This window comes from Benincasa hispida, chromosome 3 (assembly GCF_027475165.1).
Source record: "Benincasa hispida cultivar pf3 chromosome 3, pf3_genome.v1.1, whole genome shotgun sequence".
NCBI classification, from domain to species: Eukaryota; Viridiplantae; Streptophyta; class Magnoliopsida; order Cucurbitales; family Cucurbitaceae; genus Benincasa; species Benincasa hispida.
The window spans coordinates 27424876-27496964 of record NC_143480.1 but is presented as its reverse complement, the minus strand read 5'-3'; the positions used below and the strand labels follow the sequence as shown (position 1 = coordinate 27496964).

General features: G+C 34.8%; 5 protein-coding genes across 15 annotated transcripts; 4 read left to right on the top strand and 1 right to left on the bottom strand.

Annotated features, from left to right (window-relative positions):
* The first annotated feature begins 34560 nt into the window (after positions 1-34560).
* Positions 34561-40164, top strand: LOC120074393 (glutathione hydrolase 1-like). 10 transcript variants are annotated; one of them, XM_039027504.2, is made up of 9 exons: positions 34561-34846; positions 35007-35111; positions 36348-36687; positions 37530-38045; positions 38114-38349; positions 38530-38794; positions 38903-39040; positions 39176-39445; positions 39892-40164. In XM_039027504.2, exons 3-8 carry the CDS (start codon positions 36370-36372, stop codon positions 39392-39394), a joined length of 1692 nt encoding a protein of 563 aa, XP_038883432.1. In that variant the 5' UTR covers positions 34561-34846; positions 35007-35111; positions 36348-36369; the 3' UTR covers positions 39395-39445; positions 39892-40164. The 10 variants fall into 10 exon arrangements, with proteins under 10 accessions (XP_038883432.1, XP_038883430.1, XP_038883433.1 ...); XM_039027502.2 differs by having other exon boundaries at positions 34578-34846; positions 36368-36687; XM_039027505.2 differs by having other exon boundaries at positions 34663-34846; positions 36336-36687.
* Positions 40165-41509: 1345 nt separating this feature from the next.
* Positions 41510-45401, top strand: LOC120073154 (uncharacterized). 2 transcript variants are annotated; one of them, XM_039025809.2, is made up of 4 exons: positions 41945-42230; positions 42692-42757; positions 42893-43030; positions 44648-45401. In XM_039025809.2, the coding sequence occupies exons 3-4, from the start codon at positions 42911-42913 to the stop codon at positions 45134-45136; spliced, it is 609 nt and encodes a 202-aa protein (XP_038881737.1). In that variant the 5' UTR covers positions 41945-42230; positions 42692-42757; positions 42893-42910; the 3' UTR covers positions 45137-45401. The 2 variants fall into 2 exon arrangements, with proteins under 2 accessions (XP_038881735.1, XP_038881737.1); XM_039025807.2 differs by lacking the exon at positions 42692-42757 and having other exon boundaries at positions 41510-42230.
* Positions 45402-46782: 1381 nt separating this feature from the next.
* On the top strand, positions 46783-52371 carry LOC120074641 (RING/FYVE/PHD zinc finger superfamily protein). The gene is made up of 7 exons (XM_039027827.2): positions 46783-47178; positions 47689-47774; positions 49000-49146; positions 49252-49360; positions 50538-50661; positions 51049-51319; positions 51960-52371. The coding sequence occupies exons 1-7, from the start codon at positions 47052-47054 to the stop codon at positions 52065-52067; spliced, it is 972 nt and encodes a 323-aa protein (XP_038883755.1). The 5' UTR covers positions 46783-47051; the 3' UTR covers positions 52068-52371.
* Positions 52372-63506: 11135 nt separating this feature from the next.
* LOC120073972 (uncharacterized) lies at positions 63507-64075 on the top strand. Its single transcript, XM_039026908.2, has one exon. It carries the CDS (start codon positions 63647-63649, stop codon positions 63896-63898), a length of 252 nt encoding a protein of 83 aa, XP_038882836.1. The 5' UTR covers positions 63507-63646; the 3' UTR covers positions 63899-64075.
* A 4251-nt stretch (positions 64076-68326) lies between these two features.
* LOC120074510 (E3 ubiquitin-protein ligase RHA2B-like) lies at positions 68327-69175 on the bottom strand. Its single transcript, XM_039027660.2, has one exon. The coding sequence runs from the start codon at positions 69043-69045 to the stop codon at positions 68560-68562; it is 486 nt and encodes a 161-aa protein (XP_038883588.2). The 5' UTR covers positions 69046-69175; the 3' UTR covers positions 68327-68559.
* Positions 69176-72089: the final 2914 nt, after the last annotated feature.

Genomic DNA, 72089 nt, shown 5'->3' with positions numbered 1-72089 from the left:
CCCCCCCCCCCCCCCCCAAAAAAACAAAAAAAAAAAATCTTTGTTTGAACTACGTTATGACTTGATCCCTATTATTATGAAGGGTACGTAGGCAGCTTGAAAGAAACTTCAAGTTCAGTCCAAAAAAAAAAAAAAACTTGAACTACGTCATAATTTGATCCCTTTCTTTAAGGGAATGAAGGAAACTTAAAGAAATTTAAGTTTAGTCCATCAGAAAGGGTCCCACAACCACCTAAGTATGATACCACAAGATTGATGTTGATCATCTCCGCTAAAGAATGACACTCTAGATTGAAGATCTTCATTCTTATTGGGGGCAACACAATGGATTGAAGTTGTTCATCCCTTGTAAGGAGCAAGCACAATAAATAAAAGACACACATTTGGAATGTGCTTCGCTTCCTCTTCAAAATCAAACTTGGATGCTCCTCCATCTTCAAGTTCAGAGGTTTCGTCGATGCTCTTCAATCTTCAAGTTCAGAGGCTTCATCGATGCTCCTCCATCTTCAAGTTAGAGGTTTCATCGATGCTTCATCTTCATACTCAAGTCTGGAGGCTTTGCAATGCCATATTCATGCTCAAAGTTGCGAAGTCGATCTCAATGTGAAGATTCATCGATGCTTCATCAAACTCAAGTGCGAAAGATTCACTAATGCTTCAAACTCAGATGTAGAGGATTCACTGATTCTTCAAGTTCAAGTGTAGAAGATTCGCCGATGCTTCGTCAAACTCAAATGCGAAGGATTTACTGATGTTTTGTCAAACTCAAACACGAAGGTCTCGTTGATGCTTCTCCATCTTCAAGTTCAGAGGCTCCATCGATGCTTCTCCATCTTCAAGTTCAAGATTGGCGTGCATGGCCAACTTTCATCTTCAAGTTCAAGGTCAGTGTGCATAGCTCCGCACCATCTTCAAGTTCAAGGTCGGTGTGCATGGCTCCATGATGCTTGATTTTATGAAATGGAAATGTGGATGATATGCATTGATGAAATTGCATTATGCACTCAAGTTTTCCCAGCGGAATCCAAGTGTAAATTCCTCTGAGTTTCCTAGTAAATCCAGGATCGAACACAGGGACTTGTGAAAACAGATTGCGTTAGTAATTTTTGTGAAGAATTTTGCGATAACCGGATAAATAAATAAATTGTTGGGTTTGTTGTTTGCATTGATGAAAAATAAATAAATGTGGTAAGGTTTGAAAAGAGTTGGTAAACGGAAGATAAGATGAGTATGCGGTGAACGGGTTAAAAAAAGTTTTGGCTAACACTTCCTAGGATGCGTTCATGCTATGCGATCATGCAACATGCATACAACAGTAAACCACCTCTCGGTGAAAATGCCACGGCTTCTAAGGTTAGAACGCATGCAATATATGTGCTAAGTCTATAGGACCTATACATAAGCCTCTATTCTTATTTATGCGATGACGAAATGACACACACACAAATAAGGCGACCACATAATATCATTCCCATCTCTAAGATGCATGCGATGCAGGTTGACAAACAGAGCTTATCTCTAAGTCCCTATCTCTTGTTTATGCAGTTCTAATCTTGCTCTCTCGAGTCCAGATTCTAACCTAGCTCTCTCAAGTCGTTAGGTTCTTCTTTAGACTTTCTCTCGAGTAGCTCTAAAGGGTTTTTGGCACAACATAAATCAAGACAATCGCAAGCAATGAACTTCCTAGATTATGTTAGCTTAGTTTTCCTCAACCCATTCGACTAGTTTAGCTACTCATGCATGCTAAGAGAGTGAACAGATGTAGAAATAGAACTTCCATTGTATAAATATGAAGATGAAGTACAAAATAACAATACAAGTATAGAATAAAGGGCCTGGAAGCAATCTCTTGCTGCCCAGGCTTTTACACTGATTTCTACTCATGCTCAAAAGATGATCTCGCTCTCGCGAGAGTCGGCCCGCTCTCTGCTTCTTCGCTCCAAGGTTCTCTCTCGAGTTTCCCTGAGTGATCTCCGGCATCACCACTCTTTTCTTGCTCCGCCTTAAAATGTAAGAAAACTGCGAATTTGTGGAACAAAGAATAGTGAACTCGTTAATTCGTCAACCCCTTTTCTGAAGAATGCCCTTGGTATTTATAAAGAATCTATGGTGAAAGGCGGCTTCTCTCTCATGGTTGTAGAGATGGGACAACTTTAATTCTGAATGATATGCCGAATAATTGTCATCGAAAAGCTTAATGTAATTTGTGATCGTTATCGGCTGTCAACTTAATTCGGATTCAATTATCATCAGCTTTCTGTCCCATCACGCTTAAGTAGCCTTTCACCCAGATGCGTCCACCATGTTGCGCTAACCAACTTGCCTTCTCGGGTGAATGTTTGCGAGCAAGATCATCACAAAGCCTTGCGGTGAAGTTGCACTCAACCAGTGATTTCCTTGATCATAATTTTTGCATTGCATCAACGTATATTCTGCACAAAAATACAAAAATCAACTATTCTAATGCGTTGAATGCATGCGACCGCAATATTATGAAATCGATGCTTAAAGGACGCAAATTAACATATTTCATCAACGCAATCCAACATTGTTTAAGAACTTAGCACTATGATAACGTGCATTTCTGCCCGTTATCACTCCGCTTCATCTTCAAGTTCATGGTCGGTGTGCATGGCTCTACTTCAATCTTCAAGTTTAAGATTGGTATGCATGGCTCCACTTCCATCTTCGAGTTCAAGATCGGTGTGCATGGCTCCGCTCCATCTTCAAGTTCAAGGTCAGTGTGTGATGACAAAAAATTAGACGTCAAAGACTTGATGACTAAAATTAGAGGGACGCAATATGCGATGCATGTCTTAGGTTATGCATTGATTATCATGCATCGGTGGTCATGCGTTGGAATGAAAGAATGTGTTAACGAATTTATGCAATAACCATGCGTTCCCTCACTGCGCTCACGCTAAGTATAACGTGAACACAAGTTTCTCGGGTGATCGGAGGTCAAACTCAGGGACTTGTAGCTAGACGTATGTGGTAATGTGTATGCGGCGGATGAATAAAAGAATGATGGGGGTTTTTAAGCTTCCACCTACTCCTACTCCTAACTAACAGACAAAGCAATGAAAAGTATGAATGAGAGGTAGAGACACGACAACTATTGACGTGAAGTAAATGGATGGAAAATAGATAAAATGTGAGGATATCTTCATCGCAACCCTTAAGATTGACCGCAAGGGCAACCTCAACAAAGCAAGCTATGCTATCATGCTACACACATTTGAGCCTAATTCTAGGATGCAAGTGATGTATATGTGAAATGTCGAGATGACCACATACCACAGTATCCTATTTCTTGGACGCATGTAATATCCTCTCCGTAGGGTGCATACGCTGTGTAATAGCAAACGGAGCTTATTCCTAAGTTTCCCATTCTTGCTTATGCGATCCAATCCGCTCTCCCGAGATTTAGATTTGGTTTTTAAACTACTCTTCCAAGTATGCCTAAATGATGAATGATGCGCTCATAAGACAAGGTAACCGCATAAACTTGTCTGACGTAAAATTATTCCTATCTCTAGTGAATACTTGCTTACATTGCTTAATGCGACCAACCACTTACCCTCCCAGACAGTTAGTTGTTGCTGACTTTACTCATAAACAAGTGTTGCGTCTGCCTATAGACAGTCGTTGCTACAGCTTCAAACTAAGCAAATAAGGTTTTCTCACACACTCGCATAGTGCACACCTTCCGGTGGTTTGCTACATGCTTCATATCTCTACTCCACATGACTAAGTATGCGATACTCTAGCAATCTCACTAAGTGATGCAATGAAAATTGAGGATGCTAAGTAAAGAAGGATGGAGATGGAATCAAAGGAAACATAGAAATGCATTGAACACACAATGTATTAATTTCTTAATCCAAAATGTAATACAATACAATATAAGAAAAGAAGAGAAAATGAAAGGACCAGCTGGAAGCAATGTCTTGCTTCCAGCAGATGTGTGTCAAGGCTGCCGGTGGTGCCATGGAAGGGCGGTGGAGCTGACCCTCTCGAGATCTAACTCCGGCGAAGCATCCGGTCATCACTCGAAATGGATGAAAGAGGTGAAGAACTCTCAAGCTTTCTTCTAACGTATTCATCTGGATCACAAGGATCCGCCCGAAGGAAGAACCTTGGGCGAAAACCCTGGATAAATTGAAATTCTGCTCAACGACTTCTATTTATAGAGTTGATCGTCAATAGCATTAACAGACCTGCTCTAATTTTGACATTAGCGACGCGTTGGTCCTTTTCTGAATCTTGGCTGCTAATGGCATGGTAGGTGAAATGTCAACATGATCTTTTGATTTTCCCGAGATATGCGTTGATGCTTCCATTCCACCAACCTTGCGGTGATCCTACTATTATGGTTATCATCATGTAGCCGCAATCTTAAAATGACCGCAATCGCTTGGTTACCGCAACTTCTACACGATGACCGCAATCGCTTGACTATCGCAACTCATATGCGATGGACGCATGCGGTTGATTATCGCAACACCCATGTGTTGATCGTATGTGTTTGTGTTTGCAATGGAAAAGTCCTTCGTATGCGATCGTCTATGTGATAGCCTGGTTTCCCCGTCTGCATCCGATTCCTACGTTAGCTACAAAGATAGACAATTCAACGCATTATAGTGGGTTAGTCGAGATTCTTAATGTTGAACGATGCAAACTCATTTTCTCATGAATTTCTAACATAATTACCGCATATTCTGCTTAACAACCCTCATAATTCTAAATAAAAGGCCTAAGATGACGTGCATTTTTTCCATCATCAGTGTGCATGGCTCTGCTTCATCTTCAAGTTCATGGTCGGTGTGCATGGCTTGGCTCCATCTTCAATATTTCCATCTATAAAATCATGGCACGGCTCGTCATGGCATGGCAAACTGATGGCACGACTTTGCTTCATCTCTAAAGTCATGGTGCGGTTTCGTTTCCTCTCTAAAATGTTGGTGCGGCTTCGCTTCATCTCCAAAATCGTGACGTGGCTTCATTTCATCTCTAAACTGATGGCGTGGCTTCACTCCATCTCCAAAGTCATGGTGCGATTTCGCTTCATCTCCAAAATGTTGGCGCGACTTCGCTTCATCTACCCAGTCTAGCGTGGCTCGCTTAATCTCCCAAGTCTGGGTTTTATTGAATGGAAATATGGATGATATGCATTGAGGGATTGCATTGTGCACTCAAGTTTCCCCAGCATAATTCAAGTGTAAATTCCCTTGAGTTTCCTGGTACGTCCAGGGTTGAACACAGGAACTTGTGTAAATAGTTGCGTTAGTAATGTTTATGAAAACCTTGTGGTAACCAAGTAAATAAGTGTTGGGTGTGTTGTTGCGTTGATGAAAAAGAAGTAAATAAAGGCGGCGGATTTGAGAAAGGTAGTTGCATTGATAGATGTAATGAGTATGTGATGAACGGGTTGAGAAGATCTTTAGCTAGCGTTACTCAGGAATGCGTCAGACTATGCGATCATGTTACAACCATGCACAGCAAGTTATTTCCCAATGTAAATATGATGTTCCTAAATCTAGGATGCATGTGTTGAATGTAAAATGTCCATAGAGCTTATCTTTAAGTCTTTGCTCTTGTCCTATGCGTTGATGCAAAATGCATGAAAGCAAGGTGATCGCATACAATCATATCTTATCGCTAAGATGCATGTGATGCATTAACAATAAATAGTGTTCATTCCTAAGCGCCTATCTCTCATTTATGCGTTCTAATCTGGTTCTTCCAAATCTAGATTCTGACCTGACCTTCCCAAGTCTAGATCCTGTCCTTAGACTACCCTCCCGAGTATCTCTAATAGACAAATGAAGTATTCATAAACAAGACAATTGCAAGAATGAAGATTCCCTCGTTATGCTAGTTAATTACTTCTCAACCCATTCAACTAATTTAGTTACTCATGCGTGAACAACAGAGAGTGAACAAATATAGAGAAAGAAATTCCTTTCTTATAAATAAGTTGAATACAAAATGACAGTGGAAAGTAAAGGTAGAGAGCTTGGTAGCAATTCCTTGCTGACCGAGGCTTTTTACACTGAATCTCTATTCTGAACTAAAGATGTTCCCGCTTCCACAGGCGTCAGCCCTCTCTCTGTTTTGGAGATTCCGGTGCTTTCCCGAGCTTACTGGAACGATCTACTGACACACTTTCTTCCTCACGTCCACCTTAAAATGAAAGAAAACTATGGACAGAGGCATCAACTTGTAAAATGGTGAATTAATCGATTGCTTAACCCCTTATCTGAAGAATACACTTGGTATTTATAGAGCTTCCATGGTAAAATGCGGCTTCTCTCTCCCGGTTGTATAGATGGGACAGTTTTAATTCCTGATTGACGTGTCGAACAATTATCACCGATAAAGTTGAATGTACTTCGTGACCGTTATCGGCTGTCAACTTAATTTGGATCCAACTGTCATCAGCTTTCTGTCCCATCGCTCTTAATTATCCTTTCACTCGAATGCGCCCACCATGTTGCGCTGACCAAGTTGTGGCGATTCTTCTTGGGCGAATGTTTGCAAGCAAGATCAACGCAAAGCCTTGCGGTGAAGTTGCGCACGACCAATGAATTCCTATGATCGCAATCTTTGTATTGCGTTAACGCATATTCTGCACAAAAATATAAAGATCAACTGTTCTAATACGTTGGACGCATGCAACTGCAATATTATAGATTTTATGCTTAATGGACGCAATTTAACATATTTCATCAATGCAATCCAACATTGTTTAAGAACTTAGCACTATGATAACGTGTATTTCTGCCTGTTGTCACACCCCTAAATTTAAACAATACTTGTCCTCAAACATAAGCTAAAGACTCCTTTAGCAAGTTAACTGCAAAGTTCTTTTCCTAGATTTCTCAAGAATACTTTGTTCAATCCTATATGCCAGAATTTCCTTAAGTCTTATTCAAGTCTCTTCCTAAAATATTTCGAAAACTTAGGGATTATAAGCTTAACTTTCGAAAAGACTTTACTAAATTCCGGAACATCGCATGATTTATTTCAAAAAGAAAATTTTCCTCCGGGGTGTCAAATGATTTATTCTTGCACAAAAATTTTCTTTATTGCTATTTTTTTTCTGACCTTGCAATGATCCAAGTGTCTTGCTTTCGTTTTGGCTTGCCCCCACGGGTGTCATGCGGACATCCAACTACAAGCAATGCACTCTTTCTCAGACTAAACTCATACTGATTTGACATTGGAGTTGCGGTCATTGATTTATGCATTGATCCTGGTGACTTACTTTCGTTTTGGCTTGCCTCCACATGTGTCATGCGGACATCCAACTATGGGTAAGTGCCTTTCACAACTTAACTCTTATCGACATGGGTTTCCCATTGCGTTGATAGTGGAGTTGTTATTCTAAAAAAAAATTATAGCAAGGTCGAAAATAAAAATAAATACCTCACCCCAAATATAAAATGCGACAATGTCCTCATTGCCAAAAGAAATTAAAATAAGTCATGTGATGGTCATAGAATGCGTTGTAAAGAGAGTTTGAAAGAAAACTAGCAAACCCCTAACTTCTAGAAATGTTTCATGAGGTGACTATCTTAAGATTAAGTTGACTCTGATATATACGAAAAGCATAGAAGCATATTTTTCATCATTGAAATCATACTTGGTAAAGAAACAGAATGCGGTAAACTACTAAATTTATCTACTTGTTAAATGATTGCAGTAATCAAGGAGGATGCGGCGATAAAACATTGAAAAGTGAAATGTAATGTGATAGCGCAAAATTTGAAATAAGGATAAGGAAGAGTACACCCTCAAATTTTGCACTGTCGCCCGCAGGTGTATTGATGCATCGATCCTTACGGCGATCTTTGCTTCTGTGGATTGCAGTGATGGAGTGAGATCATTTGTTTCTTCTGGTAATATCTCCGCAATCCTGTACCTTAATCATTGTAAACAAATAAAAATAGGGTCAAATGATTTTAAAACAAAACAACAAGTTTTTTTTTTTTTAGAGAAAAAATGAGTAAGATGCAGATAACTTGAATAAAAGTAAAGTGACGAAGGAAAGAGAGTTTAAAAGTCATGTAAGAGGATAGTCCGGATTTTTCAACTTTACGGAGACTGTTTCTGGCTGGAAATCTCCTCCGCAATATGCCTTGATCCGTTGTCCATGAACCTTGAATGTTCGACTGCCATCCTCGGTGATCAATTCCACCGCACCATGTGGAAATATTTCTTTGATGATGAAGGGACCGGACCAGTGCGATTTTAATTTTCCCGTGAAGAGCCGCAATCTTGAATTGAAAAGTAAGACCTTTTGCTCGACTTGGAGGTTTCTAGCGCAAATGCATTTATCATACCAGCGCTTAATGCACTCTTTATAAATCTTCGCATTCTCATATGCGTTGATCCTCCATTCTTCTAGCTCGACCAGCTGCATTTTCTGCGCTTCTCCTACTTTCTTTATATTGAAATTCAACTTCTTAACCACCCACAATGCTTTATACTCCAGCTCCAAAGGAAAATGACACGCCTTTCCAAATACCAACGCATAGGGGGACATACCTATTGGTGTTTTAAATGCGGTCTGCCCACAACGCATCATCAAGCTTCATTGCCCAATCCTTCCGTGAAGGTTTTACTACCTTCTCAAATATCAATTTAATTTCCCGATTGGACACTTCAGCTTGGTCATTCGTTTGCGGATGATATACGGTGACCACTTTGTGAAGGATATTGTACTTGTGCAGCAGCTCCTTAATATTGTGATTGACAAAGTGTGATCCTTTATCACTTATGATGGCACGGGGAGTGTCAAAACGCGTGAAAATATTTCTTTTGAGGAACTGGGAGACTACCGCCGCATCACTTACGGTGCATGCTATTGTCTCTACCCACTTGGAGACATAATCAATGGCCAATAAAATATAGTGCTTGCCATGCGAAGGAAGGAATGGCCCCATGAAATCAATCCCCCATATGTCGAATAATTCCAGCTTTAAGATGGTGTTCATTGGCATTGCGTTCTTCCATGAAATGTTGTTTGTGCATTGACACCGATCACATTTCATTGCATAGTCAGCCGCATCCTTAAATAATGAAGGCCAAAAGAATGCACTTTGCAAAACTTTGGTTGCGGTGCATTGCCCTCCAAAGTGCCCACCATATGGCGAGTCGTGGCACTATGACAATATGTGTTGTTGAGCAGCATTTGGTACGCATAGACGAATGATTTGGTCTACACCTCTTCTATACATATTTGATTCATCCCAATAATAATGTTTGCATTCATGCTTGAGCTTCTTTTGTTGATGGTAGGTGTAATCTTTAGGAAATTTTTCACAAACCAACTATTAACGATGTTTGCATACCAGGGCAACTCTTTTATATGGAACAGCTGCTCGTCCAGAAACACGACATTCGCTTCAGATTCATTGCGGTCAACCTCAGGATTTTCCAGTCTGGACAAGTGATCCGCAACTTGATTCTCTGTCCTCTTCCGATCAATTATCTCGATATCAAATTCTTGAAGGAGCAGAACCCATCTGATCAACTGCGGCTTTGTGTCCTTTTTTGTCATTAAATATTTGATTGTCAAGTGATCAGTGTGAAGGAATACCTTGGTTCCCAATAGATATGCCCTGAATTTCTCCAATGCAAAAATCACAGCCAAGAGTTCTTTTTCAGTGGTGGTATAATTTATTTGAGTAATTTAGAGTTTTACTCGCATATGCGATGGAGTGCAAAATAGTTTTCTTTTTTTGCACTAATGCGACCCCCATCGCATACCCGCTTGTGTCGCACATGATTTCAAATGGCATTGTCCAATCCGGCGTAATTAGTACGGGTGCGGTAATCAACGCATCTTTTAATATTCTGAATGCGTTGAGGCAATTGTTGTCAAACTCAAATTTTCTGTCCACCTCTAATAACGTACTCAGTGGTCATGCAATCTTAGAAAAGCCCTTGACAAATCGTCTATAGAATCCAACATGCCCCAAGAAGCTTCGCACAGCCTTTACGCTAGTTAGAGGTGGGAGTTTTTCAATAGCTTCAATCTTTGCTTTGTCTACCTCCAACCTTTCCCGGGAGATTTTGTGTCCCAACATTATACCCTCTTTTACCATGAAGTGACATTTTTCCCAGTTAAGCATCAAGCTCGTCTCTTCACATCTCTTCATAATTTTCTCCAAATTGGCTAGGTAGACTTCATAAGTGTTCACATATACGGAGAAGTCATCCATAAATATTTCCACTGAGTCCCCGAGAAAATCTGAAAAAATCGCCATCATACACTTCTGAAACGTGCTCGGCGCATTGCAGAGGCCAAACAGCATGCGGCGAAAAGCGAATGTCCCGTATGGGTAGGTGAATGTGGTCTTGTCTTGATCTTCAGGAGCTATCATGATTTGATTATATCCGGCATACCCATCCAAAAAGCAGTAAAAATCATTCCCTGCTAGTCGGTCTAGCATTTGATCGATGAATGGCAAAGGGAAGTGATCTTTCTTTCTGGTGCATTCAAGTTGCGGTAGTCCATACATATGCGCCATCCAATGATGGTTCTTTGCGATATTAATTCATTATTCTCATTTGGGACTACCGTCATTCCGCCCTTCTTCGGCACACATTGCACGGGGCTGACCCACGTGCTATCTGCAATGGGATAGATAATACCCGCATCCAGCCACTTGATAATCTTCTTTTTGACGACCTCCTTCATCGCAAGGTTAAGTCTACGTTGATTTTCAATAGTTTCTTTGTGGTCGTCCTCAAGACGAATGTGGTGCATACAGTATGCGGGGCTAATTCCTCTAATGTCAACGAGCGTCCAGCCAATTGCTCGCACATGTTTCTTGAGAATGCTAATCAACGCATTCTCTTGATCTGCGTTGAGCGCAGAGAAAATTATCACTAGCAGCTTCTTATTCTGCCCCAGAAATGTGTACTTCACAGGTAAGGTCCAATTGCTGGTGGTTCCACGAGGGAAGGTTGCGTTGTTTTTCTTTCTTCTTTTGGCTCTTCTTCTTATGTTGCGATCATTTCTTCTTCTTTGTTTATTTTTGCTACAATCACATTGCAGTCAACTACGGATGCATTGGCATCCTCTTCTTCACACTCTTCATCAGACTTTTCTTCTTCAATCAAATTCAGGTCATCGTCAGAATCTTGTAGGTCTTCTTTATCCGGGAATTTCATGGCACGAATTATGTTAAATTTGAGCTTCTGTCCATTTATGCTTAAAGTTATTTCTCCCTTGTGCACATCAATTTGAGCACGACCCGTTGATAAGAAAGGTCGCCCCAAAATAATAGGCACATCTTTGTCGGCCTCGTAGTCTAGAATGATGAAGTCAGCTTGCAAAATAAATTTATCAATCGTGATCAGTACATCCTTCACCTTACCTTCTGGATGAACCAGAGACCTATCAGCCAATTGGAGAGTCACTGATGTGGGCACGAGTTGCCCCACATTTAATTGTCTAAAGATTGATAGCGGCATCAAATTTATGCTGGCCCCCAATTCATACAGGGCTTGCCTAATATAGAGTCCTCTTATGAAGCAAGAAATAGCTCATCTTTGGTGGAATAATAGATTTGGAACTTTACGTTAATGCCACCGTGGAAAGTTTTCCAGTGCCTCTTTTCTTAGTTACCATGTCCTTCAGAAACTTGGCATAGGCAGGCATTTCCTCAATCGTTTCACTGAAAGGAATGTTAATATGTAATTGCTTTGACATGGGTAAGAAGCGTTGGTATTGTACCTCTTTGTTTTTCTTCTTTCTTAGCCTCTGAAGGAAAGGTGGTAACTGGACTTTCACGGTTCCTATTTCATTTGAATTTGAGGTCGACGCAACCTCAGGGTCCACTGCTTCGTTTTCTATTTCTGCTTCTTGCGTTACCGTAATCTCAAGCTTGGTTGCAATGGAAGTTGTTGTACTCCGATCCTTCTTTTCTCCCTCCACAGTCCTTCCACTGCACAATGTCACAACCTGACATTGCTCCTTACCTGATTCCCCTGGGTTGCGTGGAAGCTCGATAGAGCTTGGAAATGCACCTTGCGGTCTACTTTTCAGCTCATTTGCAATCTGGCCCATTTGCAATTCAAGGTTGCGGATGGATGTAGCCTGACTTTGAAGCATTGTCTCGTTTTTCTCTATATATTGCTTCAATAGGCTCTCTAGAGAAGAAGATTGCATTGGTTGTTGTGAGTTACTTGCTTGGTTGCTCTATTGATCGTTGTTACATTGAAAGAATCCTTGTGGCCCTTCTTTTTGCGCCACAGATTAAAAATTTTGTTGTTGATTCTTCCAAGCAAAATTTGGGTGGTTTCTCCACCCGGGGTTGTAAGTTTTTGAAAAGGGGTTATTCTTTACAAAATATACAGACTGTGGATTTTGCGGGCAATTTTCCATCGCATGCCCATCACCGCAAGTCACACACCTTGCGACGTTTTGACTTATTGCGTTAATTTGCCCACCTTGCGGTGTTGGACTGCTGATCGCCATTCCTTGAATCAAATTCATCATTGCGGTCATTTCATTTTGTAATGAAACAATAGCACCGTTGTTTTCATCAGAATCTTTCAGTCTCAATCTCTGGTCACTCTCCCTCTAGTCTTCATGGTTCTTGGAGATGCGGTCCAGGATATTCTTCGCCTCATCGTAAGTTTTATCAAGCATAACACCAGCGGTTTCCGCATTGGCAGCGGTCTGCGAATCGGGATTCAAACCGTGATAGAAAATTTTCATTTGAAGGTAGTCTGGTAGCCCATTATGCGGACAATCCCGGACCAACCTTTTAAACCTTGCCCAAGCATCGCTGAGCGATACGTCCATATCTTGTTCAAAATTTATAATAAGCTTTCTTCATCTTGCGTTCTCGATAGGTGGAAAATACTTTTTCATGAATTTCTCCACAACATGCTCCCAAGAAGTAATCTCTCCTGGTTCGAGTGAATAAGCCCATTTCCTGGCCTGATCACAGAGAGAAAATGGGAACAACATTAGTCGAACTTCTTCAGTAGAGATGTTCGAGAACACAAAAGTATTGCAGATTTCAATAAAATTTCGAAGGTGGGCGTGCGGATCCTCGCCACGCCTTCCTCCGAATTGACCTGCAGTCTGGATCATTTGCAGCATCACCAATTTCATCTCGAATCTACTTCCGTCGAGGGCAGGCCTCATGATTCCCAGAGAAATCATAGAGGTTTGGCGATGCATAGTCCCTAATGGCCTATTGCGATCGTTTGCCAACAGAATCGAATTCGCCATGACATTGTTATCATTTGGTGCTCCACCTCTAGGCTGCTCCACCATCTCTTCTTTATCGGATTGTGGTTGTTGTTGGTGGTCTCGTAGTCTCCTTCGAAATGTTCTCTCAACCTTCGGGTCATAGTTCGCCAGAGATTGAGAGTTCTGCAAAGAAATCACAAAAATTACCGTTAACAAACTATTTTGCCGAAGTCCCCAGCAACGGCGCCAAAAACTTGATGCATTATTTTATTGAATGGAAATATGGATGATATGCGTTGATGGATTACATTGTGCACTCAAGTTTCCCCAGCAGAATTCAAGTGTAAATTCCCCTGAGTTTCCTGGTATGTCTAGGGTCGAACACAGGGACTTGTGAAAATAGTTGTGTCGGTAATGTTTATAAAAACTTTGTGGTAACCAAGTAAATAAATAATGTGTTGGGTGTGTTGTTGCGTTGATGAAAAAGAAGTAAATAAAGGCGGAGAATTTGAGAAAGATAGTCTCGTTGATAGATGCAATGAGTATGTGATGAACAGGTTGAGAAGTTCTTTAGCTAGCGTTACTCAGGAATGCGTCAGACTATGTGATCATGTTACAACCATGCGCAGCAAGTCATTTCCCAATATAAATGCGATGCTCCTAGGTCTAGAACGCATGTGTTGAATGCAAAATGTCCATAGAGCTTATCCCTAAGTCTCTACTCTTGTCCTATGTGTTGATGCAAACTGCATGAAAGCAAGGTGACCGCATATAATCATATCTTATCGCTAAGATTCATGCGATGCGTTAATAACAAATAATGCTCATTCCTAAGCACCTATCTCTCGTTTATGCGTTCTAATATGGTTCTTCCAAACCTAGATTCTGACCTGACATTCTCAAGTCTGGATTCTGTCTTTAGACTACCCTCCCGAGTATCTCTAATAGATGAATGAAGTATTCATAAACAAGACAATCGCAAGAATGAAGATTCCCTCGTTATGCTAGCTAATTGCTTCTCAACCCATTCAACTAATTTAGCTACTCATGCGTGAACAACAGAGAGTGAACATATATAGAGAAAGAATTTTCATTCTTATAAATAAGTTGAATACAAAATAACAGTGGAAAGTAAAGGTAGAGAGCCTGGTAGCAATTCCTTGCTGATCGAGGCTTTTTACACTGAATCTCTATTCTGAACTAAGATGTTCCCGCTTCCGCAGGCGTCAGCCCTCTCTCTGTCTTGGAGCTTCTGGTGCTTTCCCAAGCTTACCAGAATGATCTACCGGCACACTTTCTTCCTCGCATTCGCCTTAAAATGAAAGAAAACAATGGACAGAGGCGTGAACTTGTAAAGTGGTGAAAATCGACTGCTTAACCTCTTCTCTGAAGAATGCACTTGATATTTATAGAGCTTCCATGGTGAAAGGCGGCTTTTCTCTCCCAATTGTACAGATGGGACAGCTTTAATTCCTGATTGACGCACCGAATAATTATCACCGATAAAGCTGAATGTACTTCGTGACCGTTATCGGCTGTCAACTTAATTTGGATCCGATTGTCATCAGTTTTCTGTCTCATCGCTCTTAATTATCCTTTCACCCGGATGCGCCCACTATGTTGTGCTGACTAAGTTGCGGTGATTCTTCTTGGGCGAATGTTTGCAAGCAAGATCAACGCAAAACCTTGCTGTGAAGTTGCACTCGACCAATGAATTCCTATGATCGCAATCTTTACATTGCGTTAATGCATAATCTGCATAAAAATATAAATATCAACTATTCTAATGCGTTGGACGCATGCGACCAGATATTATAGATTTTATGCTTAATGGACGCAATTTAACATATTTCATCAACGCAATCCAACATTGTTTAAGAACTTAGCACTATTATAACATGCATTTCTGCCCGTTATCACGTGGCTTGCTTCATCTCTCATGCTTGGCATGGATCCATGATGACGAGCAGAAATGCACGTCATTATAGGCCTTTTATTTAGAATTATGAAAGCTGTTGAGTAGAAAGATGCGGCGATTATACTAAGAATTCATGAGAAAACGAGCTTGCATTGATCGGCATTAAGAATCTCGACTAACCCACTATTATGCGTTATTATGCGTTCAATTGTTTATTTTTGTAGCAAACGCAGAAATCGATCGCATGCGTGAAAGCCAGGCTATTGCGAAGACGGCCGCATACGGGGAATCTCTCCATCGCAAAGGCGAATGCATATGTTTGATGCATGGATGTTACGGTCATTAACCACATGCGTCTATCGCATAGAAGTTGCGGCTACAGAGTAATAACCATAATAAAGGGATGAGCGCAAGGGTGGTGGAATGCATTGATACTTCGGAAACAAAGCATGAACGCATACTTTGGGAGTATCAAAAGGTTATGTTGACATTTCACCTACCAAACCATTAGCAGCAGAGATTCAGAGCAGTCCATCACGCCGTTAGCTACAGAATTTCAGAGAAGGACTATTAATGTTGTCGGCGATCAAGCTTTATAAATAGAAGCCATAGAGCAAATTTCCAAATTATTCAAGGTTTTCTACTTGAGGGCAGATCCTTGTGATCCAGACTAAAGCGTGAGAAGATAGTCTTGAGAGTTCTTCATCCCCTCAACCATTTCGAGTGACGATCGGAGCCTTTGCCGGAGTTTGAGCTCGAGAGAATCTACTCCACTGCCCATCTATGGCAGCACCGGCAGCCTTGACACACATCCGATGGAAGCAAAACATTGCTTCCATTTGGCCATCCATTTCTCTTCTATCCTTGTATTATATTACATTGTGGCTTAAGAGATTAATACATTTTGTGATCAATGCATTTCTATATTTTCCTTCAATTCCATCTCCATCTTCATTTACTTAGCATCATTTACTTTCATTGCATCACTAGTAAGACTACTAGAGTATTGCATACTTAGTCATGCGACATAGACATATGAAGCATGTAGCAAGCCACCGAGAGGTGTGCGTTGCGTGAGTGTTGTGAGAAAAGAATATTTGCTTAGTGTGAAGCTATAGCAACGCTTGTCTATAAGTGAACGCAATGCTTGTCTATGAGTAGAATCAGCAGCAACCAACTGCCCGGGAGGGTAAGTAGTTGATCGTATTAAGCAATGTAAGCAAATGTTCACTAGAGATAGGAATAATCTTACGTCAATCATATTTATGCGATTACCTTGTCTTATGAGTGCATCATTCATCATTTAGGCATACTTGGGAGAGTAGTCTAAAAACCAAATCTAGACTCGGGAGAGAGGATGGGATCGCATAAGCAAGAATGGGGACTTAGAAATAAGCTCTGTTAGCTACTACACAACGTATGCACCCTTTAAATAGGATAAAGTGGTATGCGGTCATCTTGCTTATGTGTGAGAGCATATGAGCGGGAATAGAGACTTAGAAATAAGACCTCTTGACACTATCACATATACATTGCATATGTCTTCGTCAAGTGTGTAAAGCATGATCGCATAGCATGCGTTGGCTGGGGTTACCCTTGCGATCAAGCTTAGTGTTGTGGTGAAGACATCCTTACCATTTTATCTGTTTTCCCATGCATTTTACTACGCGTTAACAGTTGTCGTGTCTCTATCTCTCACAGTCGTACTTCCACTGCTTAATTTGTTAGTTAGGAGTAGGAGTAGTGCATAGCCTATAACTTTCAACATTATTTTATTCTTCGCCGTAAACACACTACCGCATAACGTTTAGCTACAAGTCCCTGAATTCGACCTCGGATCACCCGAGAAACTTACGATCTCGTTATACTTGGGAGAGCGCAAGAAAACTTGTGATAGGAACGCATGGTCATTACATACAAACGTATATTTTCCATGCCAACACATGACCACCGATGCATGAGAACAAACGCATAACCTAAGATATGCATCATATATTGCGCTTCCAAATTTTCATCATCAATCCACTTCATCTTTACGATTTATGTCTGCGTCTCCGCTTCTTTTCGCAATTCATGTCGGTGTAGCTTTGCTCTTTCTCCAAAATATTGGTAGAACATCACCCCTTTTCCAAAATGTTGGTGCGGCTTTGCTTCCTCTCCAAAAATGTTGGTGTGGTTCCACCTCATATGCGAGATCAAGTTTGGTCTACCTAGCTCTACCTCATATGCAAGGACAACTCTGGTCCGTTTGACTCTGCCTTATATGCGAGATCGACTCCGGCCAACCTGACTCCACTCAAAAGTTTGATGGCATATTTTCCCCATCTTCAAAGTTTGATGGCATATCCGCCTCATCTTCAATACTTGATGGCATATTTGCCTTATCTTCAAATTTTGATCAAGGAGTAACATAATAGGGTAGACCTTTCCGGGGTCATCCCTAGGTTAATCGAATGGGGGAGTTGTAAGCCTTTCTGAGCCCCTCCCCCCCAATGATGATCAGAATGTACGTAGGTAGACCTTTCTGGGGTCGTCTCTAAGGTGATCGAATAGAAGAGTTGTAAGCCTTTGCGAAGCCCCTCCCATGACGATCGGGATGCAAGAGCAGGCGAGACAAAGAAAACATTTTCGGGATCCTTGATGCTTGTATTTATGAAGTGGAAATATAGATGATATGCGTTGATGGGTTTGCGTTGTGCACTCAAGTTTCCCCAGCGAAATCCAAGTGTAAATTTCTCTGAGTTTCCTGATAAGTCTAGGGTCGAACTCAGGGACTTGTGAAAACAGTTTACGTTGGTAACTTTTATGAAAACCTTTGCGGTAACCGGATAATTAAATAAAGTGTTGGGTATGTTGTTGCATTGATGAAAAAGAAATAAATAAAGGCGGAAGATTTGAGAAAAGACAATTGCGTTGATAGATGTAATGAGTATGTGATGAACGAGTTGAGAAGATCTTTAGCTAGCGTTACTCGGAATGTGTCAGACTAGGCGATCATGTTACAACCATACACAGCAAGTCATTTTCCAATGTAAATACGATGCTCCTAAGTCTAGGACGCATGTGTTGAATGCAAAGTATCCATAAAGCTTATCCCTAAGACTCTACTCTTGTCCTATGCGTTGATGCAAAATGCATGAAAGCAAGGTGACCGCATACAATCATATCCTATCTCTAGATACATGCAATGCGTTGATAACAAATAGTACTCATTCCTAAGCGCCTATCTCTTATTTATACGTTCTAATCTGGTTCTTCCAAACCTAGATTCTAACCTGACCTTTCCAAGTCTAGATCTTGTCCTTAGACTACCCTCCCAAGTATCTCTAATGGATGAATGAAGCATCCATGAACAAGATAATCGCAAAGAATGAATATTCCTTAGTTGTGCTAGCTAAATGCTTCTCAACCCATTCAACTAATTTAGCTACTCATGCGTGAATAACAGAGAGTGAACAGATATAGAGAAAGAAATTTCATTCTTATAAATGAGTTGAGTACAAAATGTCAATGGAAGTTAAAGGTAGAGAGCCTGGTAGAAATTCCTTGCTGACCGAGGCTTTTTACACTGAAATCTCTATTCTGATCTAAAGATGTTCCCCCTTCCACAGGCGTCGGCCCTCTCTCTGTTCTTGAAGCTTCCGGCGCTCTTCCAAGCTTACCGGAAAGATCTACCGGCACAACTTCCTTCCTCGTGTCCGCCTTTAAAATGGAAGAAAACTAAGAACTAAGGCGTGTGGACTAATCGACTGGTTAACCCTTTCTCTGAAGAATGCCCTTGGTATTTATAGAGCATCCATGGTGAAAGGTGGCTTCTCTCTCCTGGTTGTACAGATGGGACAGCTTTAATTCCTAACTAATGAGTCGAATAATTATCACTAATAAAGTTGAATGTACTTTGTGACCGTTATCGGCTGTCAACTTAATTTGGATTCGACTGTCATCAACTTTTTGTCCCATCACTCTTAATTGGCCTTTCACCCAGATGCACCCACCATGTTGCGAGTTGCGGCGATCCTTCTTGGGCGAATGTTTACGAGCACGATCAATACAAAACCTTGCGGTAAAGTTGCGCTCGACCAATGAATTTCTATTATCGCAATCTTTGCATTGCGTTAACGCATATACTACACATAAATAAAAAAAAATCAATAGTTCTAATGCATTGAACGCATGCGACCGCAATATCATGAAAACGATGTTTAATGGACGCAAGTTAACATATTTCATCAATGCAGTTCAATATTGTTTAAGAACTTAGCACTATGATAACGTGCATTTCTGCCCATTATCACACCCCCAAATTTAAACAATGTTTGTTCTCAAGTATAAGTTAAAGATTCTTTTAGCAAGTCAACCGCAAAGTTCTTTTCCTAGACTTCTCAAGGATATTTCATTCAAATCCTATATACTGAAATTTCCTTAAGTCTTATTCAAGTCTCTTCTTAAAATATTTCTAAGACCTAAGAACTGTAAGCTTAACTTTCAAAAGGATTTTATTAAATTCCAGAACATTGCATGATTTATTTCAAAAAGAAAATTTTCTACCGGGGTGTCAAATGATTTTATCCTTACACAAAAATTTTCTTCATTGATATATTTTTTTTTCTGACCATGCGCTGATCCGAGTGCCTTGCCTTCGTTTTGGCTTGCCCCCACGGGTGTCATGCAGACATCCAACTACGAGCAATGCACTCTTTCTCAAACTAAACTCATACCTATTTGGTAGTGGAGTTGCGGTCATTTGCTTATGCTTGATCCTGGTGACTTACTTTCGTTTTGGCTTGCCCCCACGTGTGTCATGCGGACATCCAACTACGGATAAATTCCTTTCACAACTTAACTTAACTCTTATCAACATGGGTTTCTCACTGCGTGGACAATGGAGTTGTTATTCTCAAAAAAAAATATTTTTTTCTTTTTTTTATAGAAAATAGCAAGGTCGAAAATAAATACCTCACCTCCAAATTTAAAATGCGGCAATGTCCTCATTGCCAAAAGATTAAAATAAGTCATGCGATGTTCTAGAATGCGTTGTAAAGAGAGTTTAAAAGAAAGCTAGCAAACCCCTAACTTCTAGAAATATTTTATGAGGTGACTATCTTAAGACTAAGTTGACTCTAGTATATACGAAAGAAATATAAGCATATTTTTCATCATTGAAATCATACTTGACAAAGAAACAGAATGCGGTAAACTACTAAATTTATCTATGTCAACTGATTGCGGTGATCAGAGAGGATGAGGTGATAAAACTTTGTAAACTAAAATGCAATGGGATAGCATAAAATTTGAAATAAAGATAAGGAAGAGTACACCTCCAAATTCTGCACTATCACCCGCATTGTATTGACGCATCCATCTTTGCGGCGATCTCTCTTCTTTGGGTTGCGGTGATGGAGTAAGATAAGTACTTTGTCGCGTAACATCCCCGCAATCCAGCACCTCGATCATTGTAAGAAAAACAAAGAGAGGGTCAAATTATTTTAAACAAAATAAAACTTATTATCGCTTTTTTTTTTTTTTTGAAATAGAAGTAGTAAAATAAGGATAGATAAAGATTGAAAGGATATAGTGCAAATTTCGAATAATGGAGAAGAGTTGAAGAATCGATGTTTCCCAAAACTTGTGTCCCTAATAGATTGCGATCATATAATACTCAGGGACCACTTATTTCCGATTGGTTTGTTCACGTCCATGGTGACTTTTCTCTCTTTTCTTTGTCCTCTAGAATCTTTACTGCCTTAATCCGGAGTTTTTCCTTATGAATGCTCATTACAATTTCCCCCTTGCGCACATCAATTTGAAGCGGGACTGGTTGAAAGGAATGGTCGTCCCAATATGATGGACGCATCTTCGTCTGCTTTATAATCCAAAATGAAGAAGTCTGCCGGCAGAATGAATTTATCGATTTGTGGAATTTTTCAACTCTCTTTCAGGTTGTATTCGAGATCTGTTCGCGAGTAAAAGAGTTTCCTTTGTGGGCATAAGTGTGCCGGCATTCAATTGTTAAAGATTGATAGCGGCATTATGTTTATACTTGCCCCAAGATCGCATAGTGCTTGGTTGCTAAAGGTCCCTCCGATAGAGCATGGGATCGTGAAGATTTCTGGGTCGCCCAATTTAGGTGGGATCATAGCATTTTGCGCTGCAGCAACTATTGCTATATTTTCTTCCTCATTCTATTCCTCTTTCAATCTTTGCGGAGTCACTGGTGGTTGAACTTCTTCTGTCTCAAGATCTAGAGGCTTAAGGGCGGACGCAACTTCTGGGTCTATTTTCCCAGGCTTCTCTGAACTATAGGTCAACAGGTCTTCGGTTATTACCGCATTCAAGTTGGTCGCAATGCGCTTCTCCCCTACTTCCGCAGTCATGTTGTCACTTAACAAGGAGACTGTTAAGCATTTTTCCTTCCCGTTACCCCCAGCATTGCGAGGGAGCTCAGTTGAGCTCGGCAACGCTCCTTGCAGTCTATTTTTTAGCTCGCCCGCAATTTATCCCATTTGAATTTCGAGATTTATAATGGATGTAGCTTGATTTTGAAGCACATATTCATTTTTCTCAATATATTGCTTCAGCAAGCTCTCTAAGGACGAAGATTGCGGTGGTTGTGAGCTGCTAGCTTGGCTTTGCGCTGAACCGTTGTTTTGGGGGAAAATCTGGGTGGCCCTCCTTTTTGTACCACAGGTTGAAAGCTTTGTTGTTAATTTTTTCACGCAAATTTTGGGTGGTTTCGCCACCCGGGGTTATATGTATTGGAATAGGGATTATCTCTCATGAAGCATATTGATTGCGGGTTTGCTGGGCATTCCTCCATCGGGTGAGCATCACCGCAAATGACACAACTTGCAGTTGTTTGAGTGATTGCGCTGACCTGCCCTTTCTTCGCTCTCATTATTAATTGCGATGCCTTGTATTAGACTCATCATCGCAGTCATTTGATTTTGCAGGGATGCGATGGCCCTATTGTTTGCATCATTTTCTTTAATCCTTAATCTATGATCGTTTTCCCTCCAATCCTCGTGATTTTTGGAAATGCGATCAAGTATACTCTTAGCCTCCTCATATGTTTTGTCGCGCAGACCATCAGCGGCTACCGCATTGGCAGCGGTCTGCGAAGAAAGGTTCAATCCTTGGTAGAAAATCTCCATTTGTAAGCCATTGTGTGGACAGTCTCTTACTAGCCGCTTAAACCTCACCCAATCATTGCTGAGTGATTCGTCATCTTCTTGTTCAAAATTTTTTATTAATTTCCTTCTCCTAGCGTTCTCAATTGGTGGGAAATACTTCTTCATAAATTTTTCCACCACCTGTTCCCACAAAGTTATCTCTCTCGGTTTGAGAGAATATGCTCAATTCCTCGCCTGATCACACAAAGGAAAAGGAAACAGAGTTAGTCGAACTTCCTCGGTTGAGATATTCGGGAACACAAAAGTGTTGCAGATTTCTATAAAGCTCCGAAGGTAGGCGTGCGGGTCTTCACCACGCCTTCCTCCAAACTGCCCAGCAGCCTGGATCATCTGCAACATTACCGGCTTCATTTCAAATCTCGATCCATCTAGCACTGGCCTCATGATTCCTGGAGAGAAATCTTAGAGGTTAGGTGACGCATAGTCTCGGATGGGTCTATTGCGGTCATTCGCCAGAAGGATGGGGTTGGCCATTATATTATTCACATTAGCGGCCCTTGCATCCCGATGCTCCGCCATTCTTGGTGTTCTTTCTTGTTGTTGTTGGCGGTCTCTTAATCTTCTTCTGAATGTCCTCTCAATCTCCAGGTCATAATTCGCCAGAGATTGAGAGTCTGCAAAGAAATCAAAAAAATTACCGTTAGTACTCTATTTTGCCGAAATCTCTGGCAATGGCGCCAAAAACTTGGTGGTTGTATTTATGAAGTGGAAATATGGATGATATGCGTTGATAGGTTTGCGTTGTGCACTCAAGTTTTCTCAGTGGAATCCAAGTGTAAATTCCTCTGAGTTTCCTGGTAAGTTCAGGGTCGAACACAGGGACTTGTGAAAATAGTTTGCGTTGGTAACTTTTATGAAAACCTTTGCGGTAACCGGATAATTAAATAAAGTGTTGGGTATGTTGTTGCGTTGATGAAAAAGAAATAAATAAAGGCGGCGGATTTGAGAAAAGACAATTGTGTTGATAGATGCAATGAGTATGCGATGAACAGGTTGAGAAGATCTTTAGCTAGCGTTACTCGGGAATGCGTCAAAATATGCGATCATGTTACAACCATACACAACAAGTTATTTTCCAATGTAAATGCGATGCTCCTAAGTCTAGGACGCATGTGTTGAATGCAAAGTGTCCATAGAGCTTATCACTAAGTCTCTACTCTTGTCCTATGCGTTCATGCAAAATGCATGAAAGCAAGGTAACCGCATACAATCATATCCTATCTCTAGGATGCATGCGATGCGTTGATAACAAATAATGCTCATTCCTAAACACCTATCTCTTGTTTATGCGTTCTAATCTGGTTCTTCCAAATCTAGATTCTAACCTGACCTTCCCAAGTCTAGATCATGTCCTTAGACTACCCTCACGAGTATCTCTAATGGACGAATGAAGCATACATGAACAAGATAATCGCAAAAAATGAATATTCCTTAGTTATGCTGGCTAAATGCTTCTCAACCCATTCAACTAATTTAGCTACTCATGCATGAATAATAGAGAGTGAACAGATGTAGAGAAAGAAATTCCATTCTTATAAATGAGTTGAGTACAAAATGTCAATGGAAGTTAAAGGTAGAGAGCCTGGTAGCAATTCCTTGCTGACCGAGGCTTTTTACACTGAAATCTCTATTCTGATCTAAAGATGTTCCCCTTTCCACAGGCGTCGGCCCTCTCTCTGTTCTTGAAGCTTCCGGCGCTCTCCCAAGTTTACCGGAAAGATCTACCGGCATAACTTCCTTCCTCACGTCTGCCTTAAAAATGGAAGAAAACTAAGAATTAAGGCATATGAACTGATCGACTGGTTAACCCTTTCTCTGAAGAATGCCCTTGGTATTTATAGAGCATCCATGGTGAAAGGCGGCTTCTCTCTCTTGGGTGTACAAATGGGACTGCTTTAATTCCTGACTGATGTGCCGAATAATTATCACTGATAAAGCTGAATGTACTTTGTGACCGTTATCGGCTGTCAACTTAATTTGGATTCGACTGTCATCAGCTTTCTGTCTCATCGCTCTTAATTGGCCTTTCACCTAGATGCGCCAATCATGTTGTGCTGACCAAGTTGCGACGACCCTTCTTGGGCGAATGTTTGCGAGCACAATCAATGCAAAGCCTTGCGGTGAAGTTGTGTTCGACCAATGAATTCCTATGATCGCAATCTTTGCATTGCGTTAACGCATATTCTACACAAAAATACAAAAATCAATAGTTCTAATGCATTGAACACATGCGACCACAATATCATGAAAACGATGCTTAATGGACGCAAGTTAACATATTTCATCAACGCAATCCAACATTGTTTAAGAACTTAGCACTACGATAACGTGCATTTCTGTCGATTAGGATGCACAAACGACGCTACAAGGCAAACCTTTTCGGGGTCCTCTCTAGGATGACCGAATGGAAGAGTTGTAGGCCTTTGCGGGGCCCCTCTCATAATGATTAGGATGCCTGAATGGTGCTACAAGACAGACCTTTCTAGGATCCTCCCTAAGGTGATCGAATGGGAGAGTTGTAAGCCTTTGCAGGGCCCCTCCCATGACAATCAGGATGCACGAACGACGCTACAAGGAAGACCTTTTCGGGATCTTTCCTAGGGTGATCGAATGGCGAGGCCCCGCCCATGACGATCAGGATGCACGAACAGCGTTATAAGGCATACCTTTCCAGGATCCTCCCTAGGGTGATCGAATGGGAGAGTTGTAAACCTTTGTGGGGGCCCTCTCATGACATTCAGGATGCACAAACGGCGCTACAAGATAAACCTTTCCGGAATCGTCCTTGGGGTGATCGAATGAGAGGGTTGTAAGCATTTGCAGGGCCCCCGATGACGATCAGGAAGCACGAACATGAGGATGGATAGGGATACAATAAATAGACCATGTCAGGGTCATCCCTATGTATATCAAGGAGACGGTCACGTACCGAGGAATTGCTGCAAAAAAATAATAATAAATAAAACATCACCTCCTGTAAAAAAAAAATTAAAAAAAGGAAAAGAAGAGGAAAAGAAGAAAAAAAGGAAGAAAAAAAAAGAAAAAAAAAGGGAAAAAAACGTTGGAAGAAGAAGAAGAAAAGATGAGGATAATGGACGGGTTTCAGGTCCTATTTATAGAGCTTCCCAAGTTCTGTAACAAATTAGAAAATCCAAATCACATAAAAGATTTGATTTAAAATATTAGATTTTTTATTAGATTTCTTAATTTGATTCTATCTTAATTTCAAATTAAATTAAAAAAACAATAAATTAAACAAAATCCTTATTTAATTTAATCTTATAAGATTTTGTCCTCATATATATCTTCAAAATATTTGGACATATTCCAAATTTTATTCAAAACCAAATTAAATTGGGGATAAAATTTAAATTTTTTTCTTCAATTAAAAATTTTGGTCATATTCTAAATTTCATACTCAATTCAAATTTCTAGGCTTTTATCTCCTAATCGAATTAAATTAGAGATAAAACTCAAAAAATTTTAATTTAGACATATTTCAAATTTTATCTCAAATCCAAATCAAATTGGGATAAAATCTCAAATTAAAATTTGGCCATATTTCAAATTTTATCTCAAATTCAAATCAAATTGCGATAAAATCTCAAATTAAAATTTGGCCATTTCCAAATTTTATCTCAAATTCAAGTCAAAGTTTTAGCTTTTATCCTCAATCCAAATCAAATTGGGATAAAATCTCAAATTAAAATTTGGTCATATTCCAAATTTTATCTCAAATTCAAATCGTTTAGGTTTTATCCTCAATCCAAATCAAATAAGGGTAAAATCTCAAATTAAAATTTGGCCATATTCTAAATTTTATTCCAAATTTGAGTGGTTCATAATTTGACTAATACATCAATTGAGGTCGAATTCAAGAAGTGGACATGTGTCTCGAATTGAGGATTGAGGATAAAATCTCAAAGTCCAATGATGCCACGTGGTTTCATCATGACCATTGAATCAGATAAGATTAATTTGGTCAAATTTGATATTATTATTTGGGTTAAAATTCAGTTAAGCTCGGAAATATGTTGAATTTGACCTGAATATCAAATCAGACCCAAATCCAATAAATTGGGCCCAAAGGCCAGACCCATGGACCAACCAAACCCAATTTGGGCCCAAGCCCATGTAAGGCCCATAAGAAACCTCTATAAATAGAGGCTCTACCTCTTCATTTAGGGGGAATTGAAGGCAAAATCTCTCTAAAGATCTGAAGTCTAAAGCTCCATGGATCCCTCCAAGGCTTTGAAGATCAGAAGACATTAAAGCTAAGATCAAAAGACATATCAGACATATCAAAGTTTTGAAGACATGAGTCCTTTGAAGATACAAGCATTCTGGCCATGCTTGAAGATTGAAGTCTTTTGGAAATACAAGCATTCTTCTAAGACTTCAACTCCAAGATCATCACGTGCTTCGCTTCCTCAAATTAAGCGTATGCATTCGACTGAGAGAGGATCAGAGGATCAAGTACTAGAGATCGAACCACATCGCATCAAATCAACATCAACACCAACACCAAATCAAGTTTGACTATATGAAACAAGTTTCTTCGGAAGCCTCGTGTGAGCACTAATCATCCAAGAAGATCAACAAACCCAAGGCCGATCATCGAAGAAGATCAACAAGCCCAAAAGCCGATCATCGAAGAAGATCAACAAGTCCAAAGGCTGATCATCCAAGAAGATCAACAAGCCTAAAAGTCGATCATCCAAGAAGATTAACAAGCCCAAAGGTCGATCATCTAAGAAGATCAACAAGCTTGAAGACTATAGTTTATTTTGAAAGTATCAAATATATTAAAGATTGTACTCACTTTCCACAAAATTAATACAAATACAAAGTTCAAGTTCCACGAAATAGATTTCTCTTGAAATCTTGTGGGAACAGTTATAAAGGGCCATATGTCTTGGTTTAGGGATTATGTTTCACTCTGGAAGTGAAAAGTGCACCTTCAAGTTGTTAGGTTAAGCAAGTATAAATATGAAGAAAAATAAAAGTATTTAAGGAAAGGTTTTTTTTTAATTTGGAGAGGTAAATGGAAATTAATGTGTTTAAGACTCCCAAATAGTGAAGTATGGTTTGGGTTTTAAAACATGATATGAGTGGATACAAGGCGTTGATTTTAGTGTAAAGGAGGCGTTGGTTTTAGTGTAAAGGAGGAATCTCTTATTACCGTTTGAAACTTTGAACTGCAGTAGGCATTATTCGAAAAATATATATATATATATATATATAGTTTGCTTAGGTTATTGGATTGTAGACTGTGGAAAGGGATTCAAACAGTCACATGTTTCGGTATAGATATATTTCACTAGAAAAGTGGAAAAGAACATCTTGGATTTATTGGTCTTGGAAAAGATAAGGGTGAGGGAAATGAAAATATTTGAGAAATATTTTTTTTGGTTTTGAGAAGGTAAGAGAATTAATGTTTTGAGATTAAGAACATAGGTGTTTAGGATAGGTATATGTGTTTGCAAACCTTTGGAATTGGTATAAACAATCCCGTTACTACATGGAACTTTAGATCTTCGTATTTGTTGGTTGAATGGATATCTTGCCTAAGCTCTTGGTCCTGGAACTCAGTTTTAGCATGAGAATTTGATTAAACTAGACAATCACACGTTGGAAGAGTGATTGACAAGCTTCTTCAGATTATACTGGGTTGGAGGAAATATTGTAAGTGGAGATATTAGTAGCAATAGTTGTTCGAGAATTATTGACATGAAATAATAAGGTTTTATTAGTTAAAAGGTATGTCATTGCTAGTGCTATCAAGGTTTAGGTAATCCTGATTTTGGGCAAAAATTAGAACGAGAAACAAATTATGCCATTAATTTGACTTTAAAGGTGAAATTATTTTAGTTCCAAGTAAAATGCAAGTGATACGAGAGTTGAAGTAGCAAAGTCACAGATACATGAATAAAAAGACAATTTTCACATGTCTAATGTTTATCTTAGGCAGAAGTTTTGTACGTTAAGGAGGTATATGAAAAATCGGTCTCATGTGTTGGATTACAAGTGCTTGCATTTGAATGAGAACATGAGTTATGATGAGCAATCAAGGGAAAATTCTTGCTAGAGTGGTGAAGGCTTTCTAAAACTTGGATATAGTGCTGGTTAGAAGTTCTTTGGCAGAATTATCGGTCTAAGAAACGATTTGGAAACATGAGGATGAGACAAAAACTAAGTATCACGAGCCTTTAAGGACTTGAACTTTCGAGGACGAAAGCCTCTTAAGAAGGGAAGAATGTAACATCCCGAATTTCAGGAAAATTTAAAGTAACATCCCGAATTTCAAGAAAATTTAAGTTAACTATCTAAAATTATTGAGTTTAAATTTTCCTTTCATTTGGGAAATTGGGATTAAATTGAAATAATTAAAAAACTTTTATTGGTTAAATTGGATTTAATTGATTAGATATTCGAACTAATTATCTTGAAAATATTGAATTTTGCTTCCCTCTGATTTTGGATTTTAGGGCCAACTTAAAAAAAAATTAAGGAGATAATTAATTTAATGTGGTTTTGAATTGATTTAAATATTTGGAAGGATTTAATTTGTATCAAATTGATGGATCTTATGCCATTTAATTTTGGTTTTTGAAGCCTAAATTAAGATAATTTGAAAAATTAATTGATTTATTAATTTAATAGAATCTTTGGAGATTTTAGAGATATTGTGATAAAATATTTTATTTATCTTTTCAAAGTTTGAAAAAAAATAAAAGAATTGAGATTTTTCGAAATTAAATGAGAGTGAAAAGAGGCCAAAAATCAAGGAGAAAGCAATTCGGTTTTTCAGCGACAGCTTCCCCAAAATTGTCGATTTCTGGAATTTAAACCGTTGGATCGTGCTCAAATTTGGTCAGTCTGTTTGAGACATATAGAGTTTCATTTTTGAACGGTTAGATTGTTATTTGAATTTCTGGTTTGTTAGTAATCACTGTTGAATATAATCTGTAAAACTAGAAATTCCCCTTCTCTCTCACTCTTGCAAACCCTCGTCATGCAAGACCCTCACTACCAGCCGCTAGCCTAAATAATTTATGTCGTCTGATAGCAACATCCACTACCTATCTATAGTTGTCATCGCCATTGATACCATTGTCACCGAAATTGATATTTTGGGTAAGTTTTAGAATTCTTGGAGGTTCTTGACCACCCGTTAGCTTTTGGCCCAAATTGGTTGATATCCTTTACATTTTTCTTTTATAGATTGAAGTTTGGGAGCGTTTTTGGTCATTGTCTAACAAGGGAAATGAGTTTTTGAACATTTACTATTTGGAGATCAGTGGCGTGCTTTCTAACAGGATTTACGATCGTTCGGTCTTTTCGTTGGTTTTAGTTCAAGTAAATTGTTGGAGTTGGTTGTCGAGATAACTGTCCTTGACTTAATTTGAGGTAAGTGAATCTATTATCGGAGTTTCCGTGTCAGGCACCCTAATTTAGGTTTATCAAGTTACTTATTGTGATCTAGAAGCTAGACTTGGAAGTTGTAATATCTTATTATGTATGTATGTATGTTTTTTTTTTTTTTTTTTTTTTTTTTTTGAGCATGTCTGAGACTACGTGTTATGTCAGATATGAGATGTGGAACTACCCATGAAATATTTGTATATGATGCATGATTAAACTAATAGGGCAGTATACCATCTCGTCTCGATGCATGTATATTTACAGGGGACTGATGAGTCCAATTTCATGTTTGATGGTGAACCTTCGGGCCGCTAGACATGCATGAATTGACAAGTTCATGTTCGTGTTACTTTTTCCATGTTTGACGGTGTGCCTTCAGACTACTAGACATGCATGAACCGGTAGGTACACGTTTATATTTCTTTTCCTATGATTGACGGTGTGCATTCAGGCCACTAGACATGCGTGAACCGACAGGTACACAATTATGTTTCTTTTCTCATGATTGATGGTGTGCCTTCAGGCCACTAGACATGCGTGAACCAGCAGGTATACGATTATGTTTCTTTTCCCATGATTGACGGTGTGCCACTAGGCCACTAGACATGCAAGTTCAGGCGAGTTGGGTTATCCCCTAGTTAGCCATTCAGGAATAACTACACCATGAAAGTTCCACTAACCACAACACAGCTTAATCCTAGTAATGGGATCACTTACTGGGTATTGTTATACTCATCCTTTATTCCTTTATGTTTTTTCGGGAATGACAGAAACAGGTTGGCGAGTGACAGACAGGACCTGTGACAGAGCCATATGGGGATAAGAAAAATTGCTTCCGCTCAGTCTATGTTTTTGTCATTTAAATGTTTTGAAACTAGAATTTAATGTGAGACAAAAAATTTTAACGTTTTGAATGTTTTCTTTATGAATATTATTTTTTAGAAGACCCCGAATAAAAGTTCTATTTATTTATTATTTATTTGTTTTCGAGTTTACTTTGGAAAAACTATCCTTATTATTTTAATAAATTTTTTTGAACAAAAATCTGAATTTGAAATATATATTTAATTGTAACGATTTTTGTCAGAGTACTCGAAAGGTCGGATCGTTACAGGAGCAATATTAAAATGTGGGGAAGGAAGAAAAAATACAACTTTGATCTTGAATGATGTTGGTGACGGGATGCAAATCGGGACAGATATTACATATGGGCCTAAAATGGGCCGTTTGGCCCAAAAACTGATTAATCAATTTTCTAAATTTTAATTTTATCAGGTTTTTATTCTCTTAGGAAATTTTATCAGGTCTTTCAGACATCAAAAAAAATGTTTAAAGACTAAATAATACAACTTATCGTTCAGTGACTAATCCTCAGAAATTGCTACTTTTGATCTTCTTTTTTTTTTTTTTTTAATTCTTACGGAAAATTTTCTAGAAACTTTTTTTTTTCATTTTATTTCCATTTTTTCCATATTACTCCTTTAGGTCTTAGTTATATGTCTTTTTTCTATGGTGTTTATATTTTTGTTAGGTATCATTGTCCTTTAGGAATTTTTTTTAGAAAACATTTATGGAAAATTTTACAAGAAATGTTTTAAAAAAATATTTATGGGAATTTTTTAAAATTAAATTTACTCGTTGGGCAACATTTTTGTCTTTTTTCTTAAGGACCTGATCGATTTTTTAATCAAATTTATTTTATTTTGTCTTTAATTTTTATTAAAAAAAAATCAGACACTTTTTTCCATTTTATTCCCATCTTTTCCAAATTACCTAATCTTTTTTATGGTATTTTTGATGTAGTATGCAAGATTATTTTGTCAGGTATGTATCATATTTTAAGAAAACTTTTTAGAAAACATTTACCAGAAATGTTTTGAGAAAATATTTAGCAGATTTTTTAATTAAGTTTACTCGTAAAACAACATTTCTGTTTTTTTTTTTTCACGAGGATTTAGTCCACTTTTTATGGGAAAATATTAAAAAATATATATGTGTACATTTTTTTAATCAAATTTAATAGTATCCGAAACAATACAGAAAAGTTTACGAAAATTTTTATTTTATAAAAATCCTCAACTTTTTAAAGAAAATTTTCAAAGGTTTCTTTAAACGAAGTTATCGTTTGAAGTTGAATCCTTATGAAATTTATAGATATATTTCAACAAATGTTCCTTTCGTTTGAAACCTATCTGGAAATCATTGTTTCCTCTTCTCTTCAAAATTATTTTTTGTTTGTTCCTATGGTTTTACCCTAAATCACACAGCAAACTCTCCAAATAAAGGTTGAAAATGTAAGAAAAATGGGGATTTCAAATAGCTAAGAAATCGAAGCATTTTTTTATTTATTTTTTTATTTTTTTGCTTTTCACATGAATATTTCTATAACAATACTATGTGTGGCCTCCCAATAAAAACTGAAAAAAGTAAGAATTAAGTTTTTTAAAAAAAACAAAATTTTAAAAAAGATGTTGGTTTTGAAAAATATAAAAGTTTTTAGATTAGAAATAATAATTTCTTATTAAATTTGTAGTTTAACTAAAATTAATTTTAAGTTCACAACAATAACTTATTGTTAAGACGTATTTATAAAAGAATATATAGACTAAATTCGGACCCTATAAGAAACAAAATCTAAAATAAAATGAGTTTCAAATTATGTGACCGAAATCACATCTTAGTCTAAATTCATTTATTTCCTCTTCATAAAGTTAATATGGGACTTAGTCTAAATTCATTTATTTCCTTTTCATAAAGTTAAAGTGGGACTTAGTCTAAATTCATTTATTTCCTTTCATACAATTAAGGGTGGGGCTTAAGGGTTGGATCAACTTGAATAAAATAAATTTTTTGCAATTATTGATTTCACATTCATAAATGGTAAATAAAGGAAAGAAGAGAGAGAGTGTGAGAGAGATATTAAATTACGAATATAGCCCTTGATCTCCAACATTTGCATCTATTTGGTTTATCTTTTGTTTTTTCTTTTGAAAAAAAAATTGGTTTATGTACTTTTAAATTATTTATGAATTTTGATTTATTTTTTTTTTAAATTACAAGTTCAATACATACAAATTTAGAAGTTTGTAGTTCTTAATAAATCAATAAAAAATTTGTAAAATTCTCAAGTGATTATAAAAGCTCGTGGCCAAATAGACACAAACTTCAAAGCTTATAAACCAAATTGAGTACATCTCATTGATTATATTTTAAGTTCTTTTTTAGGAAATTAAATTTATTTAAATTATTATTTTATTTATCAATTTATTCTTTTAATACAACCGTTCGAAGATGAGAGATCAAATCTTCAATCTCATAGAAGAAGTTTATGTCAATTCCTGTTGAGCTAAGTTCATTTAACATTTTGTCAAATTATTTTAGGTAGAAATAGTTTAGATGTCATTTAATAATCAATTAGGCCTCATTTAGTAATGATTTTGTTTTTATTTTTCTATTTTTGAAATTTGTGTTTATTATTTTCCTTAATTTCATACTATAATTTATATAATTCTTATCCAAATTCTAAAAACAAAAATAAGTTCTTTAAAACTATTTCTTGGGTCCGTTAGGTTTTAAAATTAAGTTTATTTTCCCACATTTTCTTATCATGGTTTGCATCTTTTTTGAATGCGAGAGTTGAATTCTTATCCAAATTCCGAAAACAAAAACTAGTTTTTAAAAACTAAGGTCCTTGGTAATCATTTCGTTTTTTATTTTTAGTTTTTGAAAATTAAATATATTTTTCTTCTCGTTTCTTATAATGATTTGCATTTTTCTTATACAATTGTTGAATTCTTAGCCAAATTTCATAAATGAAAAACAAGTTTTTTAAAGCTATTTTTTTAGTTTTCAAATTTTGGATTGGTTTTAAAGCATTGGTAAGAAATAGATAGCAAAGAAAGAAAATTGAAGGTGAAAGTAATGTCTATATGCTTGATTTTAGCAAACAAAAATAAAAAACCAAATGGCTATCAAACATGGTGTAATTTTTTTAGTTTCAAATTTTGGCTTAGTTTTTTTTTTAAAAAAAATGGATGAAAAGTAGATAGAAAGTAAGAAATTTAGTAGTGAGACGGGTATTTGTAAGCTTAATTTTCGAAAACTAAAGCTAAAAACCAAATAGTTACTAAATAGAACCTGGTTTTCAAAATCATTTAACTTAATTTTTTAAAATATTGGTGGAAAGTTGATAACAAAATAAACAAATTTATATGCAAAGTAATGTTTATAAACTTAATTTTTAAAGAACCAAAATTTAAGACCTCATTTGATAATCATTTGGTGTTTTATTTTTAGTCTTTTAAAATTAAGTTTACAAATACTCATTTCATCTCTAAATATCTTGGCTCTCTTTTTTTTTTTTTTTTTTACCAATATTTTAAGGATTAAGTTAAATTTTGAAAACTAAAGAATATCGTTTTTAAAGACTTATTTTTTTTAAAAAAATTTGGTTAAGAATTTAACTATTTTAAAAGTATTATATACTTAATTTTCAAAATCCAAAAATAAACAAGTGGAATGGTAGGATAGTAATCAATTGGTTATTATTTTTAAACTTTTAAAAATTAAACTAAAAACACTACTTGCATTCCCTTACATTTTTATGTTTTCTAATTATTTTACAAAATAAGTAAAAATATTAAAAAAGAAAAAAAGAAAAACAGTTTTCTTTAGAACTTTACCGAGAATTCGAGCGTTTCTTAACGAGTGAAAATCATAATTTCAAAAATTGGCTGGGTAAATTTAAAAAAAGAAAAAAAAAAAAATAAATAAAAATATATATATATATATAAAACTTAAAACTAGAAACGAAAAGTCAAATGGAGCCGGAAAATTTTCCGATAAAGAAAGTTCAAACTTTTCGAAGATCCATGGAGATAAAAAGGACTGCATGTGGAAGAATCTGCGAATAACTATCGTGCAACCTTTTTTATTCTTCTCTTATCTCTCACCGATCCACTCAAATTGGGTTGAATCGGACGATCAATGGCTCTTCTCCTCTGGATAATCAGGATCGTAGTTTTAGCCCTTGAAATTTCGGAAAATGATCTGAAACGTACAACTGGAGAAATGTGGAGCGGAGAGTTTAAGGTAAAGTGAACTTAGTATATCCTCTTCAGACAAAAACAACGACCAAAAATTGTCATGAAAGTCGTCGATTATGATAACGATATATCGGTTCCATTCCTGTTTTTCGCCCAATGTCAATGTAATTTCCTCATTGCGATCGTTTTTCTTCTTGAACTGCCAGGGAACAAAAAGGTTGCTGCCAAATAAGACGACGACTAAAAGAAGACGACGACGAAAAAGGGCGGATTCGAGCTGATTCTCTTACTTAGCCAATAAATTATGCCAAGTGAGTCACTGTTTGTTTAAATAATTATGGCAAGTGAGTGATTTCAATTCTGATTCAGCGTGTTCCTTATTATCGATCCATTCTCGCCTTTTGATTTCTGGGTTTTTGTTTGTGATTTGAATCAGAACTCTCCATTTTATTTCATCTTTCTGGTTGGGGGAAAGGCTTTTCCTCAAATTGAACTTCGCATTTCAATTTTCAATGTAAGGAAGATTAGTGTAACTAATTTTCTATAAACCTCAGTTCTTACCATTGAAAATTTGAGTGTAATTGCATCTACCACTATACTTCAAGGGTGGTTTTTGTAATTTGCCCAATTATTTAAAAAGATTGGATGTAACCTACTGTGTATGTCTTACTTTGTGGTCCTTTTTTTCTTAGTTCGACAATTGTGGGATTGGAGGGAAGAATATTCCCCTTTAGGATGGTAATTGGTGTCTGTCTTAGTAGAATAATATAACATTGTAATATTCTAAATGATATAATGTCATTTTTTTACTACATGGCCCTTGGCCAGTCTTTCTTCCTCTATAAGCCTGATTTTTTTCTCTCTTTGTTCATTTGCTCTATTGTTCTAATCATTCTTTCTCTGTCATCTTACTGACTCTCTTAGAAAAACTGTTCCAATTTGTCAACTTTCAACAGTTAGATTCTGCCACATATTATTTTAAAACTAACTACCAAATCAATAATTTCCATATCAAGATCCACTTGGCAAATTTTACTGTCAAATAAACTTCTAAAGCCAACAAATGCACTAAATTCAATCTTATGTTTTGTCGCATGTTCTATTTTCAAAATCTTGTTCTCATCAAGACACGAAGAAAACATGGTCTTACGAACTGTTTTGCATCTTATAGGTGCTGAAATCATTTTATCTTTTTCGCTACTGGCATAATTTTCGAATTCTCTGCATGGGCTGATTTCAAAAACTTCATAAAAAAAATCGAAAACCATATTTTTTGTACCGTGTGCTGTCGTTAAACATGCTTTGACCTGCAAAATTCTAATCATAATCACCATTTTAGTATGTTGCTTTTGGTATAATTTTCAAATCCTGGCCACATGGGCTGAGTTAAAAAACTATTAAAAAAAAATTATAACCATTTTTCTTTACCAAGTCATGTCTTTAAACATAGATTGACGAGCAAAAATATATTAATCCTGATAGTGGTTAGTTATTATTTTTTTTTTCAATTAAACTGATCAGTAATATCCACTAAGTAATCAATACAGGTTTGCATTTGTGGCTGCAGCAATGCTGACGCGGTGGCTTGTAATTGTCCTTGTTTCTATTGGGTTGCTGCCTCCCGCCTCTATAGCTCGACCCGAAGTTATTGTAGCAAGCCATGGTGCCATTGCCGCAGATGATCACCGTTGCTCCAAAATTGGTATGGATGTTTTACGTGAAGGAGGACATGCTGTTGATGCATCGGTTGCTGCTGCTCTTTGCCTGGGGGTTGTTAGTCCTGCATCAAGTGGTATTGGTGGAGGAGCCCTTATGTTGATCAGGTCAGCCAGTGGAAAATCTCAGGCTTTTGATATGAGGGAGACTGCACCTTTGCTAGCTTCTGAGGTAAATTGTATTCCACTTGTTTCCTCTATTTTGTTAGATTTCCAATTTAATCATATTTCGTGGAAAGCACAATCACCATATAATCTTGCTCATTTTATTGTTGTTGGAAATTGGAAAGCTCATATTGTTCATTCATCTCTGAAGTTCAAACGTTGTATAGTGCATTGATAGTCTGGTGGCATTGAGTAATGTTAGTTAAGTAGTTCATAGTTATCATTACAAAGCCTTCTGTTCATGTGGCTAAAGCTTTTGATTCTAATGGGGGCAAGAATGGAAAAATATGGGTGTTTATAAATGTGTTAAGTCCTATCTTTCATCGATTGGAATTGAGAAAATTCTGTCCCCGTTGTTACAAACATACGATTCATGGGGAGATAAAGAAATAAATCGAATCGATCGTCTGTGTGTCACCCTTTTCCAATCCAAGGAAGATGAAAAATCACATATATTAGACATATTTTAGATTTAAATAGAAACAAACCAAATCCTATTTCTTAATTGTACATCATTTTAGATCCGATTGAACTAGGATTTTCCGGATAAGGAATAAACAAACCATGGATAAATCCAAGCGACTCCTTAAATCCAAACGATCTTTTCGGGGGATCGAATTGATTATAGAAACCCGAGGTATTGTGAATTGAACAATTCAGATTTTCAGAATTCTTCCTTTACTCGAGCATATGCTTAAAAGTCTTGTGGGTGTAACTTATGAGTATTAACGTTTGGAAATTAATGAATGATGAGTTCTTACCTATTGGCTGTACACAACCCGATGAACTTCATTCATCCAAAATTCATCATTGAATCAACCTCTTAAATCTCTTTACATTCATATACAGAATATGTATACTGGCAATGTTGCATCAAAAGCAACTGGAGCCCTTTCCATTGCCATTCCGGGAGAGCTTGCTGGACTTCACGAGGCTTGGAAGCAACATGGAAAGCTTCCATGGGCAAGGCTTGTTCAACCAGCTGAACGTCTTGCTCGTTTGGGGTTTAAAATATCTCCATACCTTCATATGCAGATGGTTAGAACAGAATCAGGGATCTTAGGAGATGAAGGGCTCAGGAACTTATTAACATCAGGTGGAAAATTGTTGAAACGGGGAGATGTTGTCCGCAACATGAAACTAGCAAAAACTCTAAGAACTATTTCTAGATTTGGTGTCAAGGCCTTCTATAATGGTTCTATCGGAATTAACTTGATACGAGACATCAGGAAGCTTGGAGGGTTACTATCAATGAAGGACTTGCAGAATTATCGAGTTAAAATAAGAGTTCCCATCTTATCCCATACAATGGGCCTTGATATAATCACCATGCCTCCTCCTTCAGGAGGTTCTGGAGTGATCCTTGTAAGTTTGTTGTCTTTATGAGCAGTTCGGTTAAAAGTTCATTTTAGTAACACCACGTTCTACTGCAGATGCTTAATATTCTGGCTCAATATAAACTGCCTTCAGGGCTTTTGGGCCCTCTTGGTATCCATCGGGAGATTGAAGCATTAAAACATGTAGTTGCTGTAAGGACGAACCTTGGTGACCCCGATTTCTACAATGTTTCCAAAGTTCTTTCTGACATGCTCTCACCCAAATTTGCTCAAAAATTGAAGAAAACCATCAATGACAAGAAGACTTTTGATCCAAGCCATTATGGTGGCAGGTCAGTGCTCCTACATGGGTGGCTATATTACTTAACTTTTCGTCGTTAGTATTTCCTTTATGTCCTCGTATAACTGTAAACATTTTCAAGTGCTTCCCCATCGTTCCAAACAAGACCTTCTATCTCTACTTTCTACCTTTGAGTTGAACCTGTTGGTAACATGTATTCTGTTTTTTACAGATGGAATCCAATTAATGACCATGGAACCAGTCATTTGTCTGTAGTCGATGGAGAACGAAATGCCGTCTCCATGACTACCACTGTGAACTACTATTTTGGAGCACATATACTCTCCCCAAGTACTGGAATAGTCTTGAACAATGAAATGGACGATTTTGCTATCCCTGCTAATGTTTCTGCTAATAAACTCCCACCAGCACCACCCAATTTCATTAAGCCAGGAAAAAGGCCATTATCATCCATGTCTCCTACTATTGTCCTGAAGGTCAATTTTCACTCTAATTTCTTTCATTCACAAATGAACTTGAATTCCAAATGTCACTAGCTTTATAAATGTCTTATAATCGAAGTTTTTCACGAAATTCATCCACAGGATGGTCAACTAAAAGCTGTGGTTGGTGCAAGTGGAGGAGGCTTCATCATTGCTGGAACAGCACAGGTTCTGTTGAATCATTTTGCAAAAGGAATGGATCCTTTCTCATCTGTGATGGCTCCCAGAGTTTACCATCCGGTTTGTTTAATCTAGCTTCCAATATTCTTCCATTTGTTCATCTGATTCAGACATTCTTACACTAATATATTATTAGTCATTTAGAAAGTGCAATCTGAAGTTTGGGAATTAATACAATTTGGTTGAAACGAACAGCTGATTCCAAACATTTTGAACTATGAGAACTGGACAACTGTGATAGAGGACCATTTTGAAGTTCCCGCTGAAACAAGGGCAGCCCTTGCTAAGAAGGGTCATGTCTTAGAAGGGCTTGCCGGAGGGACAATTTGCCAGTTTATTGTTCAAGGTGGTGGCTTGGGGAAGCTTTTTGCTGTAAGTGATCCCAGGAAGGGCGGGGCTCCTGCAGGCTTTTGATTGTTTGGATCTCTTTTACATCTTCCATTTATGTAACTGCCGTGGTAAATGGTGAGTTTAGAACTTTTTAGCACAATCATCTCTCTAATCTATTAGTGAGAAGTTGTTAACACTATAATTCATTATGGAAATAATAATTATGACATTGTATAATATATAAAATATAGGTAAAAGTAGTCCTTAAGTTTTGGATTTAGTTTACATTTGGTCCTAAGTTTTAAAATGTTACGCTTTTACCCCTGTATTTTGAGTTTAATATCTATTTTGATCTTTAGATTTCAAAATGTAACATTTTTACCATTGAATTTTGTGTTTTGTTTCTATTGAGTTTAAAATCTATTTTGATTTTTAGGTTCTGAATTCCACTTGTTCAACTATAGTTTACCATGTGGCAAGCTCTTATTCTTTGTCGTCTTTTTTTTTTTCAATAAAAAAAACGTTTTGAACATTTTTTTTTCCTTGTTTTCTGATATGCTTCCATGTACTACATCTGGCAGAAGCATAATCGATGGTTGCATGGAGGTCGATCGAGATCGGTGTCTGTTCTGGTTCACCTTATGGTCTCTACGGCTCATGCTCGTACTACTTTTTGGCGGGTTGATCTTCTTGGTCTTATCTAATGTGTTTACGGATGTTTTTTCTTTTTGAACTTTACGTTGTTCTTTGATTTGTTGTTGTCCCTAATTTGTGGGGTTTTGGGTTCTTTTCTCTAGCTTTCTACCTGGTGTTTTGCGAGTTTGCATTTATATGGTGGTTTTGTTTTGGTCTTATCTTGTTGGCTTTGTTTTGGTTTTGTTGCCCTGTATTTGCTTGAGTTTTGTTGCTTTGATGCCTTGATCTCGGGTTGTGGAATCCCCTTTGTTCTTGTATAATAATATCACCTATTCTAAAAAAAAATTGGGGTGTAGTGAATCAAATGTATCCAAGTTTTGCTATTCCAATCAGGATATTCTTTCATCACTAGGGGTGGAGAACAAATTGTTTGGTCCACTAATCAAACAAGAACATTTCTTTTTTCTTTCTTTTTTTTTTTTTTTAAAATATATATATATATATTACATCATTTCCATCTTTGACTACAGGTAGTTGTTAAGTAAGGGTGTTCAAAAAGTCCGAACTCGATCAATCCAACTCAATTTATGCAGTTTGGGTTGAGTTATCAACTCATTTGGGTTAGGTTGGGTTGGATTCAAATAAATTAAAATTGTATGGGTTAGGTTGATTCATGGGTTCACATAAAATACCTTAAACTAATTCAAACCAACTCGAATTTATTATTAATTTTAAAAAGTATTTTTTTACTTATGATACTACATATATTGATTTTATTTTGATTTAATATCATGATGTTTTTGGATAATTTATTCTCCAATAACTCCTTAAAATAATATTTTAGCACTTTGATTTTTATAATACAAATTCAAATTGAGTTGTTAATCTTAATTCAATATATGAAAGTAATTAAATAAAAAATTTCATATTAACATTTTGCTTATTTTTACAACAAAAATTTAAATAAAGGATTTGAGCAATCCGAATCAATCCAATCCAAATATTTCATTGTTGGGTTGGATTTGGATTAGATTAGGTTCATTATTTAATAATGGTTGTTGGGTTGGGTTGGGTTTATTTTTCTTCTCTTCTTCTTAGTTTCTACTTTCAACCATAAATGCTGTTGTTTCATGTTTTTATTGATTAAGAATGATAAATTTTATAATAAATAAACATTTTTATAGATTTGAATTAAAATTGAGATCGAAAGACTAGATTTTAATCGAACCAACCTTACCTAAACCCTTTTTCATAGCTAATAATTTAATTTTCTAGTTGTGTAGATTATAACTATGAGGTGATTTCAAAGATAATTATTTTCTAAAATTTTAATATACGCCATTTGTGTCCCCATTCAAAGGGTTTCATACATGAATTTTCCTTCTTTTTAAGACAACATATCATATTTATGATCTTGTTAGGGCTATTGCATATGATCCATGGTTTTAAACTGGATTTTTCATCCTTCCAGAAGATAATTGGGCCAAGGATGACCCTGGGCCTGTTAAGGCCCATACCGCCCTCTTGCTATAAATCTAAGCTCATTGGGTTTTTTCTCAAATTAATTATATCCTTTCATTAATATTTATTTATTATCAACGACGTCGAGATCCTCGTGGACTGGGTCTGATCTGACTATATGGTTTCTTTCTTTTCTTTTCTTTTTTTTTTAAAAAAAATAGAAATAATAATAAATTTATTTTTAATCTGAAGATAAGAGTTGTTCAGAGGCTTAAAGTTGAAGACATATTAAAATTAAAAAATGATTTAAGAGGGGGGGAAAAATGAAAAGAAAGGCGACAAAGACTTTATGAAAAAGACAGTTTTCGTTGGAGCGAGGAAGGTTGTGTAATAAATGGAAAAACCCGTTGCAGAAAAAGTAAAAAGAAAAAAATGAAAGGACCAAAGGGAAAATTGATGAGAAAAGTTATCCGAACCCACACCTGTCCATCGAGGCTCATTGGGCAGCTTAAAACGCGGTCTTTTTTACAAGATTACGACGCTGCCCGATCTGCCCGATACCGGACTGGAAAATTACGGGCAGTCGGTCTCCAGTAATCGCACTCGCTTCTCTCACTTCCCTCTCACCTCTCTCACCTCACCCCCTACCCTTCCCTCTCAACCCTCTGAGTGCCGCCGATAATTCTATATCTTCGTTTCTCTGTGTCTTTTCGATCTCGATCGGACGGTCCACAATGAACGTTGCTTCTCCTGCTTCTTTTCTGTGGTTTTAGATCCCGATACGTCCAGATCTACCATCTCTCTGCTCTGATCTGTCTTCTCGGTACGCTTTACTCTCAATTCTTTGTTGTTTTCCTTCTTCTATCTCTTATCTGTTTTCTTTTCTCTATTTCAGCTCCATCTTTTCTTGTTTTCTGCTGTTTTGCTTCTTCTTGCTTCTTGTTCTTCAGTTTCCTACTGTTTCGAGGTCGTTTCTGGACGTTTTAACTGAATTTTCTGTGGTTTATGGTCGTTTTACTATGAATTTGTAGTTGAATTTCTCGTATATATATACTTTTTTGTCACTTTTGTGCTGGATTTACCGTTGACTTTATCAACACTGGAAATTTTTGCTTCACTCAAAGTCGACGCCTCTTTGCTCGTAAGAGGATGCGTCAGAAATCTTCCTCTTCTCTTTTTTTATGCTTTTTAGAAAAAAAAAAAAAAAAAAAAAAAAAAAAAAAGGTATTTGAATATGTCCTAGAATGAGCCTTTTTGGATTTATTGTCTGTGGTCAAACCACAGGATAGGCGGTAGAAACTACCAAATCAACACGGTAGGGGGGGCTGACTGAGAGACACAGAATTTCCGGTGGAGTTGATGTTTTGTTATAATTTTAGTTTTTCTTTTTTTTTTAACGGCTGTTGAATATTTGGAGACAGATCTGACGGTGACCACCTCTCTCATCATTTTTTTTTTTTTTTTGGCCTTTTGATGCATCTGCAGGGAACAGTCGCCGCGCGAATGGAGATAGCAAATGGTTCAGTAGGTGTCACGCTCGGTGATGGCTCACTGGCATGCGCCAGTCATGGTTTAGCTGCTTTACTGGCTTCGGCTCTGGTCAACACCCAGCGCCTGGCTCAGGCAAGGCGCTCTCTAACCTTTTTAATTACCCTATAATTTCTGAGTTCTATCTGCCAGTTAATGAATGTTTTTCCTTCTAAAACAAATTCTGGTCCTAATATGCGAAGAGTTTGCTGGCTGTGCTTTTCAACTGGGGGAAAATGATGTTTCAAATCGGTTTTTACTGGATGGTTTTGGTGTGTTTTCTATGGAAGAAACCCGCCGGCTTCGGCCAACGTTTTGATGTTGCCGATTTCGGCTGAGCTTTAGTCGCTAAAGTAAGCTGTAGGCTCTGTAGGATAGGTGAGAAAATATCCAACAGATCCACCCACTGCCACACCTTCCATTTGGCTAACTGATTCCCATCGTACGGCTTCGATTAGATTATTTTGGTTGATTTTTTCAACAAACAAAATTATTTTTATTTTTATTTTTTTTACGAATTATAAAATAGAAAGTTGAAAACTTGATATTTATTTTCCAAAGAAATTACTGTAATCACGCGTCGTGGGATTCTTTTGGATTTATCTTTCTCCCTTCCTTTTTCCTATTGGGCCATCATTCAATTGACCCCACTTGATGGGTTCGTTGAGGTGTGATGCTAAATTTACGGAAATGCCCTCAACCGACAACTTGAATAACACGCCACATCCCTCTTTTAATTCAGTGGTTGAGGATACTATTGATTGACACGGAATTTCAGCTTGGATTTAAGAATAGAATAAATAAAGTATGCTGCGAAATTTATTCGTTTGATGGGAAATTTCAGTAAACAATTGAAAGATAGGGAGATGTCACTTTTTTTGTTGGAATATTAAAGCTTTGGACTTGGGCTCGAATAATTCTTCGAGTATTTGCGACTTTTATGTGGATTGTTGGATTTAGGAAAATTAATCTTAATACGTGGTTCCGAGTGCTCAAAAGAATCATCTTTTTGCATCTTCCTATATCTATTTCTAGCTTGATAGTGTTCGGCTAGTTGTGATTGGGAGTGTATTCCCTTCCCACCATCCTCTGCCTTTCTGCTTCTTAATGGATGCCATTTATGACATCCAATTGATGTTGGCGATTGCAATTAGCGGGCAATTTAGACGTTAAAGTGAGTTCTTTATTATCACATTGGTTGGTGACCAGATCCCGACAAGAAAAGACAAGGGCAAAAATAAAATAAACTGAAAATAAAAAGTTAAGGAGATAAAAGTAAAAACAGAGATTGCCAAGAGACAGGGGATGCCAACAAATGTACGCCCGCCATACTATTCATTTCTGTTAACATGTCCCATCATATTCCTTTATAAATTAAATAAGTCCTTATCATCGTTACTAATTATCAAGTTTTAAAATTATAAAACAAGAAAACCAGAATTAATTGTGTGGTATTACTGTCAATTTGACTTCTTAAATGGTATAAAATCAGGTGAACTGGCAGCGGTTACGTTGTTTTAGCATTAATGGTTTCATTAAAATCTGTTGCCTACCATGTTGAGTTGAAAAGTACAAGGAACTTAGAAACTGATAGTTCTTGTGTGGTTTCTGTGTCTGTTTTTCTTGTTTGTAACTACCATTTGCAAGTGATATTGTTGGTCGCTGACATGCTTAACCTTATGGACTACTGTACTCTTGGAAATTTTGTTGCAGGATCCCCTTGGGGCATTTCTGATCAATCCTGGAATGAAAGGAGATAGTCCCACCCAGTGCCCATCATCCACACCACTTGATGCTGAAGAAGATGGCGACGACGACGACGATGGAGATGGAGATGGCGACTTAAGTGAAGGCGAAGGTGAAGAGGATTTATCATCTGAAGATGGAGATGACTACACCAACAACCTCAATGAAAATAATAAAAGTAATTCAAAGAAGAATCCGGAGGGTGGAGCTGGTGGGGCAGAAGAAAACGGAGAGGAGGAAGATGAGTTTGATGGGGAGGAGGATCAAGATGATGATGGCGATGACGATGATGATAACGATGATGGTGATGACGACGATGAGGATGATGATGGTGATGAGGATGATGATGGTGGAGAGGACGAAGATGAAGTAGCAGATGAGGAAGAAGATGAGGAAGAAGAGGATGAGGACGAAGACGAGGAAGCACTCCAGCCTCCCAAGAAGAGGAAGAAGTAAAAATTAGGGAGATGAAAAAGCGGATATAGACACTTTTCATATGTAGCTTTGATCCCCGACTTTTGGGTTTTTTTTTTTTTAAATTTTATTTTAGCTTCTTGAGGACGTTTGTTAGGATGTGTTCCAAATTAGTAATTATGTCTCCGCTGCATGATTTTAGAGTACCTTTGAAACTTTTTTTTAGCTGCAGCAGTGATAAACAGCGATTAGTTTCAATGCTTTAGTTAATTTGATAATGGAAGGAGTTCACTTTTCGCTGGCCAAATCTCATTGTTTAAGAATTCTCTGGGTATTTTTCATTAAAGTGGAAAAATAAGATAAAAACAGGTCTTCGGATTTTGGAAGTTCACCTTTTATATATATATTTTTTCTCTTTGATAATGGAAGAAGTTTACTTCTTGAAGTTTTTTTTAATGCTATTAATAAATATTAAAAAATGCTGAATGATCACAAATTATATGTTAAATAGTTTGACCTTTTTTAACAAATTTATAATATAAAATAACTTATGTGACAGCAAAAATAACTAGCATTATACAAAACATTGTTAAATCTAACAAGTTCGTTAAATAGATATGTTCTATATGTATGCAAAGCACCAAACAAATAACCTTTTATGAAGTTAGTGGACTGTTTGGAACGTTGAGATGATATAGGATGTGGAAAGATTTGATGTCTGGTTCTGATCCAGTATGAACGATCGAGTATGTTCAAGCACTGAGATGATATATACGATACATGAAAAGAAAATAACGGTGAGATACGAAACACGTTTTGAAAATGAGTCCACAAACAATTAAAATTGGTGAGATAAGATAATGGGCCTCCAAATACTAAGATGATATAGGATGTGGGGATATACCATCTCATGTTGGGCCCCCTAACAATCTCTTAAGGTTAATATAAAGCAAAAAGAGTAAATAGTGTTAAAAAGATATTTTGCAAAAAGAGTAAAGTGTAAAAAAGATGTTTTTGGTCCCTATACCGTTATTAGAGTAACAAATTGATTTCCAAACTTTAACATGTACCTGTTTAATTGTTATACATTCAAATTTATAATAATTTATTCTCTATGACAATGTATTTATAAGCTAATTTGTCACATAAGAAAGATTCATACTCATCCTTCGTAGCATTTAAAAGATATTAACTAAGGTTGCATTTACCACAATTGAAACATAATCTATCAATGGTAAAACAAAAAGTGGACCTTAGCGGATTACATTTGCTATTGTTTACCTGTAATTTATAATCGTAATGAAATGTGAGACTTGTCTCCAAATTTGTAACCAAATCTTGCAATTTAACCGAGTAATAAAGGATGCTCAATCTAATTGTACTTGAAAATTACGTATGACTCACTACCTTTACTGTTATCGTTAATGTAATCATAACAGATATTATTATTATAGCATAGTAACATTATGATAATCATAAATTTGTCACATTTACTATATTACCTTTATCATTGACCATAACAACAATGGTAATAATAAATATAAAAGATTTGTTATTCCAAGTAAATGCTATAAAAAAATAATTCAACTATATTTACGATTCAACATCAATTTTCATTACGATTTATTAAATTGTCATGACTTTGATGGGATAGAAATAAAAATGACTTCTAAGGAAAAGGTATAATTAGAGGATAAGTTAGTCAAAATGGAGAAGGCTGTGGCCATTTTGGGAAGAAGGACATTCAACCACTTTCTGGTCTCCACTTCTAGACCATCTCTTGCTTTCTTCTTGCTTCACCATAATTATTCTCTCACAGTTTCTAAATCCTCTGGGGGTACCCGCACGAAGGGGGAGACGGCATATACATGGAGATGTCCTATTTCTTCTTCATGTTCTCCTAATTCTCCTCCACTTTTTTCGCCCATTTTCTGTGTTTTCCCTTTCTTAATTCCTAATGGCGGGTCAACCGTCAGATTCTTCCCCTCTTATTCCTCCGGCGCCGATCAGCGACCCCAGTGAGATCGACCTCGAAGCCGGCCAAGGGGAACAAATTCAGTGTAGAATTTGCCTCGAGACCGATGGTAATTTGACATTCCTTTGTTTTTCAGTTTTTTTCCTAGGTTTCGACTATTTTCCGACGGTTGGTGGGGGTTGTTTTCGTTTGGGCATGTTTTACATTTTCCTTCTGGGAAATTCATATTCGATAGGTTTTGCTAATTTGTTCTGCTTTCTTTTTAATCAATGGCTCAATGTAGCGTTTTAGGCAAAGTTTTTTGGACCTAGAATCACAATATTCCAAATTTACGGTGTGTTTCTTTATGATCGAAGATTTTTTTTTTGCAATACCGTGAGGCTTGAAGTCTAATGATTAGGTTCTTCGATGTTAAAAATTTGATAAATTGACCGGGTAACGAGCTATGTTAACTATTGCAGCCCCCGCCCCTCTCCCCCACTTGGCATTTGTGTTTTAGAATTTTTTAGAGTTGACTGTTCATTTAAAGTCTAGTATAACGGTATAAGAGGGTGCTATCACATCGGAACCATGGGAGTATTTTAAATTCACCAATGTGCTTGTTTCGTTACCTAATCAGGTAGGGATTTTATTGCTCCTTGCAAATGCAAAGGGACATCAAAGTATGTTCATAGAGAATGTCTGGATCATTGGCGAGCCGTGAAGGTATGAATGCTATCTGGACCTTGTGTACTTATGTAAATTTAACTCTGGCATGTTAGCGTTCTAATGTCGCTTTCAATATGCTTAACTGTAGTATAAATGCTGTGTAAATATGGTCAGAGTGAATTATTATGTTCCTGGTTGTAGATATCATTTGTACCGGTCATCTATTAATTAGAGTCATACATCCAAGATGATTGGCAATTGCGTTTGCTGTTAATTGTTACTCCTTCTCTCTCTACTACTCGCCCGTCGCCTTGATACCTCTGAATGTTGTTGAAGAGGCAAAAGTTGGTAGACATTTTTCTTATGCCTTTCATTTTAAAATATTGATTGCTGTTGATAGGTTACTCTTCTCCTTTAGGCCCTCCAACGTTAACTTGAATATTGATGGTTTCAATGTTAGTTTAGTTGTTGTGAATGAATTTTCAAATAAAGTTGCTCATAATACACCCCTGAATTTGCATGATTATATTTCTCACCTTAATGACTAAGTTTAGCCTTAACAAGTGATTGTTAAGATACCTAGTGTTGGAATTCTTTGAATTTGTTTGTTGGCGCTTCGAACAGCCAAGTACGGGGGTCTTGCTGACCGGTCAGCAAGTCGGGGTCTAGGGGCGACGCCCTCGAAACCTATTCAAAATTCGTATTTAGCATATTTACTTATTTGTAGTTATTTACGATTATGACCCTAGGGTTTAGAGTAGTGCGCTATATAAACTCTCTAACTCTTAGAGACGCCGTTTTTTTGCTATATTCTGAAAACATTCTCTCTAATGATATTGTTCTCCTTCTACTCTATGGACGTAGCTAACACACCGTTAGTGAACGACGTATATCTGTGTGTTAATATTTTTGTACATTTTTGTATTCTTTAATTGCCGATTACGTAACACCTAGTTTAGCCTTAACAAGTGATAGATATCTTTCATTGCTTAAGAGATTTACTTGTATTTTGGCATCATTAGCTCTGTTCTCCTTGCACCAGCATTATTGAAATTTCAATTCTATCACACGGTTAACTCTAATTTAGGGTCATCAACAAAATAAAGAATATCCCTACTCTTGGGTGGTATTTGTATCTGCCTGCACCTGTCATATTGGCCTAGTATTTACAGTCTCAGTTTTATCTTCTTAGACTGGTCCTATGTTTATTTAGGAAAAGAAAGAAGGAAATTACCATAGCCATCATTTAGTTACATTTGGTCATCTGTGGTTAAAATTGCAGGAAGGGTTTGCTTTTGCTCACTGTACCACATGTAAGGCCCCTTACCATTTGAGAGTACATGCCGTTGCTGACAGGAAATGGCGAACCCTGAAATTTCGATTTTTTGTGACTAGAGACATTATATTTATATTTTTGGCGGTTCAGCTTGTAAGTTTCATGTTTTCTATTTGATTTATTGTTAAATCAATTTATGTTGTAGCAGTAGTTATTTTGTGTATAATAATTTCTATTCCTTTGTTTATCTTTGTGCAGGTAATTGCTTCTCTGGGATATTTGACATATTTTGTAGATGGTTGTCAACATTACTGGCTTCGTCTTACTTGGGATTTTGATAGCAAAATTAGTTTTTATTACATATGCGGTAAAATCTCAATAAGCTGATTCAAGCTTTGCATGCACAATTTATGTTATAGCAGTAGAGCATAAGCTTGTTTGGCCCATAGCTACAAGCCTTTCGTCTTAGTGACCTTGTTTGCTGGTCTTTTTAGGGCGCTTCTGACTTTTGTGCGTTCTTATCAAGAGAACTTTGATGACAAGTAATAATATATCATTTACTTGATTGATTCTAACATTTTATGTACTCTTGCAGTGTGCTCTAGTTAGAAAGAAGTTGCTTTTAATTTATTTAACAAGTATTTTAAGAATTGATTAGCTACTAGAAGGGATGTATCTAAAATTGCAAAAGTTATTGTAGAAGTGAGAAGAATTTTTGAGTGGTTGTCTTCAGAGAGATGCTAAAGACGAGAGAAAGTGTATACTAGAGGAGTGTCGAGAGACTAGGGAGAGAGATTGTCTATGGAAAAAAAACCAGTGAGATAAAGTGTGTAGAGAGAAGGGAAATTTTTCGTGCTTTCATTGAAACTAGTGTAAGCTAATGAAAGTGCAAGGCCAAAAAACAACAGCTGAAAAAACGTGCTGATTACGTTATGGCGAGATTTGATTCATATCGTTGTTGAACCTCATAAGAAGGAAGTAATAAATGGATTATGGCCCTTTACTATAATTATAATAAGAGTTCTATAATAAGTCAACTTGAAATATGCCTATAAATTTTAGGTTAAAATACCATTTTGGTCTCTATATTTTGAAGTTTGTTCAATTTTAATTTTGTACTTATGTCCAATTTTAGTCTCCATTACTTTCAAGAAATCCTAAATTTAGTCCCCAACTCCCTACTGCTTGTTTATTATTAATTTTTTCAAAAACTTTATGTTATTTATTAGCATTTTTATTATACATTTAAAAACATATTCACATTATTTCCTTGCACTGTATGAAAATTATTATTATTATTTAGCCAATTTCCATAAAAGTCAATTTTGAGGGACTAAATTTTAAATTTATTTAACGTACAGGGTCTAATATTGAACCAACTCTCAAGTACAAGGACTAAATTGTCATTTTAACCTAGATTTTAGTTCTTGATGTTAGATGCTATTCTGTAATACAAAATAAAAAGAAATATTTCAATTTATTTATTACCACTTCCAGTAATCTTTCAATTTTGTTTTTCTTAGTCTGCGTTATTTCCTATGCAGGAGCTTTATTATTTTTTGCATTGCTCGGCTTATCTGGATGCTTCATCACTTGTTATGATCGGAGAGTTAGAAGTGATTTGGCTCAACCATGTAGAGAATTGTGTCTATGTTGTTGCCACCCTGGGTATAAATCTATTTTCGCAGTTTCTTTTGGAATTATGTTCAAAATTTATTATTTTCATATCTTAACAATGTTTGTTGAGGAGCTTAGGCTCATTCTTTGGCGTAACTGCTTTCATGCAGTGATGATTCTCTAACTCAACTGATTTTTTTTCTATTCTGCTTCCCGTTCCATTGTAATCGAAAGAATATTGCTGGAAATATAGAATATCCAATATTTAGCCAAGCTAGGAATTATATTTTAGATTGATGACAAAAATCCTTGTCAAAGCTCTTTTTATCTTTCTCTATCAAATTATAGAATATAAACGTTGGAAATATTTAGCAAACGTTAGTATTTTTAGTTTATTTAACCGCCTCAGGTTTTCATTTGTTTCTTCTATCTTTCCAGACTTTGCGCCGACTGCCATTTACCTGGTACTCTTTGTATGTGGACTGACTGTACCACTTGCTTCGAAAGTTGTGGAAGCATAGCAACTGAATGTGGATGCCTAGGAGGTGCTGGTGAAGCAGGATTGCCATTATTATTTATAATGGCCTTAGTTGTTCTTGGTTTGTTCACAGTGATTGGTATATTCTACAGTGTCTTGGTGGCTACCATGGTTGGACAACGAATATGGCAACGACACTATCACATACTCGCAAAAAGAATGCTAACAAAGGTGAGTTGGTTGATCTCTTTTGAGCTGCGCTTGTGCTTAACTTTCGAACACTGAGCTAGGAGAGTAAATACTTGAATATGGCTTTTTTTCTGTACACTAGACTAGCTGTTGACATAAACACAACCCACTAAAGTTGGGTGAGTTTGAGATTTCATTTTGAAAAATGTATTTTTAAGTGAAGCATTTATTATGTAAGCAAAACTAATTAAATGTTTCATCTAAAAACACTTTAAGTGCTTCTAATCTACTTTTATAACTTTTCAGACAACGTGTGATAAGTGTTTTGAATTGGTTAATAGTACTTTTCAAAAAATTTACTCAACCCTACGATTTAAAAGAGAGCCAAACTATTAGAAAATGAATATGAAAGTCAACATCACGGATGAAGGTGGATGCCCTTCAAGCTGGCCAAGCACATCCATTCACGAGGGGTGTCTTATTGGTCTGTGGGTTGGAAAATGTTGGACATGACCTCCATCTTTGGGGGAAGAAAGATAACAGGAGTGGGGGACATTAATGGTTCAAAACCAAATGCTATTTTCCATCTTTGGGATGGTATTGTGCTATGCTTGAATTGTCACTTATGAATATGTTGGTTTTGATTGATTACCATCTTTTGAAACGTTTTGATTTCTTTCAGGAATATGTTGTGGAAGATGTTGATGGGGAGATGACAGGATCTGACTGGTTACCTCCACCACTTCCAGCAGAGCACGTTCAACAACTGAAAACTCTTGGCCTTTTATGAAATGAAATGGGTAAGTTATCATTTTGTCCTGAAGAGCACCTGTTGAAGCTTGAACTGACCATATGCTTTTGCTGCTGAGTTGCACTTTTTTACTCTGGACAAAGAAAGTCTTATACATATGCTCACAAAATATGTCACAGCCTCTGCTTTTCTTCTGTATGTTAGAATGGCTAGCTTTTGTCTTATCCGTGTGAGAAAATGGGAACGAATTTGAATACCAAGAAATCAAAACTGACAAAAGTCTAAAACTTTATTATTTTAACATTTCTCTTACAGAGTATAAAGTGTATTTGTGAATTGACTACTCTTTCTCTTCCGTCTTCCTCTTTGATTGAAAAAAGAAGAAATAGGCACTTTTTTTTTTTAATCTTTTTTTAAAAAGAACTAAACTTTTCTCGGTCTGCAGGAATATATGTATTTTTTTAGTACAATTAGAGATAAAAGGGTTTAAACGACAGATCTCGCGAATTTTTTTTTTTGTATTCTTCTCTTCCATTTGTCAAAAACCAAAATGATGATGAGTATTAATATTCTTGCCGATGAAAACGACACTATAGTAAATATTAAGCACGTTTTAGGAATAAAATTGGGCTTCTTTTTATTATTCTTTTTAGTTTCAAAATTTTCACTGAAATATGTTTTCGAAGATTGATCATTACTCACAAGATTACAAGGAAAGTCGTTAAGACATTAATTATTAACTATAACTACATTGATTTATTTTTCATTATAAAGCATTTTTTTTTAAAGATGGTTTAAATTAAATTAGCACGTTTTTTGAAAATTCGTTCAAATAGTTTTTTTTTATCTATCTCGGACGGGATTGATACCGAGATTTAGTTAAAATTCCATTTTTCTTAATTTATCGATTGTTTTGAGCCTGGACTTGCTACATACATCTCGCTTTATTATACCCAAAATTTGGGTAAAAAAATAGAAATATTATATAATCTTTCACACTATCAAATATTACAAAATGTGAAATTTTAAAAAGATAATTGGTAAATTATTTAGATAATCAGTAAATTAATTTAGAAATTCGTGTAAATATAGATTGAAAGTAAAATTTGTAAGATTTTATATAAGATTTGGGAACTGTTGTAAGAGAAAATTCAAGAAATAAGAGTTGGTATAAAATTTGGAGAGATCGCATATGATTTGAAAAAATTATGTGAATCTCCCTATTAATTTCGCGCAAAATAACATCGAGATTGTATATATTTGGACTTTTTCGGTGAAGTCTTGAGCATAATTAACACTCAAATTCCATATATTTGAGTTTGTCGAATCTCGAGCCAGATTATTCTATATATATCCCAAATCTTAACCAACCTTGCAAAATTTGATCTTTCTCCAAATTTAAAAATGGTGAATCAATTTGAAAAATCTATTTTGATAATTGGAAAACTTATTTAGAATTTTGGAAATTCATATAATTGTAAAAACTCGGTGTGTAATCAGGCGACATGTTCCGAGAAGTTCCAAAACAATCAATAAGTTAGAAAAAGTGATTTTTTTTACTAAATCTTGGTGGTCGATCTCCCCTGAGAAAAATTATTCTTGTGATTTAAAAAAAAAAATGTTAATTTTATAAGGTGAAAACTTAAAGTGTGACAATTTTTCCAATTATTAAAACTCCAATCAAATTCAATTTTAATATACATATTGCAAGAGTGAAATTTATTTGTAATAATAAACGGAAAATGAATACATATTAAAAGAATATACTGAATGTCTGTATAATTTATGACAGTCTTCTAATTATTATCGTTAAAATATGATTTTATATATAAGCTAACAACATGTATTTGATTTAAATGATCTAAAAGACTAAAAATACGAAGTTTTTTTTTTTATATTATATTTATTTAGTATATATATAAACAAAACAAAATGCGTGGAATGTCACCGCCCGCTGCTTGGAGACAACCTGTAATACGGTGCCACGTATTCTGCATAAGAAATTAATCGTATTTGTAGGGTGAAATTAATAATTAATGTGAAGGACATATAAAAATTAGACACGTATTACTGACATGAATCTGATGTGTTAGCGTTGTCGGTGATGTGGTTTTGGTTTTGAGATCAAAACCATTTGCTGAGTTTGGCTGTTTTGATTATCGAAAACCACTTTCTTTTTGCCAAAGAAAAGAAAAAGGATTAAGAAAATGGGTCCCCAAGCAACTAAACAAACAAAGAATTTGATTCTTGCCTTAAAAGATAATCTATACCCATTACCCAAATAGTAGGAGGAAGAAAAAAGGAAAAATTGCATGCTTCTAGTTCTAAATTGTTGTGAACTTGAAAAACACAATCGAAATGAATATCAATAAAATATAATATAATATATTAATAAAATAAATAAATATTAAAATAAATTAAACATAATATATAAATTAACGAAATATAAAATAAGAAATTTCTATAAATTCTCCACTTTCTCCAATTTTCTTGGATTTTGCCCAACCTGTGTGGATTACATAGACACTAATAGTGCACAAACACTTTGGGAAATGGAGATATGACACATGGTCAATGGATACTAAGTAGGAGCATCTAATAGACATCTATTATCATAATATTTATAATATTCTCCCTTAGATGCCCATTATATATATGAAATATGCGTCATTAAAAACCTTACTAGGAAAAACACAATAGAAAAAACCCTAGTGAAGGAAAAAGCTTAACACAATAGAAAAAACCCTAGTGAAGGAAAAAGCTTACACATTTCATATAATATATACTCCTAAAAAAGTACAATATATTTACTCCCCCTCATGATAACATCACTTAAGATCTCTGAGTTGCCGCATTCTGATGTTGTGCACCGATTTCTCAAACGTTGTGGTTGGTAATGATTTTATAAATAAGTCTACAAGGTTATCATTGGAACAAATGTGTTGTACAATGATGTCGCCATTTTTTTCAAAATCATGAGCATAGAGAAGTCTTGGTGAAATATGCTTTGTTCTATCTCCTTTAATATATCCTCTTTTAATTTAAGATATGTATGTTGTGTTACTTTCGTATAATATTGTTGGAAGATTTTTACTAGAAGACAACCCACATGTTCCACTAATGTGCTGACTATTGATCTTAGCCATACACATTCTCGACTAACATCGTGAATTGCAAAAATTTCAGCATGATTTGAGGAAGTGACAGTTATGGTTTGTTTCACTGATCGCCATGATATAGCAGTTTCTCCACATGTGAATAAATAACCTATTTGAGATCTAGCTTTGAGTGGATCAAATAAAAATCTAGAATCTGCATAACCCACTAGATCAAAATTTGATTTATTTGAATAAAATAAATCCATGTCGATCGTTCCTCAAATAAAACAGAGTATATGCTTAAATCTGTTCCTATAATTATTTTTTGTTAGAGATAAACTATATCTTGCTAATAAATTTGCTGAAAATATAATATCTGGTCTTGTATTATTAGTAATATACATAAGTACACCAATTGCACTAAGATATGGTACTTTAGGACCAAGAAGTTCTTCATTATCATCTTGAGATCGAAATATATCTTTCTTCACATCTAGTGAACAAACTTCCATTAATATGTTCAATGGATGTGCTTTGTTCATATAAAATTTTTTCAAAACTCCTGTATAAGTTAACTGATGAACAAATATCTCATTTGCTAAATGCTCAATTTGCAAACCCAGACAAAATTTTATTTTTCCAATATCTTTCATCTCAAATTCTTTCTTAAGATATTCTATTGTCTTTGAAAACTTTTCAGGAGTTCCAATTATATTTAAGTCATCAACATATACAGTTATAATAGCAAATCGTGACTGCAATTTTTTTTTATAAAAACACATAGATATATTAGATTTTTTTGATGTCATTCTTTGAACAAATATCCATTCAGGCAATTGTACTATATTCATACTGATTGTTTCAATCCATATAGCGATCTCTATAACTTTATTGAATACAATTCATGGGAAATGATTTATATGTTTCAGGTACATTGAATCATTCTGGAATTCTCATATAAATATCATTACCAAGAGATCTATATAAATATGTTGTGACTACATCCATAAAATGCATGTCCATATTTTCATATACAGTCAGACCAATTAAATATCTTAGTTGCATCCACCATCAGAGAATACGTCTCCTCAAAATCAATACAAGGTTTTTGTGAAAAATCTTGTGCAACTAATCTTGCTTCATATCTTGTGACCTCATTATTTTCATTTCTTTTCCTCACAAATACTCATTTGTTCCCACAAGCTTGACATCTTCTGGTGTTCGGACTACTAGTCCAAAAACCTGACGCTTTGAAAGTGAGTTTAATTCTGTCTCGATTGTTTCTTTCCACTGAAGCCAATATTTTCTATGTCGACATTCTTCAATATATTTTAGTTCAGAATCCTCATTTTCAGATATAATATCAAGAGTAATATTATACGTAAAAATGTTGTCAATAACTACATGAGCTCGGTTCCATCTTTTTCCTGTCATGACATGGTTTATTGAAATCTCGTTATTATTTTTATGTATTCCACTTTCCTCATTAATCATGTCATGATTTTCTTCATGGGTATTTACATCCTCAACCAAGTCTTTTTTACTGTTAATTAATTTCTTTTTCGAGGATTTTTAACTTTGGAACCCACTAGTCTATCACATTTCTAACATGTTCTAGACTCATTAGTGACAACTTGCTGTGTTGAGATATCAATTTTCAATGTTACATTTGCAGCTGGTATATATGACTTAGTTACTTTCTTTGCATCTATAAATGTATTTAGAAACTAATTTGCTTATTTTGCAAATGAATTATCTTCTAAACTTCAAATTCAATTTGATCTGTACAAAGATCTAAATGAGACAATAACGATGCATTCGATGTAATTTCTTTTTCCAACTTCTTAATTTCTCCCCCTAATGTTGAAAAATTTGTCTTACTAAAATGACAATCAGCCAGCCTTGCAGTAAATACATCATCCTTAAAGGTTTAAGATATTTGATAATTGATAGAAAATCATATCCAATATATATTCATAACCTCATTTGAGGTCCCATCTTAGTATGTTGTGGTGGAGCAATTTGAACATATATTGCACATCCAAAAATTCTCAGACAAGAAATATTTCGCTCATGCCATAAGCTAGTTGTAATGGTGAGTACTTATGATAGGATACTGGCTTAATACGTACAAGTGACGTTGCATACAAAATAGCATGTTCCCATAAAAATGTAGGAAGGTTAGCTCTCATAAGCAATGGTCTAGCAATTAACTGCAAACATTTTATGAATGATTCTGCTAAACCATTTTGTACATGAACATGAGCTACATGATTTTAAATGCATATCCCAATTGACATATAATAATTTCAAAAGTTTGGGATGTAAATTCACTAGCATTATCAAGACGAATGATTTTAATTGTATAATCAAATAATTGTGTTCTTAACTTAATTATTTGAGTAAGTAATCTTGCAAATGCAAGATTTCGACTTGATAATAAGCACATGTGTGACAATCTGTTGGATGTGTCTATTAATACCATAAAATATCTAAATAGTTCACTTGGTGAATTACTAGGTCCATATATATCACCATTAATTCATTCTAAAAATACAGGTGATTTAGTCCCTTCTTTGACTAGTGATGATCTAATGTTTAATTTTCCTTGAGTACAAACATTATATGATAATTCATTAGATTAAAGAATCTTCTAACTCTTCAATAGATGTCCATTTGAATTCTCAATAATTATTCTCTTGTTATAGACCCTGGATAACCTAATCTGTCATGCCAAAGTGTAAATATGTCTGGTTCATGAACTTTAGGTTCATTATTGTATATGTTTCAATTACTCATATGTGAGTATAATATAATCCAGAAGATAAAGCCGACAACTCTTCCAATATATGTTTTTCATATGAGACAGTAGATATGATATAAAGATACTCCATATCATTCTTTCTACCAGTCTCAATATGATAACCATTGCAACATATAACTTTAAAACTAAGTAGATTTCTCTTTGATTTACTATAAAACAACGAATTGTCAATTGTAAATTTTGTTCCTCTAGAAAAAATAATATTTGTTTTTTCAAACCCTTTAGGTTTGCAGAACCTGATATTGTATTGATTTTTGCTTCCAGCATTGTCAATTTGGAAAAATATTTTCTACTTGTAAGTATTGTATGTGTAGTTGCATTGCCTGTCGGACATACACCCAACATATGAAAATGATCCAGGTTTCTTTATTCAAAGAAAATAATTACAATAAGAAAAATAATACTTAGAATACACAAAAATTAACATCTACTAAGATAAGAAAAAAACATGGAGATGAACAAAAAACACATTAAGTCTAGATATTTCAAAGTCAAAGGAAACACCTGTTGTTCCATTAATTTTGTCGATTTTTTCTTTAGAAGATTCAAAGAAGTCAGCCACATCCAAATTTGTCATATGGGATTGGTCAAATATATCATTATTCTAGTATATAAAATTTATTACCCTAGTATATAAAAATTTACTTCCACGATTTTCTTTTTTTCCTTCAGGGATGCTTGATAGAGATTAACAAAATATTTTGAAATACGACAGGTATGTGACCAATGTCCAGTCTTTTAACACCGAAAGCATTTATTTTCAATACTTTTTGAACTCTTATCTTGTAGAGATTTTCCTTTGTGATCATCATTTTGTGTGGTTCTTTTGAAATTTGAATGATTATAACAACCACCACGAAAATAATAATTATTTTTTTCTCTGTCACGGTCATGACCACGACCTTGACAACAATTATTATTAAAATTCACAGCATTCACTTTAGGAAATGATTTTGTTCCGGTTGGTCGAGATTCATGATTTTTTATTAATAATTCGTTATTTTGTTCAGCCACGAGAAGACATGAAATTAGTTCAGGATATTTTTTAAAACCTTTATCTCGATATTGATGTTGCAGGAGCATATTCGAGATATGAAGTGTAGAAAATGTCTTCTCTAACATAACAACATAAGTAATTTTCTCTCCGCATAACAACAGTTTTGAACTGATTTTAAGTAATGTGGAATTGTAATCACTTACTGATTTGAAATCTTGTAGCCTAAAGTGCATCCACTCATAACGAGTTTTAGGAAGAGTAACTATTTTTTTATGATCATATCTCTTTTTCAATTTTTTTTTTACAAGATACAGAGATTTTTTTTTTAAGATACTTCATTTTGAATCCCTTGTGGAGATGATGACGAAGAAAAATCATAACTTTTGCTTTATCCTAACTGGATGTCGTATTTTCTTTTTTAGTAGTCTCTTCAAGATTCATAGCATCCAAGTGGATTTCAGCCTTAAGTATCCATGGCAAATAATTGTTGTCGTTAATATCAAGGGCGAAAAATTCTAATTTTGTGAGATTTGTCATGACAACACTATCATAAAATATTGTATTGATGTTAGAAACTTAATAGGTATTAAATATAAAAAATAACGTTAAATTTATTAATTATGACGAAGATGGAAAAATTGACATACCTTTATGACCTACCTTTAATGAGAAAAACGATAGGAGCGTCGTGCAGATAACGTGTTGGGAACTTGAGAAGCAAAACGAGAACATGGATATCAATAAATTGTAATATTATAATAAATGTAATATAATATTACCAATAAAATAAATAAATATTAAAATAAAGGGCTAGTTGCATAAATAGAATTCAAGCCCAAAATAATAGAATATGTAGTACAAAGATAAAATAATTGCATATATAGATCAAAAAATGGTAAAAGACTAAAAAAACTCATGCCTAACCACCATTTTATTCCCTTCTTCCCGATTTTCTCAAATTAAAAGTTATCACTGATAGCAGCTATCAGTATCATTTGCTATTGACGATAGTTGCTATCAGCGATAACTTTTAATTTGAGAAAAATTAATACAATCTTGAAATATTAGCTTTTAATTTGCTATCAATTATCAGTAGCTATCATTGATTCACTTTCATCAATTGGAATCAACGTTGAAATATTACTACTTAAGGCTATCAGTGGCTATCAATGATAGATTTATAAATAGTGACCAACTTTGAAAGAAGACCAACAACTTTGATTACCATAGTAGTTATCATTAATAATCTTTTATCATGGCTATCACTGATAGCAGCTATCAGTCGTTATCACTGATAGATTTTTGTCATTAGAATTAACTTTGAAATATTAACACTTGGCTATCAATGATAGACTTCTATAACTGGTTATCACCTTTGAAAGAAACTCAATATATAGATATCACCTAAGTTTTATCACCGAGATTACTAATATCACTCATATTGTGGTTATCAATGATAGCTTTTTTCACTGATAAGATGCTATCAATGATCTTACTGATATCATGCTATTAGTGATAGTTCTCTATCACCGATAACGTGCTATCAGTGGTAGCTTCTATCACTGATAACGTGCTATCGAGTAGCTTCTATCATCGATAACATGCTATTAGTATTAGCTTCTATCACTGGTAACATACCATCAGTAGTAGCTTCTATCAATCATAGCCACTGAACACCTTTTTACCCTTTTCTTATACTTCCCAAACACTTATAAGTCCCTTTTCTTTTCAATGATAACTTTTATCATTGATAAACATGCTATTAGTGATAACTTCTAGGCATTCCACTTACATTTTAGTTCAAGATTCAACTTTATTAATTAAATTCACTAAATTGGCTATCAATGATAGATTTCTATAAGTGGTTATTAACTATGAAAATAAAAACAAAGATTAAGCTATCAATGATACAAAATATTAATGGTTATCACTGATAGACTTTCATTTGCTCTTTATATTTATTATTTGTTATAATAATCAAACTTGATGATTGACTTGTTGGTGTTAAGTCACTTATGAATTGAGTACTTTCAAGTCCTCGGTACTAAACTCAGCCTCATAATTCTTGTAAAAAAAAAAAATTAAATAAAGAAAAAGAAAAAGTAAAAACTGAAGAAAAAAAATAAGGAAGAAGCAAAAACTGAGCAAAAATCAAATAAGAGAAAGAAAATAAAAAGACTAAAAAAATGTGCACAACAATATAAGACAAGAGAGGGCGAAATTAAAAATTAAAAAAATTCAAAGATTGACTAGTCAACTCATATTTTAAAGATGTAATATATTTTTAGATTTTTTCATTTATTCTACTATGTATTATAAATATCCTAAAATAAACTAAACATAATATATATAAATTAACAAAATATAAAATGTGAGTAATAAAACAAAGAATAAAAAACAAATTGAAATGTTCTTCAAATAGGACTTAGTTTTTCTTTTCCTCCTAAAAAGAAAGATATGATTTTTTTATTTTAATTGAAAACCAACCTACAATTTGCTCTCTTTTGTTTCTCCCAAAGAAGAGGTTGAATTAGGACAGACATTTACTAGATTTCCTTGTAGAAAGAGTTTGAGAAAATTAATATTGTGAAGTGGGTTTTATCATCTATAAGTCCTAAAGCCTATTAGCACTCCCCACCAAACCCACTAGACTGCCACTAGAATTCCATTGAAACGCCACAAGACATCCATTATAATGGATAAGTTTTCTATGCCATAGTAGTATAGATATTATTCTCCATTATTGTTGCATCATTTAAGAATTGTATGAGGTAGAAAATTTTCCAATTACTTTACTTAGCTCTTCGGTGTCTTTTTCCCAAATCCCTATTAAATAAATATGAGGTTACACATCAAAATCAATCTGAAAAGAATGAGATGTTTGACCCCAACTTCAAGTGAGTGGAAATAGGTTATTATAGCTCACTCAATGTTTGGTGTTTCCAACTATTATAACTTACAATTAACTAAAGTATTACTATTCCAAATCCCTCTTTGTTATTGTGTTTACGGTTTGTTTCAATAAGGTGAATTTACTATTTGTTATTTTGTGCGTCTTCCTATTATTTGCAGGTGTAGTTGCAAAATCTGCTCAGTTTTCTCTTCATGTATGGTTACCCAATGTTATGGAGGGTCCTACTCCCATTTTGGCTCTTGTACATGTTGCTATCTGTTGCTATGATGATAGCAACGGAAATTTTTCTTGTCGCTCAACTTCTTTGCTTTTTATAGTAATATCTTGGTATAATAACAATACTATTTTGAGTTAGTTTAGCTCTTGCTTAAAAATACTATTTCTTACCTATAGTCTACAATCTAAACACAGACAATTATAATCTATAGGCTAACTATAATAACCAACTCGACATCTCAAACACCTCTTTAAGGATGATAAGATTTCACCATATTTTTTGTGTGAGATCTTCAACATACTCTTTAGATGGTGACTTTTTAGGTTCACCAATTTTTTTGTTATTAAATCCTAGACAATGTAAGGAGGTATCTACTGCACGTTAACAATGTTACAGCATTCCATAGAATAATTACCAGAAACAAAAAACATATAAAAGAACACCAGAGATTGGTAACCTAGTTTGGTGTAAACTACCTACGTCTGGAGGACAGTATGTTCAGGAAAGATAACTTCAATAATATCAATGGTAAGCAATTACAACGTAGTACTTATCTATAATAGTTATACAATTATAGTGACTCTCAAACATCTCAATCAATCAACCATTCACCTAGGGCTCCTCCTAGGTTTGAGACTCCCTCTCGCGGTAACTCAGACTCCCCCTTAGTTATGGTATTAGTGAAGAATGTCTTAAGCTCCCCCTAAGATCGAGACTTCCTCTCTGGAAGACCTAAGCTCCCCTCAAGTTGTGAGACTCCTCACTAGAACAATATCTTTCTTTCTTAGAGCGAAGTCCCTTTTGCTCAAATTTCTTAGGCTCCCTCTAAGTTTGAGAAACCCTTCTCGATGAATCACGATACACAAGCAGTAAGCAACTCGGAGTATGTTTCCAAGCAATACAACTCTTTCTCCTTCCTGCAATCATGACCGAACATTCACAACAGTAAAGCACAATGTTGTTTCTTAAAACAAAAACAGCCAACCCTAACCAAACACAGAAGAAGAAAAAAAAAAGGAAAGAGATCTACAAATAATATTGCAGAAGAAAAAATTTGATAAGGAAAACATTTTACAGAATCAGCATTTTCGGAGAACATCCTTTACTAGAAAACCACCAGTACAGAGACATCATATATAACATTTGTCACACTTAAACAAATATTGATAATCGTACGATATCTAACTATACCTATTTGAACTTTAGTTTCATCTCAAAACTAAATGAGTTAGTATCCATTTTGTCAAACTTGGATACTCAACTATCCCAACTTTCTCATCAAGAAATCCCTTTATTTGGTACTATCAATAAGAGCCTTCAATAAAATATGCACATTATTTTATAGATACAATACAATCCGTTTCTCCATAAGGGTCCACCCACAGGAAAAGTAGAAAAGCAAAATGCCCAAAAAACCAGACTCAGTCATCAGTTCACCTTTTTTTATACACAATACACCGACTTGTCAGCCTTATCCACAATCATATTCATGCCTCAATCTGAATATAAATTTATCTCCTCCTCCTCAAAGGGTTTCAAATCAACTACGAGCTTCGAAAATCATAGCCATGGCGGATATTGCAATTCTTGTAGCAGAGGAATACGAGAGAAGGATGAAGAATCCAACGCAAGTTCAGGAGAAGCAAGAGCTTCAAGATTTGGCTTCTGGGGTTTCTATCTCTGCAACTGCTACTTCGATTAGGATGAAGAAGATGATGGAAATGGCAAAACAGAATTCACAGATTTCGGAATTCAAATGGGTTTTTGAACCCAAATCTCAAATTGGGCGAGCTGCTTCCACCGGATTCTTCTCGGCTTGAGTTGCTCTGTTTTTTAAATTTGCCATATACTGTAAATGTTTTCTCATCTGTCTCTCAAATCTGTACATTTTTTTTTAATTCTATTACTTTCGAAATGCTTTTGAATTCGAGAGAAAAATGGTGGGTTGTATTATGATTATTATGGGCTTGAATTAACCATTTGAATGTTGGGGAAAAGATGGGATGATTTGGATTTCAAGAAATCATCGAGAGAGTTCATCATTAGGGTTTGCTTTTGAATCTGATATATGGTGGATCGATGAGTCCATGTTGAGATCAACTCAAAGACATGATGAAACTTCGTATTAATAGGGTAAACGGACTCCGTTAAGCTCAAACATTCTAAGTAAATTTATGCTATATGAATTGGAAGATTAGAACCACAAACGTTAAACTATGTTCTCATAAATTTTAGGTCACATATTTCGATACCATATTAAATCACTCGTTAATTAAAAAACTTAATTGATAATATTATATCATCTAATAAAATCGTGTTGAGAATATATTTTGTGAAAAGTGGAATTGATGAATACACTAAAGAATTACATTTCTCAATTTTCCGATCGCTTTAAATTAACAGTTTAAATCAAATCGTTGTAAAGCTTCTTATGGTGACATTTGTGTCTTATTTGCGAGGGTATCTTGTTTATCCAAAATTTCGTCAATTTTGGTTCTTTTTTCCTGTTTTTATTTAAATCTAATATAAAATATAAATTTCATCCTCTAATTAAAAAATATATATGTATATCAATTACTACTGAATTGTGTTTGCTTTGACGAGTGGCATAGATATGTTTTTAGTGAAATTTGTAATTTAATCTCCTATCGAACTTAGATGAAAATTTTAATTTAATCCGCCATAATAATTACAGTTTTCTAAGAAAAAAGTTGTTTGTTCCAAGATTTAATTGATATTTTCAAAATGATTTTAAAAAGGTATTTGATATTTAAAAAATTATTGGTGACTAAACCTGATTTGTTAAACTCGAGAAATAAATTTATTACACGGTCAAACTTTGATTTTCCACTTTTTGAATTTAGTTTTAACAAATAACTTTTGAAAAACTAGAACTTGTTGGAAATTTCAGAAAGATGATTGTAAAAATATAATTAATAAACGAGCATATTTTTTTCAACACTTTTAAATAAATCATTTTCAGTATTTTGGTGCTTCAGTTAAAGTCTTAATATCCAACAACATATTGAATCGTTATTTTAATTTTTGGTATTTTCAAAATTTCGAAGATGACCTGGAAACTTTATCTATGTTTGATGTTTCCAATATAAATTCATAAATCCATGAAATATTAGAAAAAAAATAATTTCAAATTATTGCCACTATAAATATTGGATAAAAAAGGATTAAAAGAACTTATTTATTAATTTCATTTAAAATAATTTTAGATACTGATGTTGGAATAAAATTAGAAAAAGACAATATCTATTGGCATCAATACGAAAATTAAATTTTTTTTAAAAATAAAAAAATAAAAAAAAAATAAAAAAAAATCGGAAGAGATCAACAACATATAGTGGGGGTGAAAATTGATTTTCAATTTCAACTTTTAGTTGAGTAAATGTTTTGACAAAATGTTGTAATTTACAACTAGTTATTTTATTTAGAAAGAAAAAATGAAGATAAATTTCATATGTTTAACAACGAATTTGTAAATAATTGTAAATATGTACTCCCACGCAAATTACAAAATTAACATTGAAAAAGACGATTAGAAATATGACTTTTTTTTCCTTAAAACTTATTAACTATTTAATGGGATAGTGGTTGATTTGATGTACAAAAAAATAATGATTAGTCTTTAATTATTATTAAACAAATTTTTTAATCAATTTATAATCATTTCATACTTATTGAGCTAATATTATGTCCCTAATTTTCAACTCAAAACCAAATTACAAATAATAATATTTGCCGGCAGGCGCTGGAAGCTTGGAATTGATAACCATGTGTTTTAAAAGATTACTTCTTTATATAATATATATTTATTGACTTCAATATACCAACGTATATAACAGCTTTCAACTTTAAATCAAGTCATTAAATTGTTTCCATCTTCAATGACAGATCTAACACAATTTAATCTCATAATAAACGAGTATAATTCAAAACACCACTAACATAATGGTAAACTCTAGCAGCCCTCGTTTCGGCTAACTTCTCAATAAAATGCTTGCTTAGATGCTTTTGAGATTATAATTATTTTCGTATTACATCCAAATGCTCAATCATAAGTTTTATGACAAAATTTTCTTTTTAAAATAATAGTTTTTTTTCAGTCATAAATGGTACAACCTGATTGCACTCCTCCTTTAGTCATCAAGGAAAAAATATTTTTAAAATATTTTTTCTGAAAAAGAATGTGATTGAGTACTTGGATTTTGCAATTCATGTTTCAAATTTTTTCTTTTGTGATTGAAGTGAATATATGAAGATGAGTGCAGCATTTGCACCTAAATATCACTCTTTCTCAATGGGATCAATTACATCTTACCAAGCTCATGAGCTAAATGGAGTCTTATTTTTAACTTTCAATAATATATTCCATGGTTAAAAAAGGACAATGACAATATGCAGCATATTCCATGATTGAGCATTTGAATAAGCTATACAGAGATAGGTGTCGACTGGAATGCATCAAGTATGTTTCAATCTTTTTTTTATTTTTTTTTCTGTGATTGAAAGATATACATGAAAATGAGTGCAACACTTACATCTAAATATTACTCTTTCCCAAAGGAATCAATTGCATTTTACAAACTCGTGATCTCAATGGAGCCTCATTTTTAACTTTCAACAATATACTCCATGGTCAAGAAATGGCAACAACTATATGTAACATATTCCATCATGGAGCACTTGGATAAGCTATACAAAGACAAGTGCAACCTGGGATGCACCGAGTATATTTCAATCTCTTTTTTTTTCCCTTTCTTTTATGATTGAAGGAGATACATGAAAATGAGTTCAACACCTGCACCCAAATATTACTCTTTTCCAATAGAATCAGTTGCATCTTATCACACTCGTGAACGGAGCCATACTTCTTTACTTTCAAAAATATATTTCATGGTTAAGAAAGGGCAACTGCAATATGCAACAAATTCCCCCCTATTTTTTTATTTAAAAAAATAAAATAAAATAAAAAAAATAATCAACCACCCCAATTATCCCAAATAGATAAGGTTTCATCTCCCCCTTGTGCGTTATTCCGGTTCGGTACGACCACTTTACTATTGAAGTCGTTCATCTACTTTTTTGAATCTGACATTAATGTCAAATCTTTTGAATTACCCTTCGCTGCTCCACCACGAGATTTTGCCTGTTACCATTTCAACTTTTGCGAGTGTCCGACATACAGAACAATTCAGTACATCATGCGAACTACTGTAGCTCCACAACCATTTAGGATTCCAGTTAGGATATGTTTCAAACTTATTCTCAGAAACAGTCCTAAACAACAGTGAAATGGTATTTGGCTTGACCATCTAAAACTTGTTATTCCTTAAACCACGCAATAAACTTAATGCTACAACTCACCTGACCTAATCATGTCTCTTAAATATTGTTTTATCAGACAAGACTACCGATTAACCATGTCCTAAGCTGTGCAGTTTTTGCAAAATATTAGAAGAACAAAACTCCAACATCTAAAAGGTACAAGGAAATAATGAGATCCAAATATTGAAAAAGGAGTCTACAACTTTAGTTCCAAATCATCCCAATGAGAAACAGTTCAAACTTGTATACTAAGTACTAAGGCTAGTTGTGTGAGTGCCATAAAACTTGTAAGAGTGTTTCTCTTGTATAATGGTGTAATGGGAATTTCTCTAGTTTTCAAGTTTCCAACATGGGAGGTTTTCACTTTCACTATTAGGGTTTAACTACAGAGAAGATAAGCTCAATCAGTTTGTTCTGCGTTTAGTTACAGACCACAAACACAGCATTAAGTCCTCCTACCATCTCCACCTAAACCCCCCATGGAAATAACAAGATAAAATCCATCAAATTTCGATTGCTACTTCTTTCACTCTATATTCTTAATAAATGCCATCACATACCATTTTAGTTACATTGTAAGAGCACCATAAATTAGATCACCAACTCACATCTACTATAATTATAAGTTAAGTTTGCACCATAACTCTTGGCCCTACAGAGACAACAAGCCCCCCCCATCAAAAGAGACTAATAGATTATCTAACTAACAAACATCTAAAATTTTTTAATAGATCCTTTAGATTAGCCCAAGTAAACTTCCTGATGGAGAAAAGTTGTTGTGATTTGGATGATTTTACAGCGGATTTCAGTTTTTTATTGGGAACAAAGGTCCCCATCAAGAAGTAAATTGGCTGTCCCCAAAATTAATGATTCGTTGACGAATAACCAGGAAGAGTAGGAAGCAATCATGCAAACAAAGCATCAAACAGTTGGCTTGCGTAATTGCAAATAAAGAGAAACATACACGATTTATCTCGATCTAGCTACAGATCAATCGAACCAGAAACGAGCTGTTCCCTAATGCTATTGCTCGTCAATGAAGGGAGAAAACAATATTTCCCTAGTTAATCTACAGAGAATCAACATTCTATGTTATTTAATTCTATTCTGTGATAAACAAAATAAAAATTGGCATTTCGCCCTAGAAAAATCTATATATACTGTTACCATGTAATGCCGATAACAAAAAGATGAGCTCCTCGTCACTGCCGTCGTACTCCACACGGTCTCGCAGCCTGTGGTAGCCGGCGACAATATCGTCCGGCAAAACCTTACTCCGGCAAAGCGGACAGGTAGCGAAACAGAGTTTCAACCAATTATCGAGGCAATCCTTGTGAAAAGTGTGGTTACATTGCAATTTCCGTACCTTCTCCCCTTCCTCAAATTCAGAGAGGCAAACGGCACACTGATCGGCAATACTGGAGGTGAGCTTATTGGAGAATCGAATCGTGGGATTCTTCTCCTCGATGAGTTTCAAAAACTGCGCCGTCGTGACTACGCGCTTGTCGGCGTTAGGTCTCAAGCCGAAGATGGTACGAATGAGAATAACGAATTCGAGAAGTAAAAGGGTGAAGAAGACTGCGGTCATTGTGTGGAGGTGGGAGAAGAACTCGGAGAGAGCTCCCATGGCTTCCGGATAGAGATGGGCGAATAGATTCCAATAATTCAATTGTTTTGATTTTTTATAATCTTTCTGAAAATTTCATCCTACACTATATTCTCTCTTTTCTTTCTATTCTCTCTTTTTCCTTTTTTATAACAAATACAGAGTCCTGGATTTATAGAATTTCTGTGCAACCAACCTCACTTCGGTACACGTGGAATTGCTAAAACCGTGTTTCAGGATAAGCCGCGGAGGATTAAATTATAATTTCTTTCGCTAATGCTACTTTAATCAGTCTAAAATCAATTAAAATATTTATAAACATAATAAAATATTATTGATAAATATTGATGGACAACTACTATCATCTATCGCGGTCATCAATCAGACGATTTATATTTCTAAATATCTGTAGATGTTTTTTAAAAAAATATTAAATTATAAATTATGTATATTTTATAAAAAAAAAAAAAAAAATCTATAAACTTATTACTTTATGTGTTGGTTTCAAATTGTACTCCTCCCCTATTAAATGTTTTATTTTTTATCCAATTTTGTATTTGTAATAAAATAATAATTCCATTTTCTTTCTTTCTTTCTTTCTTTCTTTCTTTCTTTTTAGGTTAAAATAAGTAAGTTGTATGTTTCGATTATGCCTTTAGCATTTCAAAATTTTTATTTTAACAATTATTGAAATTGTTTCAAAATAACTATTTCTTGAGTTTCTCCATGAAAATATGATGATACGGTGATGAGTTGTAATAAAGGTGTATATATATATATATATATATTGAATAATCTTAGTCAAATTTGAAATAAAAAAATATAATTTGAGGATGGGAGTAAAATAATGTTTTTCTACTCTTACAATTAAAATATCTGAAAAAAAACAAAAATATCTTGGAGTATAAAGTAGACAACAAAGACAAAGTTTAAAGGATCTAATTTACCATAAATGGATGAAAAATAAGCCATAAGGACGAATAAATTGTGACTAAAATTCTTCAGTGTTTGTCAAATAGAGCAACATCAAGTATTTACCATCAATTAAAAAAAAAAAAAAAAAAAAACTCAAATTTTTATAACTCGCAAACAAAGTACACTAAAGTGGAACCTTTGCTATTCGACTAATCACCATGTTCTATTTTCTTATTTACTATTATTTTTTTTTTCTAAAGAGCTAGAGATACTGTTGTTTTGAAATAATTTTAAGGGCGTTTTAGAAGAATTTTTAAATGTTAATTAATATGAAACTTTTGAAATGATTTATATACAGTATGTATAAAGTAACCTACCTAATATGTCATATGTACTGCTATTTTAAATGTCATCATCATAACAATTTTTTTTTTTTTTTGACGAAAAAGTTGAAAAGCGTTATTTGGAAACAAATTTAAATTTTGAATGTAAATAAGTAAAAATAATAATAATAATAATATCTTAATATTATTGAAATCTGATTTTTTTTTTTTTTAATAAGTAAGGTCTCATTTAATAATCATTTTGTTTTTTGTTTTTGTTTTTGAAAATTAATCCTATGGACACTATTACCACTCCCAAATTTCTTCCATTGTTATATACTTTTCACCAATAGTTTAAAAAAACCAATAGTTTAAAAACCAAGTCAAATTTTTAGAACTAAAAAAATAGCTTTCTAGAAGTTGATTTTGTTTTTAGAATTTGGCTAAGAATTCAACTATTGTACTTAAGAAATATGCAAATCATGATAAGAAATGTGGATGAAATAGACTTAATTTTAAAAAACAAAAACAAAAAACTAAATGGTTATCAAACGGGATCTAAATTACCGTATTAATAATTTAATGATGAGTTGAATATAACATTTTTTAAGTACATTTTCTCAAAACGTTGTTAATTCTATCCATTCTTTTTTTTTTTTAGAAAAAATATTCTTACTTTTCTTTTATTACACATTTTGGAGTGATTTTCAATTTACCATAAGAAAGTCACTCTTTTTTTTAGTATAACAACTCTATTTATAGTGAGAATTAAACTTTCGATCTCTAAAGACGAAAAATATGTTAATACTACTTAGTTAAGCTCACTTATCCCACAACTTGTTATTTTTACTTTTTAAAAGGTTCTTTATATCATACTTTTCTAAATTTTTTTATTTTATTTTGTTGCCAAATTATCATGCTTATTTCGAAATTTAACTCAAGCACACACTAAATTCATATTTTATCTTTAAGAAGGTTCAATTTTGTTTTTCAACTATCAAAATTACTCTATTTTATTCTCGAGACTTTTAAAATATTTATTCTAATCTCAAAAGTAATATTACAAAGACTATAGTGTATCCATTAAATATCATCTTAAAGGTCGATGATTTGATTATTCATTATATAATGTTCTACAAATATATATATATGAACATAGGTCAACTGATTATAGGATCAAAAGAGCTGACATATTCACTCCAATGGCCGGTTAAAATTCCAACCTCCACTTAGAGTTCAAACGTCAACTCTTAATTTCACACATTATTAAGGTTTTTGTAGAAGTAAAGTCTATGAAGATTGTGCGACTTTGTCAAACCTTATATCCTCAACCAAAAGGTCAGAAATTTAGTTTTAGATCTAAAATAGTTAGTTATTAGGATATTGTATTTTTTATGGAAAAAAATCCAAAGTTGAATGTTGTATAATTGAAAATTTTTAAAAATAAGACACCAACTATGGGGGCAGCTTTTGAAATATTAAAAAATGATTAAGGAAAAATCTTAACTAATCTTAACTATCTATACTATTTGGTAAAACAACTTATTTATCAATTTATCAGAATCACTTTTAAATTTTAACTAACATATAAAATCTTATAAATAGCAGCTTTTAGATTTAGTTTTCTAGAAATTTGGTACTTTCTTAAATCATTTAAATTTTAATATATTATAATAATATCATTTTATATTAATATATTTTGCCACATCTATTTTCGAAATTTAATTGATTCAATCTTTTATAATAAGTATTTTTCTAAAAAAATCTAGATTAAATAAAATTAATTTAAATTAAAATCATATAAAAATTTAAATAAAAATAATATAA

Bases quoted from the DNA above. Each gene is read 5' to 3' on its own strand.
- LOC120074393 (XM_090311539.1), top strand. From the start codon at position 35,895: ATGTTCTATTTTCAAAATCTTGTTCTCATCAAGACACGAAGAAAACAT. The intron at 36,688-37,529 runs GTAAATTGTATT...ATTCATATACAG, and splicing joins CACCTTTGCTAGCTTCTGAG to AATATGTATACTGGCAATGT. The intron at 38,795-38,902 runs GTCAATTTTCAC...ATTCATCCACAG, and splicing joins CTCCTACTATTGTCCTGAAG to GATGGTCAACTAAAAGCTGT.
- LOC120074510 (XM_039027660.2), bottom strand. From the start codon at position 69,045: ATGGGAGCTCTCTCCGAGTTCTTCTCCCACCTCCACACAATGACCGCA.
- LOC120074641 (XM_039027827.2), top strand. From the start codon at position 47,052: ATGGCGGGTCAACCGTCAGATTCTTCCCCTCTTATTCCTCCGGCGCCG. The intron at 47,179-47,688 runs GTAATTTGACAT...TTACCTAATCAG, and splicing joins AATTTGCCTCGAGACCGATG to GTAGGGATTTTATTGCTCCT. The intron at 50,662-51,048 runs GTATAAATCTAT...CTATCTTTCCAG, and splicing joins CTATGTTGTTGCCACCCTGG to ACTTTGCGCCGACTGCCATT.
- LOC120073972 (XM_039026908.2), top strand. From the start codon at position 63,647: ATGGCGGATATTGCAATTCTTGTAGCAGAGGAATACGAGAGAAGGATG.
- LOC120073154 (XM_039025807.2), top strand. From the start codon at position 42,911: ATGGAGATAGCAAATGGTTCAGTAGGTGTCACGCTCGGTGATGGCTCA. The intron at 43,031-44,647 runs GCAAGGCGCTCT...ATTTTGTTGCAG, and splicing joins ACACCCAGCGCCTGGCTCAG to GATCCCCTTGGGGCATTTCT.